Source organism: Elephas maximus, chromosome 23 (genome assembly GCF_024166365.1).
Source record: "Elephas maximus indicus isolate mEleMax1 chromosome 23, mEleMax1 primary haplotype, whole genome shotgun sequence".
In the NCBI taxonomy this organism is placed as follows: Eukaryota; Metazoa; Chordata; class Mammalia; order Proboscidea; family Elephantidae; genus Elephas; species Elephas maximus.
In genome coordinates this window covers 73,993,902-74,059,114 of record NC_064841.1, presented here as the reverse complement: position 1 = coordinate 74,059,114, position 65,213 = coordinate 73,993,902, and the positions used below count along the sequence as shown (strand labels likewise).

General features: G+C 38.0%; 1 protein-coding gene across 1 annotated transcript; it reads right to left on the bottom strand.

The window, feature by feature from the left end:
* Positions 1-25,813: 25,813 nt before the first annotated feature.
* On the bottom strand, positions 25,814-61,371 carry TNFSF13B (TNF superfamily member 13b). Its single transcript, XM_049867605.1, has 6 exons — positions 60,831-61,371; positions 60,645-60,732; positions 40,726-40,782; positions 30,076-30,188; positions 29,837-29,987; positions 25,814-27,043 (listed from the first exon to the last, which is right to left on the bottom strand). Exons 1-6 carry the CDS (start codon positions 61,179-61,181, stop codon positions 26,931-26,933), a joined length of 873 nt encoding a protein of 290 aa, XP_049723562.1. The 5' UTR covers positions 61,182-61,371; the 3' UTR covers positions 25,814-26,930.
* Positions 61,372-65,213: the final 3,842 nt, after the last annotated feature.

The window sequence follows — 65,213 nt, the reverse complement described above, 5'->3', positions numbered from 1 at the left end:
ACTATGTCAGAACAAGAAAATATCCCCCTAACCATCTCCTGGTAAACGGAGGCAAGTTGTGAGCAAGAGCTGTTTGAAGTCAGAGATGGAATGCCATTCCTTCAATACCAGGACGAACTTACCACAGAGTTTGTCCTCCAGCCGTCCCCTCTCCAGTCATTACCTGATTACCATTTCTTTACATTGCTCCCAAGTTTTGGAGAAGGAGCTTTGGTGGCGCAGTAGTTAAAGCACTTGGCTGCTAACAGAAAGGTCAGCAGTTCAAACCCACCAGCTGCCCTGTGGGAGAAAGATGTGGCAGTCTGCTGCCGAAAAGATTTACAGCCTTGGAAACCCTGTGGGGCAGTTCTACTCAGTCCTACAGGGTTGCTACGAGTCAGAACTGCCTCAACAGCAACAGGTTTTTGGAAGCTTTGGGGAATATAAATGTGTCCATGTTCCTAGGTACGCAACTAATTTAGTGAAACTCAACTGAATCAAAATTTCCATTGAATAGGAAAAGAGTAGAAACTCTGATATCGCAAACTTTCACTACGAGTTGAATATTGTTTGAGGAAACACTAAAAGGTTCGATTTGGACTTCTAACATCCTTCCAAGTCATGGTTTTATAATTTTTGTATTTCAATATCCATCGATTGCATTGCTAACACCAGGCCGTTCACTTTAGTTGTTGTAGTGCTTCCCTCTAGTGGTTATGTAGGTATACAGCCGATCAACAAGGGGAAGGAAGAAAACTGCTGCATTGCCCAAACGAGCATTTTGTGTTTGATTCGGAATTAGTGTAGCCTGTATTTCTAAGTAGTTTCATGACTACAGGAAAATACGAATTTAAAAATTATTTCTTGGGAACTTGGCAAACACTACCTTGCCAGTTGCGATGGTTAATGTTGTGTGTCAGCTCAGTGGTTTGGCAGTTATGTAATGATGTAACTTGGCAATTATGTAATAATGTAATTATCCTCCATTTTGTGGTATAATGTAATCACCTGCATGATGTGATCTGATATGATCAGCCAATCAGTTGCAAGGGGAGTTTCCTTGGGGGTGTGGCCTGCATCCAATACATATGGAGGTTTTGGCAAAGTTCTCTGCCTTTTGCTCACTCTGGATCCTGCATCTGGTTCACCAACATATAATCTCCACTTCTTGGAACCTGAACCAGCAACCTGAAGTACTGCCTGCCTTTCTCGGGATTCGTCAGCCTCCACAGCCTGCAGAGCCAGCAGCCTGCTGTCTGACATACCAATCATGGGTTCGTCAGCTCTGCAGCTATAGGAGTCAGGAGAAGCCTCCAGCCTGATGCCTGGCCCATGGACTTGGGACTTACCAGTCTCTACAACCACGTGAGTCATTGTTGTTGTTAGGTGCCGTCGAGTCGGTTCCTACTCATAGCGACCTATGCACAACAGAACGAAACACTGCCTGGTCCTGAGCCATCCTTACAATTGTTCTTATGCTTGAGCTCATTGTTGTGTCAATCCACCTCGTTGAGGGTCTTTCTCTTTTCCGCTGACCCTCTACTCTGCCAAACATGATGTCCTTCTCCAGGGGCAGATCCCTCCTGATGACGTGTCCAAACTATAGGACGCAGTCTCGCCATCCTTGCCTCTAAGGAGCATTCTGGCTGCACTTCTTCCAAGACAGATTTTTTCACTCTTTTGGCCGTCCATGGTATATTCAATATTCTTCACCAGCACCACAATGCGAGTCATTGCCTTGAGATAAATCTCTCTGTCTCTCTGTCTCTGTGTGTGTGTGTGTGTGTGTGTGTGTGTGTGTGTGTATACCCATATATATATATGAGGCCCTGGTGGCACAGTGGTTAAGAACTCAGCTGCTAACCAAAAGGTTGGCAGTTCAAATACACCAGCCACTCCTTGGAAACCATATGGGGCAGTGCTACTCTTCTCTATAGGGTGGCTGTGGGTAAGAATCGACTTGACTGCGTTGGTTTGGTTTTGGTTTATATATATACGCTTCATTGGTCTTGCTTCTCCAGAGAACCCAGCCTAAGACACAAGGTCATCATGTCTGTGATTTGATGTGATAAGAAGTGTACTTCACCTTTATGGTATTCTTCCCCAAAATTCATAACCCCAATCTAACCACAAGAAAAATATCAGACAGACAGAAACTGAGGGAAATTCTACAAAACGTTTGACCAGTCCTCCTTACAGCTGTCAAAACCATGAAGAACAAGGAAAGACTGAGGGAGAATCATAGGCCAGGAGACATAAGGACTAAATGCAATGAGGTATGCTGCACGGGATTCTGGAAGAGGAAAACTAATAAAGGCTTAATCAAGTGTGAAGTTTAACTAATAGCAATGCACCCATGTGAGTTTCTTAGTTGTGACAAAGGTCAGCAGTGATATGTCAACAATAGGGAAACTAGACCAGGGGATGCAGAACAGTCTTTGTAACTTTTTTGTAAATCTAAAATTATTATGAAATAAGACAGCAACAACAAAACGTCATCAAGTAGATTCCAACTCATGGTAGCCCCTGGTTGCAGAGTAGAACTGTAAAAATGGCACGGGGGAGATGACTGACCTCCTCTAACTTCACAAGGGGGAAGGACAACCAAGATCAACTGCCCGGGTCTGATTCCTATGAGGTGGAGGTCAGACATAACTCCCCTCTTCAATATTTTTACCAATTCTGACACCAACCATCCCTCCCATGGCACTCTCTACTTCTCTGCTGGGTTCGATAATTCATCGCAATGGCCACACAGAACTCACAGACTATACTCACAGTTGTGGGGTTTATTAGGGAAGTAACAGTTACAATTCAGGCTTGGGAACACTCAGGATACAGTTCTTCCATCAGGACAGCCTCTTCCCAGTTGTGCCAGCAGGCAGGTCTCTCTCTGGCCCTCGGCCCCTCGGCCCCTCGGCCTGGAGGCTCCCTATTCCATCAGCAAGCCTCCTGCCCTAAGGTACTCAGCTTTCTTGCTCCGTGGGCTGGGAAGCCCACTGCATCATCTCCTGCCGGTCTCCTGCCTCTGCTACTGCTGTTTCTGTGCTGCTGGTTCTTAGCATCTTTGGTGTTATAGCTTTCTCTCTCTCTGTCTGTCTCCTACTTCCAGGAGCTTCTCAGTGCAGAGATCCCAGGTCCAAAGGACATGCTCCACTCTTGGGTGTTCTTTAGAAATTTCTAGTTCCTTAATGCTTCATTGTTGGACAGTTGCCATCTTTTTTGCTATCAGGTCATTATATCTTCGACATGTCCCAGTTTCCGAAACACTCTGTGTAACTCAGAGTGAATGCAATGTGTTGATTGGTTGTAAACCAAAAGTCCTATTTTCAAGTTCTGTAACAGCAGTTATAGAATATAAAAGTTTGTAATATGGAAGAAAAATTTTGATCCTTCTCTGTAATACAGTGCTAGGAATTGAAGGAGAAATATAATAGGGACAGGTGAGCCTAACCTTTAGGCTCAAAATTGTAACGTTCACTTATTACATTATTTTTAAAAATTAAGGATTTGGATGAGATTTTCACTTCAAAATACTGAAAAGAAAAAAAAAACTAATTTATAGGTTTTAAACCCATGGCTTTAATGTCTAGAACTTTTCTTTCTTTCTTCCTCTCTTTCTATTTATCTATCTATCTACGTATACATATACATTCATGTACATATACCAGTTGCTGGAAACTGGCCCGACTCTTGAAGACTTCATGTGTGTCAGGGTAGTGGCAGTGCTCCATAAGGTTTTCAATGGTTGATTTTTTTGGAAGCAGATTTCTAGGCCTATCTTCTGAAGAATCTTTAGGTGGATTTGATCTTCCAACCTTTCAGTTAGCAACCTAGACCGTTAACCATTTCACCACCCAGAGTCTCTCTCTCTCTTTATTAAAAAAAAAAAAAAATTTATGTGCATATATATCTATGTGTGTGTGTATACACACACACACACATATATGTATTATTCAACAGAAAGACAAACACCCTAATCTCAAACATTTAGCTTGTTTTCCCTCAATATGTTAAATGAATCACTCTGCCCATAATTAAGGAAGAATTGTCTTCCTATAATCTAAAATTCACTGTCTACTTCTGTTTGTTGTTGTTGTTAGATGCCATGGAGTTCATTCTGACTCACGGCAACACTATCTACAACAGAATGAAACACTGCCTGGTCCTGCGCCATCCTCACAATTATTGTTATGTTTCAGCCCATCGTCGCAGCCACTGTGTCAATTCATCTTGTTGAAGGTTTTGGTCTTTTTCACTGACCATCTACCTTACCAAGCATGATGTGCCTCTCCAAGGACTGGTCCCTCCTCACAATATGTCCAAATTATGTTTGACGAAGTCTTGCCATCCTTGCTAAGGAGCATTCTGGTTGTCTACTTTTAAATAGAATTTTTAAAATCATTGTCTAAACTTTAGTTCTGATACCTTGACAAAACTAGCATAAATTATTCAACACCTATGTGTTTAGATTGCTTCCATAATTCTGTAATTTGTCTATATAAAGGGAAAAATCCACTTCAGGGGTAGACTCGGGTGTTTGCTGAGGGACTGGAAAAGGGTAGGAGAACAGGAAGGCTGGAAGAAGTGGCTTAAATGAATGGATGATACAGGGAACAGATACTCACTGGGACAGGCAGGATTGGGGATGCAGGAACCTTCTCATATTTATCACTATCATCTGTGTTCAACAGAGCAGAGTCTTCTTGAAATAGAGGAGCTGATCAACAAGTATTTGTTGAATTCACTTTTTCACCAAGTCTAGCACCTTGACATACTAGAAAACTCATAATTTCTATCATGCACACATGCAAAGGTGGACCAACTATCTTACTTCAGAGAGATGTAGACTACCCATTCCCAGAATTAGCACTCAAGCCACAGCTAGAATTTGGAAATCCCCGTGGCGCAGTGGTTAAGAACTAAGGCTGCTAACCCAAAGGTCAGCAGTTCGAATCCACTAGGTGCCTCTTGGAAACCCTATAGGGCAGTTTTATCTGTCCTTTAGGGTTACTATGAGTCGGAATCAACTCCATGGCAATGGGTTTGGAGAAGTTCAAACCAGGGTATGGATTGTTTCAATTCCTCCTGAGGATTCAGAGAGAGGAATTGTTCCTTATCTCTCTCCTAGCTTCTAGTGGCTGCTGGCAATCCTTCGCATTTCTTCACTGCTTGTAACTATAGCTTTTTTTTTTTTTTTAATTGTGCTTTAAGTAAAAGTTTATAGTTCACATTAGTTTCTTATACAAAAATTTATACGCACATTGTTCTGTGACCCCAGTTGCTCTCTCTATAATGTGACCGCACACTCCCTTTTGCAACCCCGGATTTCCTGTGTCCATTCCAGCTCCTGTCCCTCTCTGCCTTCTCATCTCGCCTGCAGACAGGAGCTGCCCATTTAGTCTCAAGTGCGTACTTGAACTAAGATGCACACTCTTCATGAGTATCATTTTATGTCTTATAGGCCAGTCTAATCTTTGTCTGAAGAGTTGGCTTCCGGGAATGGTTTTAGTTTTGGGCTAACAGAGATTCCAGGGGCCATGTCTGCTTGTAGCTATATCTTAACGTGGTTTCTTACCCTTTCTCTCTCTCCCTTTCTCTATGTCTGTTCTTCCCTTTTATAAAACAGCACTGAGAAGGGATTAGGACTAACACCCACTCTTCTCCTCTATGACTTAACTGATAATACCTTCAAAGAGAGACTATTTCCCTAATCAAGGTCACATTCACAGGTACAGGGATTAGAACTTCACCATATCTTTTGGGGGGATATAATTCAATCCATAACACGTAAGAAAATGTTTTAGAAACAGATTATTCATTTATACTATGGCTTTTGGACTCTAATCTGGCAGCTATGTCAACTCTAGATTTACACTTAAGAAAAAATTCCTTCCAAGAGAATCAAATTTCCGTGTATTGTGCAGTAGACTCGTGTGAAATGCAAATAAAAACATGGCTGTATTTTCATTCCCACACGCCTCTCTGTACCATCTCTATCTACACACTGCTGGTCATGCTGAGCGTGGACTCTATTTCTGTGGGTGATCAGAAACCCCAATCATATGCTCCTTCCCCGTGGAAACCCCATAGAAGGATCAATCAATTTCTCATTATTTAGAAAGAGGGGTCACCAAGAAAGAGTTGAATAGACTTAACGACAATGAGGTTTTTTGTTTTCTTTTGTGAGGAGGCTGTGGTGAGGCGTTCACACAAAGCAACTGTGTCTACCTTAATTGTCTCCATCCCACACTTACCGAGCAGTCCCATAAGGACATGCTTTCACCCCAGGAAGACTCTGTCCCCTGGACAATTTCTTTCTCATCAAATTTGCCCTTATTCTAAATGCTTTCTTGCAGCTGCCGTAAGGTCTTCTGAATCCTGGTTTCCCAGAACTATTACTAGATTAAATTCAGAGCAACCTTTCATAGGTTGAAGTTCTTCTCTACCTCCCACTTAAATCTTGGAAATATTTAACCTCTAAGGTCAGTGGTTAAGAGCTTGGCTGCTAACCAAAAGGTCAGCAGTTTGAACCCACCAACAGCTCCTTGGAAACCCTATGGTTTCCAACCCTGTGTCCTATAGGGTTGCTATAGGTCAGAATTGACTCCATGGCAACGGATTTTGTTTGGTTTGGTTAAGGTGGAACGTAATCATAGCTTTATTTATTTATTTAGTTTCCATTTGTGTTGCTGTAAAGAGGGAGGAGTCAGCCTTAGATCTGAATAAGAGACCAGATTGGTGTCCCCAATTCCAGGGGATTCCTTTCTTTTTCTTTTTCTGGTCTAGACAAAATATATTAAAACAAAACAAATTAAAGAATCAGCGAATCCTCAGTTTGCTGACAAACTTTTAGATCTTGTCTTAGTGGCCTAGCTCTGCTATAACACAAATACCACAAGCGAGTGGCTTTAAAGAACAGAAGTTTATTTTCTCACAGTTTTGGAGGCTAAAACTTCAAACAGGTTCTTGGCTGTGTTGATTCCTTCTTTGCTGGTATCCCTGGCATTCCTCGCTTCCTTGGCATACTTTGGCTTATTGACGATTCTCTCTGTCTTCCCTCATCTGTGTCTCTCTGTCTATTCTGGTCTTTTTACAACTTAGAGTGATTAGGTTTAGGATCAGCCTTAAGTAGGTATGACTTTATTAACATAACAAAAACAAAACCCTATTTCCAAACAAAATTACATTCACAGGTAATTAAAATCATTTTTGGGCACACAATTCAATATATAACAAATCTTACGCTAAAATAGAACCAAACAGGGTATGCCTCTTTCCTTCTTTTGAATTCCAACTTAAATCCCATTAATTCTGTGTATGTATGTCTTTTGTTTTTGTTAACCAAAAAACCCAAACCCAGTGCCATCGAGTCGATTCCGACTCATAGCAACCCTGTAGGACAGAGTAGAACTGCCCCATAGAGTTTCCAAGGAGTGCCTGGTGGATTTGAACTGCCGACCCTTTGGTTAGCAGCTGTAGCACTTAACCACTAGGCCACCAGGGTTTCCTTTGTTGTTGTTAGGTGCTATCAAGTCAGTTCCAACTCATAGTGACCCTATATACAACAGAACAAAATACTCCCCAGTCCTGTGCCATTCTCACAATCGTTGCTGTGTTTGAGCCCATTGTTGCAGCCACTGTGTCAATACATCTAGCTGAGGGTCTTCCTCTTTTTTTGCTGACCCTCTACTTTACCAAGCATGATGTCCTTCTCCAGGGTCTGGTCCCTCTTGATAGGTGTCTTTTAAGCCAAAGCATTTAGCACTTACAACGTTCCAGGCATTATTCTAGGTGTTTGCATTAGTTCCCTAAGGCTGCCTTAACAAAGTACCTCCAACTGAGTAGCTTAAAACAACGGAAATTTATTCTCTCAAAGTACTGGAGGCCAGAAGTCCGAAATCAAAGTGTCAGTAAGGTTGGTTGGTTCCTTCTGAAGGGCTTTAAGGGATAGTCTTTTCTAGCTCCATAATAACAGTAGTCATGTTGGATTAAGGCCCACCCTTCTCTAATCTGACCTCATCTGCAAAAAACTCTATTTCCAAACAAGGTCACGTCTACAGGCACTGGGGACTAGAACTTGAACATGATGTTTTGGGGGACACAAATCAACACGTAACAGTGCTTTTATATGTATTAACTTATTTATTCTTCACAACAGCTCCAGGAATTTAGTGGTTAAAAAAAAAAGTTATTATTATTATTTTTTATTATTATTCCCATACCTGAAATTATAAAACTAGTAAAAAACAGCACTAGGCTTTGAATGCAATGGGGACAGTTCTAGAGAAATGTTCTTCAAGTACCATCCTCTACTCCTTATCTTCAGTGTTTCCGTACAGCACTACTACGTAATTTGCAGGGTTCAATGCAAAACAAAAACATGGGTCATCTTGTTAAAAAATGATTAAGAATTTCAAGATGGAGACTGCAGAGTATTAAACTAAGCACAGGGCCCTTCTGGGTGTGGGACCTTGAGCAACTATACAGGTTGCATGCCCAAGAAGCTAACTCCAGCTTCAAATAAAAACAAAAAACACAAATCCAAACCCATTGCCATCGAGTCGATTCCATCTCATGGCGACCCCATATGTTGCAGAGAAGGACCACGCTGTAGGGCTTTCTTGGCTGTAATTTTTAAGGAAGCAGATTCCAGGCCTTTCTTTGGTGGTGTTACTGGGTAGGTTCCAACTGCCAACCCTTAGGTTAGCAGCCGATGGCAAGCAGTTTTTGCCATCTTCAAATACTCCTTTACGACTTCAGGGATTGTATATTGTGTGTGAGTGTGTGTATGTGTGACTATTGAGGCAGTCAGAGGGTTGCGGAGAGAAGGTGGGAGCACCATCCTCACACCTATCCCAGGGTGAGGCATGTTGAGAAGGTTTAGAATGGGCAACTTGGCTCATTCACAGTGCAGGGCATGGGCAGATCAAGTACAGTCTTGTCAACAGAACACAGTCCAAGGATAGCACGAAATGAGGTCAAAGCTCAGACAAGCAGGTGAGATACAAGATAAAATCAGGTTACTTGATAAGAAAAGAAAATTAACAGCAATGGGCAATCTGAAGACTTTATATTGTCTAATTTTTCAAACGTATTAACATAAATTTCTTCATAACAGTTTCCTAGTCATTTTATCTCTTTTGCATCTATAGTTTTGTCCACATTCCTGTTCTAATATTTTTTATGTTGCCCTTCTATATTTTTGGTTGATAAATCTTGCCAATGTTTTATCATATTAACTTGTCTTTGGAGAAACAATTTGTAACTTTGTTGATCATCTGTATTTTACCTTCATTTTCTATTTTTAATTACTTTTTTTAACATTGTTGTTTCTTTCCCTTTCTTTGTTTATTTTGTGTTTGTTTTTTCTTGCTATGGATGTTTTGCTCATAATTTTTGGCCATTTTTCTTTTCTAACACAAACATTGAAATTTATAAATTTTCATGCAAGTACTGATTTTACATACCTCAAAAGCTTTTTGTTTTGTTTGTTTTGGTATTATCACATTTTCTAGTTTCCATATGTATTTTATTTAACCCATAATTTATTTAGACATTAGCTTTCCACTTTAATTTCCAAATATACGTGTGCAGGCTTTTTTTTTGCATTTTTATTACTGGTTTCTCTTATTAAAGAATATAATGAAGAGACTACAATTAGCATAATGTCAATTATTTAAAATTTCTTGAACCTTGTTTTATGACAGCATGTGGCCAGTTTTCATAAATGTTTTGTTTATGTTTGATAAAAGAAGTATATTCTCTAGTTGTTGGGTACAGTTTCATATATGTCTGTTAAATCAAGTTTGTTAATTATATTCCCTTAGTAATTTTCTGTCAGCTTGATCTATCAATATTGAAAGACATGTACTAAAATATTTTTACAATAATCATGGATTTGTCTATTTCTGGCAGTTCTATCAATTTTTTTGCTTTTTCTATTTTGCAGCTGTGTTAGGAAATGAACATGTTTAGACTTACTTGTTCCAGCCTGCTGAACTGAACTTTCTATCATTATGTAATGAGGCTCTGTATATCCAGTCATGCCATTTGCCTTTGTCCATTTCGTATGACATTAATACAGCTACCCAACTTTTCTGTTCTGTATTTGCCTAGTTTTTTTCTTTTTTTTTTTTAACCATCCTTTTCCTTTCAATCTTTGGTGTCCTTATGTTTAATATGAGTCTTTTGAAAACAGTATACAACTGGATTTTATTCTATTAACCTATTTCTACATTTTTTCAGTTAAATTATATTGTGTTTACTGTTTTAATAATGCTAACTGCATGTAAATTAATTATGGATGTTCAATGTCTACATCAAAGAAATAAGGCTTGAGGAATCCTATAATCTCCCTTAACAATCATCTTTTCTACATCCGAATTATCCCAAAGCTCAGGTACCATCACTTAAAAAAAAAAAAAAAAAACAGAATTGTGATAAGTAAGGGAACTGTCTTAAATGTCACATTTTATACCAGAGGTCACCGGACATGTGAAGGTGGGATGACACAGAGGTGGTAGAAATAATCTTGTGCTAAAATCAACAAATAGTGAAACAAACAAAAGCTCTGTATTCCATAGTCATCCCTGTAGAGCCACCATAAGTCAGAAATGGCTATGGCAGTGGATTTTGATTATCATCACTCTCACCATTAACAAAGCCAAGTGACCCCAATTCCAAATACCCAAGATTGTTTTCGTAATTTTCCCCACCATGAAGAAGGAGTATTGTTAAAAGACTTTACCTTTATAGAAGTGTACCTGAGGGAGGTTTGAGAAAGAAGGATGGAATGACTTTGTATGACCTGCTTTGGACCTCCCAAGCATTTGAGAATGGCTTTGGCCTGATCCTCCAACAAGGAGATTCCTGGAATAGCTCTTAGTCTGTCAGGTCATCTGATTGCTTCTTTTCCTTTAAAATGTAATTGTATATTTGTATGCCAATTTTTGTTACATTAATACAAAACTAAGAACTATTTACTGCCTCCTAGGACTTTTAAGGAAACCCTGGTGCCATAGTGGTTAAGTGCTATGGCTGCTACCCAAGAGGTCAGCAGTTTGAATCTGCCAGGCGATCCTTGGAAACTCTATGGGGCAGTTCTACTCTGTACTGTAGGGTTGCTATGAGTTGGAATTGACTCGACAGCAGTGGGTTTGGTTTTTTTTGGTTTAGGACTTTTAAGGAAACCCTGGTGGTGTAGTGGTTAAGTGTTACGGTTGCTAACCAAGAGGTAAGCAGTTCAAATCTGCCAGGCGCTCCTTGGAAACTCTATGGGGCAGTTTTACTCCATCCTATAGGGTCACTACGAGTCAGAATCAACTTGATGGCAGTAGGTTTGGTTCTTGGTTTGGTTAGGACTTTTAAATATGACTGCATTTGGGCCAGAGTCATTAACTTTTCACTACTTTTCTATTTTACTTTTCATTAGCTGATAATTTCGTATTTTTGTGTCCTTCTGGTTCTTATTTTTTTCCTATTGTAAGCATGCTTAGTGACTCTACTGTTGATATGCTCAATGATAATTATACAGAAGGGGAGAAGAAATATTATGTTAGGAAAAGTTTAGGTGTATTGAAAAATATATGTGTATATAAAGTTTTATAGATATATAAAATCAATATGCTTAGGCTATTGTTTGAAAAGGAGCCCTGGTGGTGCAGTGGTTAAGAGCTTGGCTGCTACCAAAATGTCAGCAGTTGACATAACCAATAATTGCAAAAATAATATCCACATAGCTAAAAAAAAAAAAGAGTAGGTATATACCTTGACTGTTGCGTCTATGGCCATTGGTTGTGGATCCAAGTAAGATGAAATTCTTGACAACTTCAATCTTTTCTCCGTTTGCCATGATGTTGCTTATTGCTCCAGTTATGAGGATTTTTGTTTTCTTTATGTTGAGGCGTAATCCATACCGAAGGCTGTACCTTTGATCTTCATCAGTAAGTCCTTCAAGTCCTCTTCCTTCAGCAAGCAAGGTTGTGTCATCTGCATAACGCAGGTTGTTCATGAGTCTTCCTCCAATCCTGATGCCACGTGCTTCTTCACATAGTCCAGCTTCTTGGATTATTTTTTAAACTTTTAGTACTTTTTTCATCTACCAATAACCTAATATTTTCCTTAAAATTTATGAGTACAGAATTTCACGATTAATGTGCTATTCTACTGTTTAGATTTTTGTGTTCAATAAAGCACATTTAAGTTTGGGAGGGCTCTCTGAGAATACATTTTTGTATAATTCTGACAATTAAACCCATGTTAAGGGAGGTATCAGTATAAACTCATGTTATAAATATGTATGTGGATAGATGACACAGAAAAAAATACATGTGTGATATTGACTCATATTTTAATAGCTCTGTTTGCTGAGAGTGTCCAGAAACAATGATGCCCCGGTAGAAAGGGGCACGTCTAGCACCTAAATCTTGGCTTCTGAATCTAATTTTCCCATAAAAGTTGCTGGGGCTTTGGAGAATGGTTGTCTCCAGGGCTTGGGCAAGAAATGTACAATATGAACCTACAACATTGTGAGGTACCATGTTGTAAAGGAGTGTTCAAGGCAAAAAATGATGGAAACATATCAAAAGGATTGTTACTGAACAATATCATTAATATCACACAGAAGTAAAATTTTGCTGAAGATCATTCAAAAGTTGCTGCCGCGGTATATTGACGGGGAACTGCCAGAAATTAAGGCCGGCTTCAGAAGAGGACATGGAACCACAGACACCATTGCTGATGTCAGATGGATCCTGGCTGAAAGCAGAGAACACCAGGAAGGTGTTTACCTGTGTTTTATTGACTATGCAAAGGCATTCAACTATGTGGTTCGTAAGAAATTATGGAAAACATTGCATATGAGACCATTGAAAATACCATGGTCTGGGTCAGGTGCACCTTGGTCCTTAAAATGACATCTTCGCTTCTTAACACTTTAAAGAGGTTTTCCACAGCAGATCTGTCCAATGCAATACATCCTTTGATTTCTCGGTTGTTGCTTCTATGGGCATTGGTTGTGGATCTAAGTAAAATAAAATCCTTGACAACTTCAATCTTTTCTCTGTTTGCCATGATGTTGTTTTTGGTCCAGTTTTGAGGATTTTTGTTTTCTTTATGTTGAGGCGTAATCCATACGAAGGCTGTACCTTTGATCTTCATCAGTAAGTGCTTCAAGTCCTCCTCACCTTCAGCAAGCAAGGTTGTGTCATCTGCATAACGCAGGTTGTTTGTGAGGCTTCCTCCAATCCTGACGCCATGTTTTTCTTCACATAGTCCAGCTTCTTGGCTTATTTGCTCAGCACACAGATTGAATAAGTATGGTGAAAGGATACAACCCTGACTTACGCCTTTTCTGATTTTAACTAGACAAATTTACTAGCCGTTGAATAATATCATAGATATTTTAAAACCATATCAAACAATATTCATCACAGACCTACCCACTCTGTTTTCACCCCTAGTTCCCATTTTTGGGGTTAGTTTTAAATACAGTGTGTGATTGACTCAGGACCCAGAAAACAAGACAAAACAAAACATATGCCAAAAGCCTTTTCAAGCATACAGCATAAAGTATGCAGAAAAAATACTGTACCTTATAAATATATCATCTTAAGTATTTATAAGGGCTACACTCACATAAGATTATAAAATAAATTTAAATAAACAACACATCTGTAATAATTTTGTATTGTTAATATACTACTATATTATTTTTACTTTAAAAATAATCTTAAATCTCATTTTATTTTTTCATTTTTTTTTAAATAATGAAAGGCTTTGTCTACTTGGTTAATAAGAATGGTGAAAGTAAGGAAAGCAAAGATAAACATGATTTAGCTCAAAATGAGCTTAAACAAAACTTATATTTAATTCTCAATTTCCTGGAAATGAATTAGCAGGGATTTCCTCTCTGTGTTTAGAGTTGCTGACTGCTCCATGACAGCTTCATTCCAATGTTTTGCCTACAGAAGAGAAGTCCAAAAGGAGAAACTGCTCTGTTATAAGCAAGGCTAGAGGGCTTGTAATTGTTTTTTTTTTTTTTTTACCCTTGATTAATTTATAAAAAGTTAATATTTCCACAGATATTCAGAAGTAAATTGTATTTTTTAATCTCAGGAGGTGCTAGCACAGGGACCACACAAGTAACACAGATGGACAAAGACAGTCAAGGGGGTCTGCAGCAAAGGTGTGAACTGTTGCCCAACTGGAGTGGACAGCCAGTAGTTAGCCCAGTCAATCTTTGCTTTGAATGATCCACCTCTGTTGTATTTTCTGTAAATTGTTTACAATTTGGAAAACTTTTTGCCAGTATCTACTAAAGCTGAAATACACATTTTCTGTAACCCAACACTTCCCCTCCTAGGTATAGATCTAATAGAAGCAGGTGCATAAAACCCGTTAAACCCTTTGCTGACTAGTCCGTTTTGACTCATGCCAACTCTATAGGACAAAGTAGAACTGCCCCACAGGGTTTCCAAGGAGCGGCTGGTAGATTAGAGCTGCCAACCTTTATGGTTAGCAGCCAGGCTCTTAATCACTGTGCCCCATAGGTTCCCCAATATATATATATATTTTATAATTTTTATTGTGCTTTAAGTGAAAGTTTACAAATCAAGTCAGTCTCTCACACAAAAACTTATATACACCTTACTAAAAAAAAAAAAAAAAATACTCCCAATTACTCTCTCCCTAATGACACAGCCCGCTCTCTCCCTCCACTCTCTCTTTTCATGTCCATTTTGCCAGCTTCTAACTCCCTCTACCCTCTCATCTCCCCTCTAGACAGGAGATGCCAACATAGTCTCAAGTGTCCACCTGATCCAAGAAGCTCACTCCTCACCAGCATCCCTCTCCAACCCATTGTCCAGTCCAATCCCTGTCTGAAGAGTTGGCTTTGGGAATGGTTCCTGTCCTGGGCCAACAGAAGGTCTGGGAGCCATGACCACCAGGGTCCTTCCAGTCGCAGTCAGACCATTAAGTCTGGTCTTTTTATGAGAATTTGGGGTCTGCATCCCACTGATCTCCTGCTCCCTCAGGGGTTCTCAGTTGTGTTCCCTGTCAGGGCAGTCATCAGTTGTAGCTGGGCACCATCTAGTTCTGGTCTCAGGATGATGTAGTCTCTGGTTCATGTGGCCCTTTCTGTCTCTTGGGCTTGTAATTACCTTGTGTCCTTGGTGTTCTTCATTGTCCTTTGATCCAGGTGGGTTGAGACCAATTGATGCGTCTTAGATGGCTGCTTGCTAGCATTTAAGACCCCAGACACCACTCTTCAAAGTGGGATGCAGAATGTTTTCTTAATAGATTTTATTATGCCAGTTGACGTAGATGTCCCCTGAAACCATGGTCCCGAAACCCCTGCCCCTGCTACATTGGACTTCGAAGCATTCAGTTTATTCAGGTAACTTCTTAGGTTTTGGTTTAGTCTGGTTGTGCTGACCACTCCTGTATTGTGTGTTGTCTTTCCCTTCACCTAAAGTAGTCCTTATCTACTATCTAATTAGTGAATACCCCTCTCCCACCCTACCTCCCTCCCCCCCTCGTAACCACAAAAGAATGTTTTCTTCTCAGTTTAAACTATTTCTCAAGTTCTTATAATAGTGGTCTTATACAATATTTGTCCTTTTGCAACTGACTAATTTCACTCAGCATAATGCCTTCCAGGTTCCTCCATGTTATGAAATGTTTCACAGATTCTTCACTGTACTTTATCGATGCGCAGTACTCCATTGTGTGACTATACCATAATTTATTTAACCATTCATCCACTGATGGACACCTTGGTTGCTTCCATCTTTTTGCTATTGTAAACAGAGTGCTACAATAAACATGGGTGTGCACATATCTGTTCGTGTAAAGGCTCTTATTTCTCTAGGATATATTCAGAGGAGTGGGATTGCTGGATCATATGGTAGTTCTATTTCTAACTTTTGAAGGAAGCGCCAAATTGATTTCCAGAGTGGTTGTACCATTTAACATTCCCACCAGCAGTGTATAAGTGTTCCAATCTCTCCACAGCCTCTCCAACATTTGTTATTTTGTGTTTTTTGGATGAATGCCAGCCTTGTTGGAGTGAGATGAAATCTCATTGTAGTTTTGATCTGCATTTCTCTAATGGCTAATGATCGTGAACATTTCCTCATATATCTGTTAGCTACCTGAATGTCTTCTTTAGTGAAGCTCTATTCATATCTTTTGCCCATTTTTTAATTGGGTTATTTGTCTTTTTGCAGGTGAGTTTTTGCAGTATCATGTAGATTTTAGAGATCAGGTGCTGATCGGAAATGTCATAGCTAAAAACTTTTTCCCAGTCTGTAGGTAATCTTTTTACTTTTTGGGTGAAGTCTTTGGATGAGCATAGGTGTTTGATTTTTAGGAGCTCCCAGCTACCTAGTTTTTCTTCTGCATTCTTAATAATGTTTTGTATACTGTTTATGCCATGTATTAGGGCTGCTAACTTTGTCCCTATTTTTTCTTCCATGATCTTTATCGTTTTAGATTTTCTATTTAGGTCTTTGTTCCATTTTGAGCTCGTTTTTGTGCATGGAGTGAGGTATGGGTCTTGTTTCATTTTTTTGCAGATGGATATCCAGTGATGCCAGCACCATTTGTTAAAAAGACTGTCTTTTCCCCATTTAACTGTTTTGGGGCCTTTGTCAAATATCAACTGCTCATATGTGGATGGATTTATGTCTGGATTCTCAATTCTGTTCCATTGGTCTATGTATCTGTTGTTGTACCAGCACCAGGCTGTTTTAACTACTGTGGCGGTATATACAAAAGGTTCTAAAATCAGGTAAAGTAAGGCCTCCCACTTTGTTCTTCTTTTTCAGTAATGCCTTATTTATCCAGGGCGTCTTTCCCTTCCATATGAAGTTGGTGATTTGTTTCTCTGTTTCATTAAAGAATGTAGCTGGGATTTGGATCGTAATTGCATTAAATGTATAGATAACTTTTGGTAGAATAGACATTTTTATAATGTTAAGTCTTCCTATCCATGAGCAAGGTATGTTCTTCCACTTATGTAAGTCTCTTTTGGTTTCGTGCAGAAGTGTACTGTAGTTTTCTTTGTATAAATCTTTTGCATCTCTGGTAAGATTTATTTCTAAGTATTTTGTCTTCCTGGGGGCTACTGTAAAAGGCATCGATTTGGTGATTTCTTCTTTGATGTTCTTTTTGTTGGTGTAGAGGAATCCAACTGAGTTTTGTATGTTTATGTTTCATCCCAATACTTTGCTGAACTCTTCTATTAGTTTCAGTAGTTTTCTGGAGGATTCCTTAGGATTTTCTGTGTATAGATCATGTCATCTGCAAATAGAGATAATATTACTTCTTCCTTGCCGCTCTGGATGCATTTTATTTCTTTATTTAGCCTAATTGCTCTGGATAGGACCTCCAACACAATGTTGAATAAGAGCGGTGATAAAGGGCATCCTTGTCTGGTTCCCGTTCTCAAGGGAAATGCTTTCAGGCTCTCTCCGTTTAGGATGATGTTGGCTGTTGGCTTTGTATAAATGCCCTTTATTATGTTGAGGAATTTACCTTCAATTCCTATTTTGCTGAGAGTTTTTATCATGAATGGGTGTTGAACTTTGTCAAATGCCTTTTCTGCATCAATTGATAAAATCATGTGATTCTTGTCTTTTATTTTATTTATGTGGTGGATTACGTTAATTGTTTTTCTGATGTTGAACCACCCCTGCATACCTGGTATGAATCCCACTTGGTCATGGTGAATTATTTTTTTGATATGTTGTTGAATTCTATTGGTTAGAATTTTGTTGATGATTTTTGCATCTACATTCATGAGGGATATAGGTCCATAATTTTCTTTTCTTGTGGTGTCTTTACCTGGTTTTGCTATCAGGGAGATGATGGCTTCATAGAATGAGTTTGGTAGTATTCTGTCCTTTTCTATGCTCCAAAATACCTTTAGTAATAGTGGTGTTAACTCTGGTAGAACTCTGCCATGAAGCTGTCCGGACCAGGGCTTTTTTTCAGTGGGAGTTTTTTGATTACCTTTTAATCTCTTCTTTTGTTATGGGTCTATTTAGTTGTTCTACCTCTGTTTGTGTTAGTTTAGGTAGGTAGTGCATTTCTAGAAATTCATCCATTTCTTCTAGGTTTTCAAATTTGCTAGAGTACAATTTTTCATAGTAATCTGATATGATTCTTTTAATTTCAGTTGGGTCTGTTGTAATATTGCCCATCTCATTTCTTATTCAGGTTATTTGCTTCCTCTCCTGTTTTTCTTTTGTCAGTTTGGCCAGTGGTTTATCAATTTTGTTGATATTTTCAAAAAACCAGTTTTGGGTCTTGTTAATTCTTTCAATTGTTTTTCTGTTTTCTATTTCATTTAGTTCAGTTCTAATTTTTATTAGTTTTCTTCTGGTGCCTGTGGGTTTCTTTTGTTGCTGTCTTTCTATTTGTTCAAGCTGTAGGGATAATTCTTTGATTTTGGCCCTTTCTCCTTTTTGGATGTGTGCATTTATTGGTATAAATTGGCCTCTGAGCACTGCTTTTGCTGTGTCCCAAAGGTTCTGATAGGAAGTGTTTCATTCTCATTGGATTCTCTGAATTTCTTCATTCCATCCTTAATGTCTTCTATAATCCAGTCTTTTTGAGCAGAGTATTGTTCAGTTTCCAGGTGTTTGATTTCTTTTCCCTGCTTTTCCTGTTATTGATTTCCACTGTTATGGCCTAATGGTCAGAGAAGATGCTCTGTAATATTTCAATGTTTTGGGTTCTGCTAAGGCTTGCTTTATGACCTAATATGTGGTCTATTCTAGAGAATGTTCCATATGCACCAGAAAAGAAAATATAGTTGGTTGCTGTTGGGTGGAGTGTTCTGTATATATCTATGAGGCCAAGTTCGTTGACTGTGGCATTCACATCTTCCGTGTCTTTATTGAGCTTCTTTCTGGATGTCCCGTCCTTCACCGAAAGTGGTGTGTTGAAGTCTCCTACTATGATTGTGGAGCTGTCTATCTCACTTTTCAATGCTGATAGAGTTTGTTTTATGTCTCTTGCAGCCCTGTCATTGGGTGCATAAATATTTAATATGGTTATATCTTCTTAGTGTATTGTCCCTTTAATCATTATATAGTGTCCTTCCTTATCCTTTCTGATGGAGTTAACTTTAAAGCCTGTTTTGTCAGAAATTAATATTGCCACTCCTGCTCTTTTTTGATTGTTCTTTGCTTGATATATTTTTTTCCATCCTTTGAGTTTTAGTTTGTTTGTGTCTCTAAGTCTAAGGTGTGTCTCTTGTAGGCAGCATATAGACGGATCGTGTTTCTTTATCCAGTCTGAGACTCTCTGTCTCTTAATTGGTGCATTTAGTCCATTTACATTCAGCGTAATTATAGATAAATAAGTGTTTAGTGTTGTCATTTTGATGCCTTTTTATGTGTGTTGTTGACAATTTCATTTTTCCACATACTTTTTTGTGCTGAGACGTTTTTCTTAGTAAATTGTGAGATCCTCATTTTCGTAGTGTTTGACTTTATGTTTGTTGAGTCGTTACGTTTTTCTTGGCTTTTATCTTGAGTTATGGAGTTGTTATACCTCTTTGTGGTTACCTTATTATTTACCCCTATTTTTCTAAGTAAAAACCTAACTTGTATTGTTCTATATTGCCTTGTATCACTCTCCATATGGCAGTTCTATGCCTCCTGTATTTACTCCCTCTTTTTGATTATTGTGATTTTTTACATATTGACTTCCGTGATTCCCTGTTATGAGTATTTTTTTTTTTAATTAATCTTAATTTGTTTTTGTGATTTCCCTATTTGAGTTGATATCAGGATGTTCTGTTTTGTGACCTTGTGTTGTGCTGGTATCTGATATTATTGGTTTTCTGACCAAACAATATCCTTTAGTATTTCTTGTAGCTTTGGTTTGGTTTTTGCAAATTCTCTAAACTTGTGTTTATCTGTAAATATCTTAATTTCACCTTCATATTGCAGAGAGAGTTTTGCTGGATATATAATCCTTGGCTGGCAGTTTTTCTCCTTCAGTGTTCTGTATATGTCATCCCATTCCCTTCTTGCCTGCATGGTTTCTGCTGAGTAGTCTGAACTTATTCTTATTGATTCTCCCTTGAAGGAAACCTTTCTTTTCTCCCTGGCTGCTTTTAAAATTTTCTGTTTATCTTTGGTTTTGGCGAGTTTGATGATAATATGTCTTGGTGTTTTTCTTTTTGGATCAATCTTAAATGGGGTTTGATGAGCATCTTGGATAGATATCCTTTTGTCTTTGATGATGTCAGGGAAGTTTTCTGTCAGGAGTTCTTCAACTATTTTCTCTGTGTTTTCTGTCTTCCCTCCCTGTTCTGGGACTCCAATCACACACACGTTATCCTTCTTGATAGAGTCCCACATGATTCTTAGGGTTTCTTCATTTTTTTTTAATTCTTTTATCTGATTTTTTTTCAGCTATGTTGGTGTTAATTCCCTGGTCCTCCAGATGTCCCAGTCTGCATTCTAATTGCTCGAGTCTGCTCCTCTGACTTCCTATTGTGTTGTCTAATTCTGTAATTTTATTGTTAATCTTTTGGATTTCTACATGCTGTCTCTCTATGGATTCTTGCAACTTATTAATTTTTCCACTATGTTCTTGAATAATCTTTTTGAGTTCTTCAACAGTTTTATCACTGTGTTCCTTGGCTTTTTCTGCAGTTTGCCTTATTTCGTTTGTGATGTCTTGAAGCATTCTGTAAATTAGTTTTTTATATTCTGTATCTGATAATTCCAGGATTGTATCTTCATTTGGGAAAGATTTTGATTCTTTTGTTTGGGGGGTTGTAGAAGCTGTCATGGTCTGCTTCTTTATGTGGTTTGATATGGACTGCTGTCTCCAAGCCATCACTGGGAAACTAGTTTTTCCAGAAAATCCGCTGACTGGAACGCTGGCTCCAGGCTCCAAAAACAATCGCTGCTTCCCCGTATTTGTTCGTTTTCCGTCTCTAAATCTGTGTTTGTTGTTCAGGGTTCGTAGATTGTTATGTACTTGATCGATTCACTTGTTCTTCCTAGTCTTTGTTGCAAGAGGGATCCGAGGGAGCATCTCCCTAGTCCGCCATCTTGGCCACGCCTCTCTTCCCGCTTAATTTTATGTGCTGAGTAGATTATCTTTATATATTGTCATTTCCTCATATTTGTTGTTGTTGATTTTGTTTCTGCTGAGTCTGTATTTTTCCTTTGTATTTTATTTTGATAAGTAGGACAGTTTGTCTCCTTTGTAGTTACTTTTTTACCCCTGTTTTTCTAAATTTAAGACTAACTTTTATTTCTTTGTGTCGCCGTATCTTCCTCTCCATATGGAGGGTGTATGATTACATTTCTTAGTATCTCTTTGTTATTTTAATGTTGCCTTCTCTTATATAATAACATCGCTGTTACCCTGTTTTGGGCTTTTTTTTTTAATATATATATACATATATATACACGTATATATACATATATATACATATATATATATATATAATCTTGCTTTGTTTTTTTGGATTTGCCTGTCCGGGTTGATTTCTGGTTGCTCTAACCAGAATTCTAGTCTTGGGTTGATACCTGATATTATTGATTTTCTAACCAAAGAACTCCCTTTAGAATTTCTTGTAGTTTTGGTTTGGTTTTTATGAATTCCCTAAACTTGTGTTTATCTGGATATGTCTTTATTTCACTTTCATATTTAAGAGATAGTTTTGCTGGATATATGATTCTTGCTTGGCAGGCAATTTTTTTCTTTCAATTTTTAAAATATGTTATCCCATTGCCTTCTTGCCTGCATGGTTTCTGCTGAGTAGTCCAAGCTTATTCTCATTGGCTCTCCTTTGTAGGTGAGTTTTCATTTTTCCCTTGCTGCACTTATAATTCTCTGTTTATCTTTGGTTTTGGCAAGTTAGATTATAACATGTCTTGGTGAGTTTCTTTTTAGATCTGCCTTATGTGTTTTTTTTTTTTATGTATAGTTCGATGAGCATCTTGGATGGATGTCATCTCATCTTCCACGATATCAGGGAAGTTTTCTGCCAATAAATCTTCAACAATTTTCTCTGTATTTTCTGTTATCCTTCCCTCTTGTGGTACTCCAATCACTCGTAGGTTATTTCTCTTGATAGAGTCCCATGTGAGTCTTAAGGTTTCTTCATTTTTTTAAATTCTTTTATCTGATTTTTCTTCAAATATATTAGTGGCAAGTGATTTTTCTTCAAGTTCGGAAATTCTGGCTTCTACTTGCTCAATTCTGCACCTCTGACTTTCTATTGAGTTGTCTACTTCTGTAATTTTATTGTTAATCTTCTGAATTTCTGATTGCTGTCTGTGGATTTTTCCAGCTTTTTAGACTTTTCATTTTGTTCCTGAATAATCTTTCTGATTTCCTCAATTGCTTTATCTGTGTGTTCCTTGACTTGTTCTGCATATTCCCTAATTTCCTTTCTGATGTCTTGAAGGGTTCTGTATATTAAACTTTTGTATTCTGGCTCTGGTAATTCCAGGAATACACTTTCATCTAGAAGATCCCTGGATTCTTTGTTATGGGAGCCTGTTGAGGTGATTATGGTCTGTTTCTTTATGTGACTTCATATTGACTGTTGTCTCCGAGCCATCTATAAGTTATCGTATTATTTTATGCTTGCTTACTGTGTCATAGCTGCTTGCTTTTTTTGTTTTGGTATACCCGTATGGGTTGCTCGAGTGAGCTAGCTTGATTATTTTCGCCTTTGGAGCTCTGGTGTCCTGTCCTCAGCTGGCTAGAGCTGTAATCAGGTATATCAGTCTAGGAGTCCATTCAGTTTTCTTGTATGAATTCAGCTCAGGTTTCCAGGTAGCTGATCATCAAATGTGTGCTACAGGCTCTGTCCTATAGTCTTAGAGGGACAGGGGTGATTGGTGTGTATACCGGTATCTGATTGCAGCAGGGGGTCACACTCTGAACAAGGAAGGGGGCGGAGAACTGACCCCCAAGTGCCTCTGAGGAAAGTTCGTCCCTGTTCCTTAGAATGTACAGGTGGGTGGGTTCTGCAGATGGACCACGGGCACCCAAAGTTTTTGGTCGTAAGGACTGGGAGGTACCAGTTATCTTTGGACCCCTATTGCGGGTGGCTGGGTGACCTGAGTGGAGCTGCCAGTCCTTAGGTCCCTGATGTGGGTAGGTGAGGACCTTGTTTAATAGGCAAAACAATGTCAAACTTCAAACAGCCACCTCTCCACCACACAGCTGAAATGGTTGGAGTCTGCCAACAAGGGCCTATTCTCCCAAAATAGGCCCACACAGGTCCATGCAGAAGGGAAGTGTGCTCAAAGTCCACAGATGGTTTATGCCTTGGCAGGAGCAGCTTCTGTCCTGAGTTCCCCCCGTTAATGGAGCTAGCAAATTATCTTTTCCCTCAGTTGCAAATTTTTTCCTTTCCCAAGGCTGGGAGGATGGCTCTAGGTGCTCAACAGTGCCTATCTCGGGCCCAGGGAACTCAGCTGCTGAAGCCAGCTTGGGGGTGGGGGACTCGTTAAAAGATACGCAAGTATTCAGCTTTTGCTGAAAGCATCGTTCTTTTCTGGATCCGGAGGTGTGAGTAGGCTGTGTGGTTGGCTGCTTCTCCCTGAGGAAACTGAGGCTGAACACTAGTACCAGCCCGCTGCCACCACCCCGGGAATAGTGCCTGAGGGCTTCCCGTGATTCAGGTCCGGTAACTCCTCTCTGCTTCTGAACAGTCTCTTCCTCCCTCTTCCCTCAGTTCGTTTTCTAAGCTTGCCTTTGAAGCTCAGGGCTCCCAGTTGGTCACAAATATACTCGTTTCACTTGTTTTTTCAGGTCTTTGTTGTAAAGAGGGCTCACCGGAAGCGTCTGTCTATTCCGCCCTCTTGGCTCTGCCTTCTCCCCAATGTATTTTAAAAGACTAGTCATAGAAGCATTATTCATACTAGCGACACACTGGAAATACTGCCAAGGCCCTTCAAGAGTAGAGTAGGTAGAAACAGTGTGATGTATTGACAGGATGAAATTCCAGCCAGCATGAAGGAGAATCAACCTCCAGTCCACACAACAACATGGAGAATTTCTCAGACGGAATGGAGAGCAAAGGAAGGCAGACAGCATAGGTACAAAAGAATGCATCCTAAATGACACCATTTACATAAAGTTCAAAAAAGGGCAAAGTGACTCCTTGATGATAGATGTCAGATGCAAATTTTGGTGGGGAGACAGGGAGTTGAAATTGGGGAGAACCTTTCTGGATGCTGTCAGTGTTCTGTATTTAGATTTGGGTGGTCATTACATGAGTATGTTCACTTTGTAAAAATGTACTAAGCTGTACCCTTAAGATTTTGCATTTTATTATATGGATATATTATATGCTTTTCTTCAATGTTTTAAAGTAAAATATTTTTTGAAAGAAGTTAAAAAGTTCTATTTTATGTGATGAGTCTAGACTTTTTTGTTAGAAACCAATTCAAAAAAAATTTAAAGCAACATAAAAAAATATATGTATCCGCTGCCTGAGTTGGTCAATTGTTCACAGGTTTGTAACATCTCTCCTGGGCCAGGGAAGTCTTTGGAGTAGTATTTCATGATTCATAATTCAGATTACAAAAGGAACTGATCAATTCTTCTAACAGTAAACTGCTATATTCATTACAAATGACACTTTGAAGATAATCTCTTTTCATGACGACTTTTACACTATAGCTTATTTCTCCAGGAGCCACGCAGGATCACATATCAGTTCACATTTGGTCTGCCAACTCATTGAGTTCCCCCGCAAGTGAACAATTTAATAGCGAAAAGTAGTTATCTGTAATCACGGTGCTCGATCTGAGATTTAGGACCAAATATTATCTGAGCTGAGGCCATACACTTAAACCTTAGAAAATGTTCTGTTGAAGGAAATCCAAATATAACAGTTTTTTTTCCCCAAAAATAAATTGGGTAAAGGAGAAGGAACTCTGGCAACTACTGCTGCAATGGAGATTGCCATATCTGACCACTAATCTTCATTCTAAATTAATAAAAAAAAAAAAAATTTAATCTTAATTCTAATTGCTGATATTTAAATGAACTTTTGCTTAACCAAAGACTAATTTTCCTCACAGTTTCACATACAAGGAAAATAGGATACTCACTGCAATTCTAGTTTAAATTGAAAGTAAACTAAGATTTAAGAATATTTTCTGTTGTTGCATTGTACATCTTCTGACAAAATATGCTGTCATTTAAAAGTGTAAGCTACAGATCACAGTAGCTTAGTGTGTGAGACTATTATAATGCAGTATTTTTTTTTTTACCTTATGTTCTAAGAAGTAGCATTCAATTTATAGCTTTACATAGTGTTGAATTATATTAAATCTTTTTTAAGCATGGAAAATATCCATGTTCTCTGATATTTTATTGTCATACTCTAACACATATTACTTTGTGATGTTTCACAAATATGCACCTGACATTTAGTTACACATAAAAAAAAAAAAAAAAAGATGAGTGAAGTTAGGCAAATGCACCCAGGCAATGATGCAAAGGCACTGGACTTTTTATTGGTCGATTCAAATTAGCAGCCACCCTAGCAAATCGCTAACCACTCCTCCTAGTATCTGAACTCCCCCTCCAGCCCTATCACTTCTTCTTTTTTAATTATAAGACAAAATAAATGGCAAATGTTTCCTTAAAAAAAAAAAAATTAATAGGAATCAAAGTTTTAAGCAAGTTTTATTTTAGATATAAAATCTAAATCATTTTCTTAGTTTGCTTAGAAAAGTGCATCTTAAAAATATTTTAATATAGACTGGGGAACTATTCTCTCATTTATTGTTTAAATTCATGGAGTTAAAAAAAAAAAAAAAGGCCAAGCAAAATAAGAGGAAACTGATGTTATAAAAGATAAGTACTACAGCATTCCCAAGTTTAACTCTTTATAAAGTGAAAACTAAGACGATATCTTCTGATAAACCATAGTCTTTATAATCAGCACGTGGCATATAACAGAGTTCAGGGTTTCAGGAACTTTAATTAAGCTTCAACTTCTGTAAAGCTAATAACATAAGTATTTTTTTAAAGCTGGAATATGTGAACTACAATAGCAGCAGTTTGAAACAAAATAACAGAAAATAACATTACATTATTATAAATGTCTCTCTTAACTTCTATTGGAAATTTTTATTTTATATGAACAATTACAGTTGTTTTTTTCAATTACTGCTTTATATATGTATGAGTTGCCATTGTCCTACGTGAAAAGTTTCTGAAGTAACTGAAATTAACTATAAAAACACACATGTGTATGTGTACACGTAAGGGTGATTCTTTTCTTCCTGTGAAAAGTATTTGGGAAAAGGCCATCAGGAACATATAATATTAGACAGAAAAACTGTGAATTTGAAATAAACCTAAAAGACTTAAATAGCACTTGTATCCTATTTTTGGCTCAATAGTTTTATATTTAAATTTAAATTTTTAGTTACTTCTTACATCTAATGCAAGATTCTAGAATTTTTTTTTTTTTTACTTTCCACAATTTTAACTGAAAAATACAAGGATGTAGCTAACATAAAAATAGAAGAAAACACTGAGATTTTACAAAAACGTCCTCATATCCTATAGACGTGGGCACTTGTACAGTAAATTACGGACTACCACTTTTGAAGAAATCGCCCCATTTCAATTGCTTCTTCCAAGACAAGAGGCTATGACTCAACTGTTCAATATGTCATCAAAGCGAAAAGTTTTTCTAATGCTATCTTTCCTTAAATGTGTCCTATTTCTTGTAATTCACATGACACTCTGGCTGTGGTTGTCTGTTAAATTTCCTGTTTTGGTCTAGCTTCAGAAAACCAAACCAAATAGCTCACAGGAAAGGCTGTGAGGAGTACTCTTTTTTCTTTTCCTTTGGCATTTCCAGTTAAGTATTTTCTCCTTAGAGGCACAGAGAAAGGGAGAAAAATAACCGCAGACATGGTGTAAGTAGGTCATAGCAGCTTCAATGCACCAAAAAATGTGCCATCTCCATCCTGGGATATTTGAGCATTTTCTCGTGGGATTGCCAGTTGAAGTTCATCTCCTTCTTCCAGCTTTGCAATGCCTGGAAAAGAATGATTCGCGAGAACTTTAAACAGTTATAGAATGAAAAGGGAAAAAAAAAAAGTAAACTATTTTGTTTTCGAAAAATGACACTGAGAAGACATAGGCATTCACACTTCAAAATAATTCAGTGAACTTCCAAACGAGTTCTGTTCTCCTAGCCTAAAAATAACAAGAAATAAGCATAACGAGTTATAACATGTGAATGTATTTATCACCTACTGTTTATAAAATGAAGGATCTGGAAAGAACTCAGATGCCCAACTTTAAGAAAAAATAGTTAAGTAAATCATAACACATTCTTTAGTGGAATAGCACAGAGTTAAAGGCAGTTTTGGCTTAATTTTATTGACAAGGAAAGCTTTTAATAATAATATCAAATAAAAATGCAAACACACAAGTACTCGTAATGCATAGTTCCAGTTATAATTTTAAATGTGCATATATTCTAATATAAAAAAGTAAAAACCAAAACACCATTGTTAACACAACACATTTTTTAATATACTTTTTCTCTAGAGTCCAGACAGAAAAAAGGAGCCGTTTGGATTTTTTTTTATAGCCTTCTATATGTATGTTTCCTTAAATGACTAAGTTTGTCTTTGTAATCATAGGTAGAAAGTAATTAAGTCCTCAGAAATAACCAATAAATCTGCCTGTGCCTGAATACGGCGAGGTAGTCAGTGAATCCAGAATATAAAATACAATTTCCGGAACCATACATGGTATATCAGGTAATTCCTGGCCCCATTTTAAAAGAAAAATATGCAGGGGAAGAAAGAGAAGAATGGAGAGAAGAAGAAATTAACAAATAAACTAGTAACAGAATTACCAACACTTCTGACATTTTAAAACATTGTTGTATGGTTTTGTTAACAAACTTCGTAAATTTATTCTCACGAATACATGCATCTATGTTAACAGCTATTCTATCCTCAAAACTAAAGCACCCAGATTTCCTTGATCCACAGCCAGTCAGTGTTTATTTATTGAACCCTTGACTATGTGCCAAACACCCTTCTAAACACTGGTAGATCAGTGCTCAAAAATGGCAAAAGTTTCTGTCCCCAAAAGTTTTGTTTTATTTTTTCATGGGCAAAGCCGGGCAGCAAACGAAAGTATTTTTAGGTATTGTTACCAGTTGTACATATACTTTCAAGAATTGTGAAAGCATTTGATAATTACCTTAAATAGCAAGAAAAGACTGAAATTTGTTGAATAGACTAGTCACTATCATAAAAACCCAAAACCCATTGCCATTGAGTCAATTCCAACTCCTAGCAACCCTGTAGGATAGAGCAGAACTGCCCTACAAAGTTTCCAAGGAGTGGCTGGTGGATTCGAACTGCCGACCTTCTGGTTAGCAGCTGTAGCTCTTAACCACTATGCCACCAGGGCTCCAATCACTATCATAGTGATTGAAAGTGATCTTATATATTGGTAAAGGCTATATAGATCACAGAGCTTTAAATAATATTATCGTTCAGGTATTTGAATTCTTGCAGACTGCAGCAGTCAGCTATATGTTTTCCGACAAAAGTTATATTCGATTTATTAATTAAGTAGTGAAAAAGATTCTGCCTTGGTTCCTTGGTAAAATACTGAGTTTCCTAAGATGGTCATGATTATTTATTTTTTTTCAGATTAATAGGGAAGTATTTTATGCACAAATACACTAATGTGTACAATTAAATGGTGTTAAACAATTTCACCCTAGAAAAAATTAAAATTAAGAACCGGAAACTTTCTAGAGAATGCTTCTTATCAATAATGCTCATTTATTAGCATTGAGAAATATCTTTGAAACCAAGCTAATGATTCTTAAATTGCAAGCACCTAAGAAACCTGGCAGGGTACTCTAATAGAAGGCAAAGATGGGAGGGGGACAGACCATCAGACAATTTTAACACGAGCTGGTTGTAAAGCACTAAGCAGTAATGAATATAAATAATATATTGGACCAGCCTCACCATGTTTAAGTATTATGAAGTGCTGAAATACTGGTCACCACTGGACCCAGGGAAACATTTCTTTATGTAAATTAGGGAGTTTCACTTCAATAAACTTCCTCATCACTCACTCAAAACTATTGTTTTGACTGCAGATCCACAAATGATATCATCTCAATTTTTATGAACTATTTTCTTTCCTTTCTAAGCAATTTATTCTGCATTTGTTTGTAAAAACCCTTGATATAGATGACAAATCACCCATCCTGTGTTTCACACTGCTGTTCATGATAACTGTCCAGATCCGAAGACATTCCCCAGGGTTCCAGACAGATTTGGTAAAAATCACCAGAGGAATATATGTGTTTAAGGTGATTTTTTTGTTGTTGTTTTTCTAAGACCAACCTTGGTTAATTTGAAATTAACTCCCCGCCCCCAAATTAAAATCAAGAATAAAAAAACAAACCAGGTGCTATCAAGTCAACTCGGACTGATGGGAACCTCATGTGTGTCATGGTAGAATTATGTTGGTTTTTAATGCCTGATTTTTCAAGAGTAGATCACTGGGTTTTCTTCCAAGGCACCTCTGGGTGGACTCAAATCTCCAGCCTTTTTGTTAGTAGCCAAGTGCTTAATAACAAAACCATTAGGAATGGTTTTATTGGCCTCAATGAAAAGGGGCTAGCTTATTCTTCAAGATCATAAAAAACCCACTGTGTGGAGGAATGTCTTCTCATCTATTTATCCTTTAGTATAGCATCCTTTCCTCTCGTATTGGGAAGCTTGGATTAAGAGCACAGCGCATCTTCATTTCACAAGAAGCAGGTCTGAAATGTATTATTTACCAGCTGAATAACAGGAATTATTGGGTAGTGTTTCAGGCATGTTTTGAATACACCGGAACAAAGTGACCAGACTCAATTCATCTCCAAACACGTGGACTTTTTTCCTCTGTATTAAGTGTCCCATTGCAAAGGTATTATCCGTGTATAAAACCTGAATAATGAAACAAAAAGCTTTGTCAGAAGTGAGTACAAAAAGGGGAGCATTCTACAGTGAAAGCTGAATTCAGATTTGAACATACCTGACCGTATATAAAGAAGTAACCGGTTTCTTTGACCAATATTTTATTTTCTTTTTCCTCCAGAGCTCTTCCTCTCTTAAAGCTGAGAAGCCAGGGAACAAATGTGAAAGATCCTACAATTAAGAGAATGACTTATAAGAAAAGAAACGGAGAAAAGCAATTCTTCGCCTCCATTTAGTTGCCAAACTAAATCCGAAGCTTAGAGGAGAATTCCATATGACAAAGAAAATAAAAAGAAAGCAAATCACGTCTCAGCCATTGTTTGCATGTTAACCCAGGCAACTACTGGAATCAGGAACTTGAGTCAAATCCTTCATTTGAATGACTGGGTTTCTTCCTTTTTATTTCAGCTCTTTTCTTAATAAGGCCTCATGTAGATGGAAGCAACCCTTCCACCACCCCTCAACTTGGCAGCAGGGCCTAAGGAGAATGAAAGTTACTAAAACATAGTATTTGGTAGGAAATAATCAAGGAACTTTGTAACAGCCTCTGTGATACTCAAGTTTAAGAGATTTTCTCTTCAGTAGTTTAATTCTCCTCCACTAAAAAAAAAAAAAAAAAAATTTTTTTACTTTTTTTTTTAATCCCTCAAGGAGCCCTGGTGGCACAGTGGTTAAGCGTTCAGCTGCTAACCAAAAGGTCAGCAGTCTGAGTCTACCAGCTGGTCTTTGGAAATGCTATGGGACAGTTCTACTATGACTCGTAGGGTTGCTACGAGTTGGAATTAACTCCATGGCAATGGGTTTACCTCTTAAACTTCACTTGGGAAGTCACATGAAAACAACTATGCCCAAGGATAGGATGACATGGAGCAGAAAGAAGGCAGTGGCTGGTAGAAGTGGGCAGGCAAGAAGAAAATCAAATAATTGAGGTAGGATTGGGTCCCTGATCTTTTTGGAAGTAGATTTCCAGCCCTTTCTTCTGAGGCAGCTCTGGGTGAATGTGAATCTCCAACTTTTGGGTTAATAAGCCAAGTGACTTACTGGATTTTTTCACAAATAGTGCGTCCACATACAAACACATGCACACATATAATGTGTGAAAATGACGAAATTATGTAACAAAATTTCTGGCTTTTTTTCACTCATAGACCACACATGTCCCATGACAAAAGTGTATTTCTGCCTTATTCAACCTCATTCAGTAGTCCAAAAATGTTACTTTTGGTCATGTTTGTATATTAAAGGTCTAAGCTGTGGTCAAGAAGTCATTGGTCTAGTTTAGTAGTGTCCCAGCAATTGGAAAATAAACAGTTGAAACTTCATTTGTTTCTATTAATTTGACAATTATATCCCTGTCACTTTTGAGTCATCAGTTGGAACCTTGAACCTACTGAAGGCTGTCCATAAATCATGTGCTATGGATTGGAAGCGTAAACAAAGCGAAGCCTGCACTGGCGTAAATGTATTGAGTAGCTATCATTAGGGATCTCGATTCAACCTGCATTGACATTCCAAATCTGGCTTTTAATTGTAGGTGTAAACAAAGCAAAACTGATATAAGATAATCTTATCTTGTTTCAACAGTTGAAGGTGAAAGCCTTGTCAGATCATCCTAAATGAAACCATTAAGCTACATTAAACCAAAAAAACCAAACCCACTGCCGTCGAGTCGATTCTGACTCATAGCGACCCTATAGGACAGAGTAGAACTGCCCAATTGAGTTTCCAAGGAGCGCCTGGTAGATTCAAACTGCCGATCTCTTGGTTAGCAGCCATAGCACTTAACCATTACGCCACCAGGGTTTCCCTAGGTCTACTTATTTCATAGTCTAATCATGTCTTGGTAGCGCCAATGTCTTTGATCAATGATCATAAATAAGTCACCTGAGTCATATGCTTGTAGCATATATAAAGACCCTTGCTTCTTGCACACCTCACATTTGGATTTTGTCATCACTTTACTAGAACTCCCCAGTTATTGATTTACAATGTACACATTTTTTCAGTTTATAAATCTAAATCTTAGAAGTCTGTAGGATCTTGGGGGGAAGTAAACGCAAGTCCTACACAGCCAACTTCAAACTGAAAGTCTTTGTGAGGGCAGAAGAAACAAGTAACAGAGCGCAGCGAGAGACTTGGAGGTTGCATTCGCGAATCCAGAAAAGACAAAAAGGAGCTGGAAAAATAAATCCGTGAAAACGCACACATTGTTGGCCCAAAGTGAAATGGCCTGAGTTGGAGAATGACTTCAAAGAGTGAATTATTTCTCAAAAAGAACAAAATGAAGCTGTCTGTTCTGTCGAAATTCAGATCAAAGTCAAGTGTCTAGCAAATGAAAGAGGAATCTCAGATTTCAAGGTGGCTTTCACCCAGATTTTTAAATTCATGAAAAGGAATAGCCTTTCCATGAGAATGAGAACCACTGATGATGAATGAATGAACTAAAATGGCCTATTTTAAGAAGAAAACTCAATTTCTTCTGGTGACTTTGATTTGTTGACTTCAAAGACATCGATTATCAAAAATTGTTTCAGTTTAAGACTTATGAAAGCATTAAAATATAAACAACATCTTGTTTTTGTAGTTTTAGGCCTAGGATCATTTCTTACTTAATCATTTCTAGCTCTTTGTGCATCCATACTCTTTGGTTTCAACATGGTGTCCCATTTCCATAATGAGCCCGTTCAGTTCACCACTGGTTGAATTTGGTTTGGGAAAATACCTACCTTAAATGAAGTTTCCATGAGATCAGTTTTATCCCGGTAACATTAAATACGTTGGACAGAAGGCAAGAAAAAAAAATGAAATTGAAGTCAAGAATATGTGAAAATATATTGCTATAGTGCACTTATGAAAATAATGCACAGGGGATTTTGTGGTTTGAAAAACATGTAATGCGTGTGTTATTTGCCTAAAAATACAGTAACTGTTTGCACCACACAGAGACTTCTCAAAAGCCATTGTTGTTAGCTGCTGTTGAGTTATCTCCTGACTCATGGTGACCGCATGTGTTATGGAGTAGAACTGCTCCATAGGGTTTTCTTGGCTCTTCTCTTCACAGAAGCAGCTTATCAGGACTTTCTTCCATAGAGTCACTGGGTGGGTTTGAACTGCCTACCTTACAATTACTAGCTGATCGCAAACCACTCTACCACCCAGGCACCTCAATACCCTTCGGGATAATGTATCATGAATTCACATTGTAAGCACACCGGAGTCTCACCTGTAGGTTATGTGAATATTGAAGTAAAGTGTGACCACATCTACCATGGCCTCCTCCAGACTGAGTCCAGTACATCTAGATGGTGCCTGGCTACCACCACTGTTTGCTCTGACAGGGATCACAACAGAGGGTCCCAGACAGAGCTGGAGAAAAATGTAGAACAAAATTCTAACTCAAAAAGAAAGATCAGATTTGCTCTCCTGACAGAAACTGAAGAAACCCTGAGATTATGGTCCCCAGCCACCCTTTCAGCTCAGTAATGAGGTCACTCCTGAGGTTCACACTTCAGCCGAAGACTGAACAGTTCCATGGAACAAAACAAGACTAAAGGGGCACACCAGCCCTGGGGCAGGGACTGGAAGGCAGGAGGGAACAGGAAAGCTGGTAACAGGGAACCCAGGGTTGAGAAGGGGGTGTGTTGACATGTCATGGGGTTGTTAACCAATGTCATAGAACAATGTGTGCAGTAATTGTTTGATGAGAAACTAGATTATCCTGTAAACCTTCATGTAAAGTTCAATAAAAAAAAAAGGATTAAAAAGATTTACAGGGTCCACAAGAGATAACATAGCATTAGCTGAAGAGAAAAACAACTTTTCCTAGAATCGAGATGAGAAAAAAAATGTCTCCTGTGGGTTGTCATAAAGTGTCACAGTACGAAGTGATGGTAGACAACGTATTCCACATTTTATAAATACAATTGATAAGTATACATATCTACTGCATACAGTGCCCCCAAGGCAAATCAACCATGTTTTATTTATTTTTTCCCAAACAGGATTTGAGAGAAGAATATAAAACCAGAACCTTGTATTTTCTGAACACCTCTAAGAATTTAAGAAACCTAGGTGATAAGACCAAAGAAATCACACTGTGGATGCAAGTTAAAATGAACAATTCCTTAAGGCAGTTTTTGAAGTTAATACTCCCACAGACAGAGGAGGGGATGGTGTGCAGGAGGTTAGAGAGAAAGGAGGGAGGGATGATAGAAAGGAGGGAGGAAAAAAAAATGGGAGCAAGGATGGATGGAGAGTCTTCACAGGTTTTCCTTAGCACCTGCTCTTGTCTGTTGCTCTTAAACGCTCTCAAGAATTACCCCAGTGATTGTCTCTCACTGACAGTTAATGTCCCCCTAAAATGGGGCAAGGCTGGTCACTCCAATTACTTGTACCCAAAGAAGGGCTCTGGGAATTGTTTTTCTTTTTAAATGAAAAACCTCCCAGTGCCATGTAGTTGTTGTCAGGTACCGTTGAGTTGGTTGTGACTCACAGCGACGCTATGTACAACAGAGCGAAACATTGCCCGGTCCTGCGCCATCATGGTTTTTGCTACGTTTGAGCCCATTCTTGCAGCCACTGTGTCAACCCATCTAGTTGAGGGTCTTCTTTTTTTTCACTGACCCTCTACTTTACTGTCTTGGGTAATAATAGTGAACCTCAATCACAAATCACATAAGGAAAATTACCATCACTTTTTTTTATGTGATATAATTTCAGTGAAAAAATGATAACATATTTTAAAGTTCTGTTTAAATTAGGTCATACATGCAGAGCACCTTTTTGACTCAAGAGTGTTGAAAAAATTGAAAGGAAGAATTAATATGATTACCATGGTTGTAAAATATAAACTGATAACATTGAAGGTGATTACTTTCATGATACTAATTATTCTCATGTGATGCCATAATCAAAGAAGGATGAAAGTTTTCTTTTTCCTTTCCTTTTCTTTTTTTCTTCAAATAATACACATCTCAGACTCTAAGTCTCTGAGGTCAAGGACTGGCTATGTTTGGTTCACCACCTTTTCCCCAGGACCTAACACTTTAACTACCCACAATAAATATGCAGAAATACAGGTAGTCCCTGACTTATGATGTATTTGAGTTACGATGAACCACGCTTAAGGCAGTCTGTTACTTATTTATTTATTTTTACATCTTATTGTCAGTAATGTTTACTAAATACATACAATGGTAGAAGGGATAAAATACTGGGGTTAAAGTAAACTCATCAGTTGGCTCATTTGTAGCAGCTGAGGCTCAAGAAGTATTTAAAGTTCACATTATCAAATAGTAGAAATATAAACATTTTAACAGTATGTAGAGAAACATTAATGAATACAATGCCACTGATCAAAAATTAGAAGGTGGTGTGAGTGGCCATCTAGGATAGCTCACTGATCTCACCCCTTTGGGAGCAAGGAAGAATGAAGAAAACTAAACATACAAGGGAAAGATTAGTCCAAAGGACTAATGGACCACATGTACCACGGCCTCTACCAGACGAAGTCCAGACCAACTAGATGGTGCCTGGCTACCACCACTGACTGCTCTGACAGGGATCACAATAGAGGGTCCTGGACAGAGCTGGAGAAAAATGTAGAACAAAATTCTAACTCAAGAAAGACCAGATTTACTGGCCTGACAGAGTCTGGAGAAAACCCTGAGAGTATGGCCCCTGGACACCCTTTCAGCTCAGTAATGGAGTCACTCCTGAGGTTCACCCTTCAGTCAAAGATTGGACAGGCCCATGGAACAAAACAAGACTAAAGGGGCGTACCAGCCCAGGGGCAAGGACTAGAAGGCAGGACGGGACAGGAAAGCTGACAATGGGGAACCCAAGGTCGAGAAGGGACAGTGTTGACAGGTCATGGGGTTGCCAACCAATGTCATACAGTAATGTGTGTGCTGTTTGATGAGAAACTAGTTTGTTCTGTCAACCTTCATCTAAAGTACAACAAAAAAATTTTTTTAAAGATTAGAAGGTAGGAGAGAGGAAGGATAATGAGAAGAGAGAAGAATAACACGAATTTTATCATAGACCAAGAAGGGAGTGAAGAGATACTGTCTGAGGCTTTAACTATAAAGGCAAATATTGGAGCTATGCACACACATAGAAAGCAAAGTACAGTCTGTACAGTAAGCCACTTCTTTAAAAATGTAAAAGGGAACGAATGTCAGTAAAGTGTAAAACAGAGCACATTATATGATAGAATATAGGTCAATCATATCTCTGAAGTAAATAAATGTAAATGCGATTAAATCATGCAATAAACGAAAATGATTTTAAGATAAGATCAAAATCAAAGCCCAACAATACGCCATATAGATGTAAATTCCTTAAAAGGAATCATTTCAGGGAGGTTAAAAATAAAATGTTGGGCAAAACATATTAGGCAAATACAAACCAAGAGAGAGAAAGTTTTTCAACTTTAATACTGAGAAGACACACCATGGAATTGAAGAATTTTACATAGAAGAACAATAACCAGCCAGAAGATCCGATGAAAAAAGTTATCTTTGTTTATTACAGTACCAGAAATGATAAAATACTTCATATTAAAATTAATAAAAAATATGGAAGACCTTTATGAAGAAAATTTCAATACACACTAAAAGACAGAAAAGAAGATTGAACATGTAAAAATATATATCATGTGCTTTTGAATTGAATTGAATTGGAACACAATATCATGAGGATATTTTACGTGAATTTATAAATATAGCAGGAATCCAGTGAGATTCCCAGAAGTTTTTTTTTTTTTAACTAGACAAGTTGATTCTACAGTTCCTAAAGGGAAAAATAAACAAACAGTAAAACTCAGGAAAACCATGGAAATGAAAAAAAGAAGGGGGGAAATAAGGCTTACCAGATAATAAAATGTTGTAAAGTCTTAATAACTAAAATGGCATGCTTTGGGTATATGATTAAAGAGACAAATCAATGTAACAGAAGAAAAGTAAGAAACTGACACAAATAAATACAGAAGTTTAACATATGTTAAAGGTAGCCTCTCCAAGCAGTGGAGGGGAAAACGGTCCATTGGATATACATGTTGGGGTAACGGGTAGGCCTCTGGAAAAAGAAGTAAGTTGATTCTATAGCTCACATTTTATGCCAGAATAGAGTTTCCAAGGAATGGATGGTGGATTTGAACTGCTGACATTTCAGTTAGCAGCCTGTGTTCTTAACCACTGCACCACTAGGGCTCTTCCTTTTTTTTATTAGGTCACTATTTATTGGCTTTGACTGGCCATATCTCCCAATATTTTCCCAACAACTCTGGGAAGGTGGGCCTGAGGTTACCCCCATTCCATCAGCAGAGACACTGAGCAACCTGCCCTTGGCCACAGTGATATGAGAGGGCCAGATAAAATACTTAAATAACCATAAAATTTCAGAAGAAACTTGGGAGCATTCCTTTATAACTTCACAGTACTGAAGACCTTTCTAACCACAACTTAAAATCCAGAAACCATAAAAAGATACTGATAAATCTGAGTTTTAAAAAAAAATCTTAAACAAAATTGAAAAGACAACTGACGATATGGGAGAAAATATTTGCAATTTATAAAACAAAGAACTAATGTCCTTAACATATAAAGATCTCACAGAAATCAATGTGAAAAAGACCAATAACCTAATTAGAAAATGAGAAAAGATGTGAACAGACCTAAAGACAGCTCAGAGAAAATGAAATATAGAAAAGAAAAATTGGGAGAATGTAAAAACAGTTCACAGAAATACAAATGATTCTTAAAACACATGAAAAGATAGTCAATAAATTTCATATTAAAAGAAAAGTAAATTAAGTTATAATGAGATACTATTTTTAACCTACCAGATTGGATAAAACCCCAAATTTTGACAACACTGATTGCTGACAAAGCCGTACACGGTCCTTCTTTTACACTGTCAGTGACTGTACAAAGTTTTAGAACCCCTATGGGCTCAATGGGAAACCCTGGTGGCGCAGTGGTTAAGTGCTATGGCTGCTAACCAAAAGGTCAGCAGTTTAAATCCACCAGGCGCTCCTTGGAAACTCTATGGGGCAGTTCTACTCTGACCTATAGGGTTGCTATGAGTTGGAATCGACTTGACCACAACGGGCTTGGTTTTTTGTTTTTTGTTTTTTTTTTAATGGACTCAATGGCAACAGGTTTAGTGTATTTGGGTTTATACAGGCCACGTGGCAATATCTGTCAAAATTCATCTTCTGGCTGTTGATACCACAGATAGGCTGACATATGTGAAATAAAGAATGCACAGAATTATTCTCAGCGGCCCTGCCGTAGCAAAAGATTGTCACCTGCAAGTCTACTGATGGGGGTTAGTTAAATAAATTATGGTAAATCCATACAGTGGAATATTCTGCAGCTATTTAAAATCATGAGGATGCCATGTACAGACATCGAAATACCTGCAATATGCGTTGTTAAGAAAGTAAGCTATAATCTATAATCTTACTTTCAAATTGTGTGTACCACATGTGTGGTATTTTTATCTAGTATAAGAAGGAAGGAAATCAGAACTATAACGTATTTATGTTTGCATAAAGGAACTCTTACAGTCTATATAAAAATGAAACCTGTTGCTGTAAAGTTAATTCTGACTCATAGTGACCCTATAGTACAGAGTAGAACTGCCCTATAGAGTTTCCAAGGAGCACCTGGTGGGTTCGAACTGCCGACCTTTTGGTTAGAAGCCTTAGCTCTTAATCACTATGCCGCCAGGGTTTCCTAAAATGCCCATGCTCAGCATTTATACACTGTTTCCTGGGGGGTGCTGATATCACAAAGACAATCCATGGGTCCAAAGGATCAAAGTGCCTCAGGTAAGACCTCCGGAATCAGCACAATGCAGGCACTACTCAAAGAAGGTAATAACGCTGTGTACAGGTCTCACTCACGAAGAAGCAGCAGCTCTATCTGTTTCTGTGATTTACTCCATTTTTTTCTTTCCTTTTTGCCAAATGTGTAATGCAAACCTTTTCCAAATAAATTTTGTTTTGTGTTATTTCATCTTTTGTCCTTAGGGTATTCTTGCGGCTTTGTTTGAACTCTCGGGAAACAATTTGCTGTCTATTAAAAGTGGCAAACATGTGTTTTTAGAAAATGCAGTGATAAATAAGATAGATTTTCAAATAATTTAGTACATGTGTTGCATTTAGGATAATTAAAGTCAGACAGAGAAACCCAACTTAAGACTTGGGAAACACAGGCGCAAAAGAGCACCCGAGGGTTACCATTACAAAGGCTGATTCAAATTCATTCCTTCTACTGGTTCTTGTCTCCCCATTCTTGGCTCCCTAGCTTAACCTCCTGATACTCCTGAACCCACTATGTGGTTCACGACACAGAAATTCCTTCCTCTCCTCCCTGCTTAATTTTTCTCTAGCATCTATCACTATCTTCCATTCTGTATTTTACATGTCCATTTGCGGGATTTTTTTCCTCCTGTTTTCCCTTCATCAGAAGGTGTGCTTATTGAAAGTAGGGAAATATGCTTCTCTTATTCACTGCTATCCCCCAGTGCCTACACAGTAACAGGAAAACTGTACGTTCCAAACCAACATACGTAACATACATGAACAAATCAATGTGTGAGTGAATCAACGAATTGGTCTTTTCCTAGGAGGTTTTTGTTAGCTGTCTTGTATAAGCAGTAGCTGCCAGCAAGCAGCCATTTCAAAGAGTATCTTGCTTCCAAGATGATGTTGATAGCTGTTACAGAGGCACGGTCCAATGAATTTGCAAAAAGCTGGATAAAATAAAGTTAAACAAGTTGTTTTTTTTTTTTTTTTTTTTACAGTAGGACTTCTCTGATTCAACAATATGTAATATGCCTTATGACACTTAAAAATGCATAGGATATTGTGTTTCCAACTTGTTTGACAATAAAAGGCTACTTCAGGGGCCATTTCTCTGGATTAACATTCTGCGTGAAACGTTTTGGGAGATGATGCTAATGTTATTCTCCGTGGGCCTGGTTTTGGGCCATTTAGAAAACTGCTGTCTAGAATCCAAGCTAACAAAAACTTCAGATAGTCGAAGCAATTTCAAACATTCTCTCTGTGAGAAAAATGGTAAATTATACAGAAGTAGTTTGACATTATAAAGAAATAAATTGACATTTCCATACAATTCTACATTTCTAAAACTTAATATAATACCCACTGCCATCGAGTCAATCCCGACTCACAGCGACCCTATAGGACAGAGTAGAACAGCCCCATAGAGTTTCCAAGAAGCGCCTGGCGGATCAGAACTGCCAACCTCTTGGTTAGCTGCCGTAGCACTTAGCCACTATGCCATCTCTGCGCCACCAGGGTTTCCTTAATGTAATGAAAGAATTAATATTTGTGAAGATGATCCTGAGTCACCATAGAAGCCAGAATGATTTTTAAATAATTAAAAATGAAATTGGGTTTCGTATTGTGGTTTATCATGTTCTAGTTATTTGAAAATTTCTAAATGTAATATGGTATCACTACAGGAATTCTGATCATGGGGATATTATTTTAGCCTAAATATTTATTCCCTAAGCATTCTGAATACATTTAAGTTTACTAATTTCTATTTGATTATAAGAAATTTTGAGGCAGAGAGTTGATTTTAAATGTAGTACAAATGTAGTCTTTAGACTTGATACTTACAAGTATTTGGACTGAGTCCTCTGTGGGTAAGGACTGGGGCCATTTTCTTACCTTTCCGTATAGTAGGAGTGTCATTATCAGCAATCAGTTGCAAGCAGTCTTGAGTGACTAAAAAGCAAAAATATTTTAGTTACTTGAGTATAAATAATAAGGGAACTAAGATGTCCATATACCAATTCTTCCTGAAACACTGCATTAATTATACTTTTGAAAATACTTGCATGATATGGTTCTTAAAGTTTCTTTATGACATGTATCCACAAACGTTAATATACGATGAACTTGAAATTCATCATACTTTAAGAATAACTCCATATGCTATTGTAAAACAGTAAGTATGTCATCTTACAGTTTAACCTACACTCGTTGCCATCGAGGCGATTCTGACTCATAGTGACCCTATAGGACAGAGTAGAACTGCCCACAGGGTTTCCAACGTTGTAATTTTTACAGAGCAGACTGCCACATCTTTTCCCCGGTGGAGCAGCTGGTGGTTTCGAACCACCGACCTTTCAGTTAGCAGCCGAGCACTTTAACCACTGTGCCACCAGGGCACCTTACGGTTTAACCTAATTTGATTTAAAATGTTACACATGTATAGAAAGCAAGTTTAGTCATTTATTTTTAAGTCTATCAAGTACATGGGACAATTATTAAACTATCAGATAATTTTAAAATAATCTTCTGTTTAAAAAATTTCTAGCATTAAATAATGATTCACCACTACTGAAAATACTACTGCAAACAGTACTGAGAATAAAAATAATTGCTAACATTTAGCGAGCAGATGTAAATCCAGACAATGGACTAAGGCTTAGTATGCATTATCTCATTTTATCCTCACACAATTTATAAATATTTGGTATTGGAAACCCGAGCCAAGCCCGTTGCCATAGAGTTGATTCTGACTCATAGGGATTCTATAGGACAGAGTAGAACTGCCCTACAGGGTTTCCAAGGAGCAGCTGGTAGATTCAAACTGCCAACCCTCTGGCTAACAGCCAAGCTCTTAACCACTACGCCACCAGGGCTCCACTGGGAACTAAGACTTATAAAAGGTAAATAACTTGTTCAGGGTCGCAGAGCTACAGAGTGACAGATGCAAAATTTAAACCAACCCTCTTTTACTCTGGAACCAAAGTCAGACCTTTCAGTAAAGTATTTTGTACCAAAGAGAGAAAGAGAGACAGAACATCTTTTAAAAAGAACATGGAAAATTTCCGTGAGCCTGCATAATCAGTACAGCTTCTGGGAATCATCGCTAACTCACATCACATTTTACGTGTAGAATATTTCAAAGACTATTCCAGAGAGGAAATAACAATTGCATTCAATAAAGACAAATGCCTTCAGGTAAAACAAAGTAAGTACACCTTCTTCTGGATCTGAAGGAAGAAAAAAGGTGTAAATATCTGTGAAAAATAATGAAATATAAAGCTAAGCTGGCATGCTTTAAATTAAACAAAAATTTAGATTGTTTATTGTCTAGAAGTATTTTGTTCACATTTAATGTAATACTTCAAAAAGTGTTTCTCAATGAACATGTTTTAAGATACTGACACAGTAGTAAACTCCCAACTGAACAAAGGAATTCACTGAAGTATGACTAATGTTTACTGAAATATGACTAATATTTAAAGCTTGCAATGATAGAAGTCGTAACTAAATGATATTCTGAGGCTGTGCAAATGCATAGGCTTAAAGAGACTACTTTTAAAGGAGTGATCACGTAAGAAAATCTGTTAAATTTCCCTTGGTATTTAAAGATGGAAATATAACATTAAAAACCGGCAATTTCTTTATGGCCATGAAACTTTTCTAACATGTCGTTCGCATTGTGGATTCCCTTACTGACCTTATGAGACGGCAGTAGCCACAGGGAACGGCCACAGACAGCATCTGTGCTATAGGGAAGGTAGGATTCAGAAGTGCTCTTGCCAGAGCACCAAATGAGGAAAAGAATCCTAACAGACAGAAGAGTTGTGAATAAGGACAGCTTGTAAGAAAACAATATCAAAATATACAAAGAAGCTAAGGTGCCAAGTGCATAGTATCTAGATTAGACATATTAAACTATTGTTTCTAAAATGTGTTCCTATTTGTTCAATGAACACTTACTAAGCAACTACTATTCGCAAGGCACCATAACAAATTCTGCGAGGGATAAAAAAGTTAATCAGAGCACATGAAGCTGATGAAATTCAGAGTCCATTTTACAGACTTTCCATTTTTCCTTTGTTACCATTTACCTATATATAAAGAGTAAATGCGATAATACATATGAAATATTTAACACTATACCAAATAAATAAAAAGACAAAACAATGCACATTGCTGTTGAGTCGATTCTAACTCAGATCTGATACGTAATAATTGCAAGATAAATTTTGGTCATTATTGCTAATAGTTGAAGTGTTACCATTACTGTTTTTAATATTATCAAGCCAAATAAACTGGGAAAACATAATGGAAGCAGGCCGAGAAGGCATGAGTATCACCAAAGCTGATAAAGACACCAAATAAACACTAAACCAAAAACGAAACCCATTGCTGGTGAGTGGAGTCTGACTCATAGTGACCCTTATAAGACAGAGCAGAACCGCCCCATAAGGCTTCTAAGGCTGTAAATCCAGAAAAGGAGCCCTGGTGGCACAGTGGTTAAAGCAATCAACTGCTCACTGAAAAGTCAGCTGTTTGAAACCACCAGCCTCTCTGCAGGAGAAAGATGTGGCAGAGGTTTACAGCCTTGGAAACCCTACGGGGTCGATATGAGTCAAAATCGACAGGACAGCAGTGGGTTTGGTTTGGTTTGGGAATCTTTTCGGAAGCAGACTGCAATATCTTTCTCCCACAGAGCTGGCCGGCAGGTTTGAACTGCTGTTCTTTTGGTTAGCAGCCCAGTACTAATCCATTACACCACCACTAGAGCACATTGTTTACTATTTCAATTAACTCTTTCCCTGTTCCCCCAAAACTCCTGTAGGTGTTCCTTGGTAGTTGTCTTTTTAAACTGAAAAAGGTTTACCTAATGAGTGATGATTCGTCACTACCAAGCTGATTTGAAAATATCTGAATTTTAATCTCTGCAGTTCGATTGAAGGATGGCTGGAAACTACACATGGAAGAACATTGGTCTACTCTATCATAAAAACAAAAACCAAATCTGTTACTGTCGAGTTGATTCCGATTCATAGCGACCCTACAGGACAGACTAGAACTACCCTGTAGGGTTTCGAAGAAGAGGCTGGTAGATTCAAACTGCGGACCTTTTGGTTAGCAGCCAAGCTCTTAACCACTACACCATATCATATAGTAGCAGAAATAACTAATGTTTGAAAGAAAATGTGCTAGGGAGAGAAAACAACACCCCCAAATTGCTCTTCAGAAAAGAAAATGGTATATCAAAATGAAAATTCAGCAATAGGGTTTGGATCATACTCAGTCAAGCTTGCGCTATTCATTACCCTTACCCCAGGCATTCAAGAGAAAGCCACTGGACTTTCCAGAGTTTCTGTCAGAAATAAGAACAGGACTTTCCAATCACTCCTTAAATGCTGCTTAGGTCTCGTCAGCGTTATCTACTTCTTCACATTTCAACTCCTCCTTTTAAGAAATTTGATATTTATTATCAATTTTCCTCTGATTCATTCTTTGAAGAATCTCATTCTCATTCAACATAGAGCTGACCTTAGATTACAGATATTTGCTCAGCCAAAGAGCTACTCCAAAAAGTGTAGATCAAATCAAGGTAACATTATATTTTAAGATCTTCCAACAGCATAGCTATCCAACCATAAGCATTTTAAAAATGTATAGTCTAATGTAAGAAGCACAATATTTACGACATTTGCAAAAATATTCATTCATTGTGTTTGGCTTTCTTTGTCATTCACACATCTTTCCTTCCACTACAGTTGAAGGGAATTATACAAGAGGTTGAGAATAGCTTATTTTTTTAACTAAGCAAAGTGATAGCATACATTAAGATCTTCCTGAGTTTGAATTTCTGAATATATTTCTGAAGACTATAGGATTTCCAAGGAGTGGCTGGTGGATTCAAATGGCCAACATTTTGATTAGCTGCCTGAGCTCTTAAGCACTGCATAACCAGGGCTCCATTTAGTCTTAGTAACATATATTTTTACAGTTTAAGAATTTTACTCATGATACTGATTTTTGTTAAAAATAGTTCTTAAAAACAAAACATTAAATAGATGATAAAAATAATTTGCAAAAGAGAACTCCCCAAATAAGAATTTTGATGGCAACATTAATTTGCTATTCTTCAATATTTGGCATAAGAAAATTCAACACATTTTGCAATTAGAGTAAACCAAAAGCAAACCTGTTGCCATCAAGTCTATTCCAACTCATACTGACTCCATAGGACAGAGCAGAATTGCCCCATAGGGTTTCCAAGGAGCGGCTGGTGGGTTTGAACTGCCAGCCTTTTGGTTAGCAGCCAAGTTCTTAACCACTGCTCCACAAGGGCTCCTATTTTCCATACAGAAAACTTATTTTTAGTTTGAAAAGTCATCACCTGTTGAAGTGTAAAAGCCAAATACTTCTTAATCAGAAGTGGAGATGTGGAAATTTGAGATGGTGCGTACCTTTTGTATTTTTTGTCTATTTGCAACAATACAAATTGGAATCTGGTTCATTACACACTTTCAAGAAAGGTAAATCTAATTATCATAGATCATGCAATTATTGTGGGTTATGCATGGCTCCAGTGAAAAACATAAAACACAGAGATTATCCATTACGTTTACCCTAACCACATCACCTGCACATACAGGTTCTCATAGTAGAGCCTGGGGGTGAAGTGGTTAAGCACTTGGCTACTAACCTAAAGGTGGGAGGTTTGAACCCACCAGCCACTCTGAGGCAGAAAGATGTAGCAATCTGCATCTGTCAAGACTTATAGCCTCAGAAGACACACTTTGAGCAGTTCTACTCTGTCCTATAGGGTCGCTATGAGTTAAAATCAACTTGATGGCAATGAGTTACTGATTCTTAGTGTTCTCACTCATCTCATCCGTGAAGGTTCTTTCAAGTGCTTCAGTCTGGATGAGATGTCCTTCCTGTATTTTCCTTATATCTTTGTTCTTACTTCTGTCACCTAACTTATTACACCACATATTTCCGAAGACTGGGTTTTCTTTGAAGACAATGACTTTTATTTCTGTATGCTTTATCATTTGGTATGTGGAAGTCATGACACATCGTAGGAGTTTGATTTTTGTTGAACTGGTTTTGAATAAATGAAAGCTTCTTGATAGGTTTAATTAGGAGAAACCACTTAAAGATCTAAATATTGACTGTCTTAGTTATACTGCTACCATAACAGAAATAGCTCAAGTGGATGGCTTTAATAAAGAAAAATTTATTCTGTCATCATCTAGCAGGCTAGAAATGCAAATTCAGGTTGCCAGCTTCAGGGGAAGGCTTTCCCTTTCTGTCAGGTCTAGGGGAAGGTCCTTGTCATCAATCTTCCCCTGGTCTAGGAGCTTCTCAGCACAAGGACCCCGGGTCCAAAAGACATACTATACTCCCCTCCTAGTTCTTCATTCCTGGTGGTAGGAGGTTCCTTATCTCTCTGCTCACTTCTCTGTTTTATATCTCAAAAGAGTTTGACTCAAAATGCAACCTATTCTTGTAGATTGAGTCCTGTCTCATTAACATAACTGCCTTTAATTCTGCCTTATTAATATCATAGAGGTAGGATTTATAACACATAGGAAAATCACATCAGATGACAAAATGGTGCACAATAACACTATACTCAGAAACGTGGTCTAGCCAAGTTGACACACATTTCTGGGGGACACTACTCAATCCATAACATTGACTAAATGTTAGATGTAGATTTATGAAAAGAATGGGGAAAGCCTAGAGTTAGGATAAGCATTTCCAAGTCATAGTGATCCTACAGAACAGAGTAGGACTGCGCCATAGAGTTTCCAAGGAGCGCCAGGTGGATTCGAACTACCAACGTTTTGGTTAGCAGCCCTAGCGCTTAACCACTATGCCACCAGGCTTAAAAAGTTTTATTTGATCTTTGATAAGCAGGTTGCCTTGAGTGGTTTCAAATGGAAGCAATAAAAGTTGAGGGCTGGAGTTTTAAATGAATTTCTAGACAGCTAGATTGAGACGCATGTATATGGCCTACAGGTTCCCTCCCAACCCCTCAACCCCCACCCCCTGCTATCCAAAAGTAGAGTTCCTATGAAACTTTCATAAGCTGAAATGGTATAAAGCGAAGATGCAATTACCTTTAATTTACATGGGAAATTTTTCTGAGCATTCCTAGATCCAAAAAATAATCTACCAAATCATACCAAATAACCCATAAAACCTAAAATAACAGTAACATAGAGCAAAAGCAGAAATGTTCAGCGTAGTTTCCAAGGAAGGAGCTTGGTGAGGCCACTCTCAATGCTCCGAGTGAGCACTGCCTCTTTAAAGGCTCGCTGCAAACAAACTCGGAACGCTATTTCTGCCTTGCAGCTTGTTTCATAAAAGTAAAAATCCTCTTCAGATTTCTTTCGGTTAGCGAACACAGGTACTAACGTAGGCCTTTTGTAAAAGTGAAGTGGGGTACAGCCAATTCTGAAAACCAGAGAATACCTGTACTAGGAAATAGAAAAACAAATAAAATAGGGATTCTTGATCTCAAGAGGGGCCTGGCGATGTATGTTGTGAGGAAGATTGTATACCTGTCTGTGTGTAGAACGAGTTGCAGCGGGGCAAGAATGGAAGCAAAGATCTCAGCTCTTGGCTGGTACTCAATATAAGAATGGTTTGATCCCAAATAGAGTTGAATTACCCAAGGATAAATTGTGAAGAAACATCCAAAAGTTTGTGACTGATGAATATATATGTCTAAAAGAGAGCTCAAAAGTAATAATAAAAATGAGTTTTCAATTCTGGGGAATTCAGAAAGATGGTAGCACTACAACAGCAATGAGGAAGTAGGAAAAGCACGCTAGGTTTTTTCTGGGTGGAGTCAGAGATTAGATGATGATAACATAAATAGCAATAACTATAGCCCATATGAATAAACAACTTTGAAATGCAAATGTCCTATAGACTTTGTGTGTGTGTGTGTGTGTGTGTAGGTGTAGGCATAGAGAAAAATTCTTAAGCATTAATTGGACATTCTCATGTATCCTGCCATAATATATTAGTCATGCTCTGTACCTAAGAAAATGTACAAGATATAAAATGATATCCTTTTGCGTAGCTTCATAGATACAAACAGTAACAAGAGTGTCATCTTCACTTAATTTTGCTTCACTTCACTATTAATAGGATCAGTCCCTGGAGAAGGACATCATGCTTGGGAAAGTAGAGTGTCAGCTAAAATGAGGAAGACCCACAATGGGACAGACTGACACAGTGGCTGCAATGGGCCCAGGCATAGCCACGATCATGAGGATAGAGCAGGACCGGGCAGTGTTTCGTCCTGTTGTACACAGGGTTGCTATGAGTTGAAACCAACTCGACGGCACCTAACAACGGCAACATTAACCAAATACTTTAATTTAAAACTGTTAATTTTATATTGAGACATCATTTTCAAGGGATAGGGTTTTTTTTTTTTTTTTTTGCCATGACTTTGTTGCACTATTTTAGAAGCTTTCTATTTATTAATAGTATATACTCAGAAAGCACTTGTGAATATCAATAACTTTATTGAAGAACATTAGCTTCATGACACCCCATGCAAAGCTGCCTGGAGACAAGGAAAGGTAAAGGCAAAATAAAAGTACACCTAAATGTTTATAGAAAGCTACAAATAAATCATACAATTGGCTGTTACATATGGAACTTCCTCTTGGACATATCTATCTTATTGCCATGATGATATCTCAAACTCAACAAGTCCCAAATCTAATTCTGTGTGTCCCTACATACACCACTCTTCCCCTCCTTCTGTATTTTGTCTTAGCTGAAGTATAACTATAAGTTGCCCAAATTAGAGCCTTAAACGTAAAAACCCAAACCCGTTGCCGTTGAGTCGATTCTGACTCATCTCCACCCTATAGGACAGAGTAGAACTGTCCCACAGGGTTTCCAAGCAGAGGCTGGTGGATTCGAACTGCCACCATTTGGTTAACAGCCAAGCTCTTAACTACTGCGCCACCAGGGCTCCAGAGCCTTAAAACCATGCCAAATTTCTTCCTCCTCGATACTGAAATTCAACTAATAACTGAGCTCTAATGATTTGAATTTTTTAAAAAATTTGTTCTATTTAGATCCATCCGTCATTCATCTCGTTCAACAAATGTGCTTTATATGAAATGTTGCGCTAGGGATACCAACCAAGGCAGACACAATCCCTCTCCCACAGTGCTTGTAAATGAGAAGGAGAAACAGATGTTAGTCAACTATCTCAAAACAAAGAATTAAAATGGCAACAGTGGAAAAGATAGAGTGCCAGTCTAGACAAGACATTTGATCTAATCAGGAAGGCTTCCCTGCAAGTTGACACCTGAACTAGAATTAGAAGGCAGAAGGGAGAGAAGAACATTCCAGACAAAATTAACAGCATATCAGTATATATGTCCCTGGATGGCACAAACCGTTGAGCACTCAACTACTAACTGGGAAGTTGGTGGTTCAAACCCACCCAGAAGTGCCTCAAAACAAGGGCCTGGGTATCTGCTTCTGAAAGGTCCGAAAGGAGTGGTTCCACTCTGACACAAATGGGGTCTTCACTAGTTAGAACTGACTGAGCGGCAACTGGAAATCTAAGAGGGATAACAACATGCATGGGGAAAAAGAAATATTTTGGAAGGGGAGAGAGGGGAGAGGCAGACAGATGGACAGAGTATGTTGAGATGAGGACCTAAGCTCTGATCTTTACCTCCACTGTTCTTGACAATTACATTAGGCTGCTAGGTGTCCATCTCCTTTTTACAGTTCCTAGCCCATTATTTGTATTTTCCCCACGATTATCTTCCTAAAACCCAAATGGGATTGCCTCATTCTAGTGTCTATAATCCTTTCAATGGGTTTCCCTTGTGCAAAAAAAATAAATAAATAAAAATCCTTCAAGCACTGGTTCCTGCCTACCTTCAAAGACTCACACACTCTACCCACACACACACCCTCCCCCAATTATATTCAAACTCACTTCAGAACAAGAGATGTCCTTTAAGCTTTGAGAACTTTGTATTTTGCATTCCTTCTGGCTAAATACGCTTCACCTTTCCACCTGGTGGAGCTCAATTCATCCTTCAGGGCTCAGATTATCACTTCTTTCCAGTGCCCCCTAGCTAAATATTCAAACCATTACGCTTTGTACATACATCTATCCCAATACATTTCACAACACACAGTAAATGTTTATATAACTGCCTCCCTCCCTCGTCTATGAGTCACTTAACACTAAGGATCATCATTTAGGAATTTTCATAGATTCTGGCTTAAAAATATTTATTCGTGGAACAATTTAGGAAAGAAAATAGACATCATAACAGCGTTCAACTTATTCAAACAATTCTTAAAATCTCATTCCCTCAATCCTTACATTGAACTTTGTGGTACACGTTAAATCAAATTAAATTAACTCTTTAGGGTGAAGTGGTTCCACAAAATAAAACTATTGCCATGATTTGTGGACCTTCAAACAATAAAGCTTTGAGCCTATGGATATATAGAACATATTTTCCATAACAGATAATCCTTAGTAAGTTTTTGAAGTGTCATTCATGTAACTGTAATACTCCATAACATTTTTTAAAGTAAATGGTTGTGTAATATTTCCCTAAAATCCTTACTCTGTAATCCCAGAAGACACTTTAGTGCAGCAGATGGGAAAAGAGAAAAAGGCTGGGCGCTAACACAAGAGGCTTCATTGCTACTGCCAGATGCAACCCCTGTCTATCTCAGCCCAGTTGTAAGAGGGAAGAAGAGGAAAAGGAGGAGGGGAAAGTCTGCCCTGAGAAAAACTCTCCAACCGAACAGCACTTGCCAAAATCCGTGAATCTAGAAATTTAAAGGGATAACGTAAAGGTGTTTGCATGTTCTACCGCCTGCTAACACAAGGCCACTTCATGCATTTTTCCACTTCCTGTTACACTGCTGTTCCTGTAATCTCTTACCCAAATTGGTCTCATTCTTCAAAATCTAGCTCAGCTCTTCTCAGCCATGGTCTAGGTAATCTTTCAGTCTGTGATCTCCACTAACATTCTGTGATGCCATAACTTGATGTCCCACTCACTGGAAATAATAATTATATATAATATTACCGTGAACCTGTCCATGACCCACTACTTTTTCTCAAATCAGGTCTAACTTGAAAATTAAGCATGTACAAGTTGCATAATTGAAAAAAAAAAAATCACCGTTTATAGTCAATGGATAATGAATTCAAACCTTAGTTTTTCCATCAATTAGCTGTGTAACCATGAGATTGCCACTTTATTTCAAAATAATTTTCTTATTTGTATAATGGAAATAACAATAGCTACTTCATAGGGTTCTTGTGAGCGTCAATCGAAGTCATAATTTACAGCCCTGGTGAAGCAGTGGTTAAGAGCTATGGCTACTAGCCAAAAGGTCAGCAGTTCAAATACGCCAGTCGCTCCTTGGAAACCCTATGGGGCAGTTCTCCTCTGTCCTATAGGGTCGCTATGAGTTGGAATCAACTCCAAGGCAACGGGTTTAGTTTTTGTAAAATGTTGGGAGTTATGGAAATGTTATTTGATTGTTAATAAAATTTGTATAAAGCAAAAAAAAAAACACCCAGTTTCAGCAGAGTCAATTCCAACTCCTAGCAACTCTGTAGAACAGAGTACGAATACCCCACACGGTTTCCAAGGAACCACTGGTGGATTCAAACTGCCAACCTTTTGGTTAGCAGCCGAGCTCGTAATCACTGTGCCACCAGGGTCTAAAAATCTATGAATTTGTACAATATTGTTTAATTTCTCCAATTAAATTTTTAACATGTTGAGAACAGGCACCAACTATGTCTGGTCCTCAAAATTCTCAGCTAAAATGGAAATAATAATACCAAGCTAAAAGGATTGTTGAGAGGGTAGGTAAAATTATAAATCCACAGGGTCTAACACAGGGCTGGTACTGAGCCTGACAACTGTTCGTTTCTCTCTCCTCTTCCCTGTGTGTGATACAGGTCTTTATGCAGAGGGGTTAAATTTATTTTGATGGAAACCCTGTTTCTTCTTTAACTCTTCAGAAATGAGAATGCCCTTTGAAAGAAAATTTCATGACAACAAAAATCCAACTCTCAGTGCAGTTCTTTTAAGTACAAGTTGAGTTGTGAGAAGACTAATTAAACATTAATACTGTATTACCCTCTCACAGGGAATTATTAATAAGAACAATACATTCTCCAACATTATGAATTTGTTTTTTATCTACCTACCCATGTATGCAAATTAAAGAAAGCAGCTGAAAGTATAATTATCATCCATTCAAGGAATAGATAGGCTTAACTGCCACCCTATTTAAAATTGAAATCCATGTCCTTCTCCGTTTCTCACTCTTCATGCTCCTGGTAGTCTTAACTCTGTCCTAACATTACACTTTTTCAAATTATTTACCAGTTTACTTTTAAATTATGTTTATTGTTTATTTTCTGCGTCTCTCTCACACCACTGGGTTCTCACACCACACACACTCGTTGCCCTCAAGTCGATTCTGACTCATAGCGTCTCCCTACCTCACTAAAATACACTGTAGTCTCTGAATGGGCAGGACATTTTTATTTTTTTTTTGTCCTTTGATGAATACCGAACAATAAGAAAAATGTCTAGAATCCAGTAGGTGCTCATTAAAAATTTGTTGAAGCCATGAAAGAGACCCAATATCACTTTGGGCCATACTGACTGATTAATTTCCTAGCAGTTCAGTTTCCCAAAACTTCAAGCTTAACAAAAACAGTGTTCAAATATTTCATTGCCAGGTCATTATCTTCAACTTTAAATACTTTATTGAAAATTGAACAGAAGCCAGCTCTTGCAACACTGACAAGAGTTCCCCACTAGTGATGTAGGGAAAAGGAAAAATAGCATTCAGGAAAGATTCTGGTCAAAGGTTACCATGACAGAAGCCAGCTATTTCTGTTCCAGGAAGGAACACACCCTTACTGGATAAGAAGCTCAAATAAGCCTAATTTTGATACAAATTGGGTGGTTGAGTTCACATTGCACACTGTCAACACTCGTTTTACAGCCTTGTACGTCCCAGATGAACCAAAAATTCCAGTGAAGCAAAGTTTGGATGCCACACTCTTTTCAGACATCCCATCTTGCCTTGCAAAGGAGTTAGACTCTGGATTTCAAGAAATGGGACTCAAAAATGGTATTGATGTTTTTACTTTTAAGAATTTAAAAAAAGTTTACCTCAGAGAAATACTGTGTTATCCTATGAGGTGATAATTTCTGTCTACTATATTAAAAAAAAAAAAATGGGCCCCTGGTAGCACAGTGGTTAAGAGCTTGGCTGCTAACCAAAAGGTTGGCAGTTCAAATCCACCAGCTGCTCCTTGGAAACCCTATGGGGAACTTCTACTCTCTCTTATAGGGTCCCTATGAGTCAGAATCCACTTGACAGCAATGGGTTTGGGTGGCTTTTTTTTTAATTCAAAATCATGACTAAATAAAGAAATGCTAAATGCAACGTGTTATCCTAGATGGATGGAACAGACAAAGCACATTAGCAGAAAAACTGATGAAATCTAAATAAAATCTGGAGTTTAGTTAACAGCCACGCCCCAGGGTTGGTTTCTTGGTCGTGACAATATAATCATGGCAATTGAAGATGCTAATAGTAAGTGCAACTGGGGAAGGGGTGTATGGGAACTCTGTATTGTTTTTGTAATTTTCCTGTAATTCTGAAATTATTCCAAAATAAACCATTCATTTAAAATAATGGAGAAAAATGAAGAAGATTGGTCAACATCTTTACAATAATTATTAGGAAGATAAAATAAGGGCAACTTTTCACTCCTTTTTTATATTTCTTTGAATTGTTTATATTTTTGTCATTGTTTTACTGTTACAATCGAGACATACATAAAAACCATTATCAAAAAAATAAATTTTGTCTTCCTAAATACTAGAAAATACAGACTTTAGGTAGCTTTTACATTCCCCATTAAGTAGCATTACACAAAATATAAAAAGTTGCATGATTTTAAAGACCATACTTACTGGTCTGACAGAGACTGGAGAAACCCCAAGAGTACGGCCCCCAGGCACCCTTTTAACTCAGTACTGAAGTCACTCTTGAGGTTCACCCATCAGCCAAGGATTAGACAGGCCCATAAAACAAAACGAGACTAAAGGGGGACAGCAGCCCAGGGGCAAGGATGAAAAAGCAGGAGGGGACAGGAAAGCTGGTAATGGAGAGCCCAAGGTCGGGAAGGGAGAGTGTTGACATGCCATGGGAGTGGAAACCAATGTCACAAAACAATATGTGTATAAATTGTTTAATGAGAAAGTAATTTGCTCTATAAACCTTCATCTAAAGCACAATTTAAAAAAAAGGTCACATGATTTTATTAATAAACAGTTTTTGCTCAGTAGAGCCCATTTGAAAGAGTTAACTATCGATAGACTCTAAATTGTTTATCTTTAGACTCTTAAAATGAATAAAATTATGTTTAGGTGAGTGTTTAAAAGATAAATGATCATGATTTCATTTGTAAAGAAATTTTAATATGTAATTTTTAAGAAGTCATATTGCCTTAGTTGCTCTTAAAAATTGGGTAATACCGCCAAGCAAACTTACGAGCTTAAAAGTAGTTTTAGCTAATATGGCCTCTTTGGCAATTCTTTGATCCTGGATTTCCCCGAATTTCTGTTTGTTATATTATAATCAAAAATGACCTTATGAATTACATTAAGTTTAATAAGATTTAATTTGAAACACAAATTAAGAAAAACAAAACTGGAGCCAAAGCACTAAATCTTAAAATTCAAATAAAAGCGATGTTTACCCTTGGGATGATTGGGACTGGGATGGAGTAAGAAGGGGGCATGCGGACTGAGAGTAATACCCGCTACTTCATCATCTCTTCATCATCAGCTGTTCAGTTTGTGGCTCCTGATCAAACTGTACACTGAAGACACGTGCTCTTTATACCAAAAAAAAAAAACCCCAAACCCATTGCTCTTGAGTCAACGGTGACTCATAGGGACCCTATAGGACCAAGTAGACCTGCCCCACAGCATTTCCAAGGCTGTAATCTTTACAAAAGCAGACTACCACATCTTTCTCCCGCAGAGCGGCTGGTGAGTTCAAACTGCCAAATTTTTGGTTGGCAGCTGAGGGCTTTAACCATTGTACGACCAGAGTTCCTATGTGCACTTTACCATATACAAATAATGCTTTGATTAAAATTTAAAATATTAAATAAAATGAGAAAACCATGAAAGAAAGTTAAAGAGGTTTCTGCATATGGAAGCATCTGCGTGACTTTTCAGGGAGCCCAAGTCGTGCCTCAACCTGGTGAAACAAGGGGGCCTGAGGGAAGGTGTCCTACAACTGCTCACTGCCCCCTCAACTCTCCTGCCTTCCTGAAACTCTGGGTAAGGTCGAGCTCATTCTTTGACTTACTGGTTGTTCTAAATACCAAGTGAAAATATTTCATAAGATGGCCTGTGATCAAAACCAGGCAAATGAAGAAATATGGGAAAATTCAGAATAAAAATGGTGCCAAATCATCCCCAAACCATTCTAATTTACTTCATACTGAATCCAGATATGATCAACAGACATTTGTAGGCTACCAACAGTGTACAGATGCCATGAAGAATATAATAGAAGAAACAGGACCCAGAGCAAAGGAAATGTCTAACATTTAGTTGTACAGATAGGACTTAAACAAATGAAAAGATAACAACCTTCCTAAGTATACTGTATTTAATAAGTACCAAATGCTTATTTTTGACATAGTAATAACTTGCCATATGCAGATGACACAACCTTGCTTGCTGAAAGTGAAGAGGACTTGAAGCACTTACTGATGAAGATCAAAGACCACAGCTTTCAGTATGGATTACACCTCAACATAAAGAAAAAAATCCTCACAACTGGATCAATAAGCCACATCATGATAAATGGAGAAAAGATTGAAGTTGTCAAGGATTTCATTTTACTTGGATCCACAATCAACAGCCATGGAAGCAGCAGTCAAGAAATCAAACAACATGTTATTGCATTGAGCAAATCTGTTCCAAAAGACTTCTTTGAAGTGTTAAAAAAACAAAGACGTCAATTTGAGGATCGAGGTGCACCTGACTCAAGCCATGGTGTTTTCAATTGCCTCATTTGCATTTGAAAACTGGACAATAAATGAAGACTGAAGAAGAACTGATGTTTTTGAATTATGGTGTTGGCAAAGAATATTGAATATACCATGGGTTGCCAGCAGGCCGAGCAAATCTGTCTTGGACCAAGTACAACCAGAATAGCATACTCCTTAGAAAAGCGAGGATGGCGAGACTTTACCTCACATACTTTGGACATATTATCAGGAGAGACCAGTGCCTGGAGAAGGACATAATGCTTTATAGAGTTTCAGCTAAAAAGAGAAAGACCCTCAATGAGATGGGCTGATGCAGTGCCTGCAACGATTGCGAGGATGGCACAGGACCCGACGGTTCCTACAAACAACAGCGCTAAGCTGATGGCATATTGACACTGGGGATTAAATGTAGAAAGGATGGTATTTCAGAAAAAAATAGTCTATGATAATATCATTATTCTGTTAAGTATAAATCCACTAAATGAGTTGACATGGCTTTAAAATAAGCCTGATACCAAATGTTATATCATTTATTTAAAACTTTGCAAATTATTTCAGCAACTTCAGCAGCTATTTGAAAATGGTAAGATTCCATAACAGCAACCCAAACTAAAATATTTTTAAATGAATTATGAGAGAATAGTGAGAACTATATGAAGAAAACGACAATATCTTATCGGGGATTTTAAACTCAGATTTAATAGAGACATTATTAAACACATTCCCGGTTATGTAAACTAAACACTGTTTAGTTTGGAGTCAATTTATGGAGCTCTGGTGGTGCAGCGGTTACAGTGCTTGACTGTTAACTGAAGGGTTCGAGGTTTGACTCCACCAGCCTCTCTTGGAAACCCTATGGGGCAGTTCTACTCAGTCCTATAAGGTGGCTGTGAGGCAGAATCAACTCAAGTGCAAAGGGTTTGGTTTTTCGGTTTTTATCCAATTCCAGGGAAAATCCCAATGGCTCTAAAACATATTTGGAAAATTAATAAATTAGCTGAACATTTTGAAAGGAAAAGGTTTTTGAGTCTTACAAAGCATAAATTAGAACAATTGGAATGAAAGCAAAAATCAAAGAAAACGGAAAAAAAAAAAAAATTCCCATCATCAAAGGAAAAAAAAAAAAACCCACTAAGCAGAAAAAAAAAATTTCAAGTTTCAGACAAAATTCAGACAGGTCAGACAAACCACATAATACATAAACATTAATTTTGGAGAAGTAACAAAACACATTTTTTGCTCTACAAAAAGAAAGTGTCTAGCCTAGCACTCAAGCCATTTTGATTGACAGGGCATGACAGGTATTACCTGTCACTAAGATTCTCATCCTCAAAGCTTCCATCTTGGACTTAAGAATGCAAAAATCAAATATATACATAAAGTACATAAAAATTTACACATGTGTATATATGTGTGGGTGTGTATATACAGTATATAAAAAGCTTTGGTGTATGGTACAATGCACCAAAAAAGAAAAAAAAAAGCCAAAAGGGGCAATGAGTTAAATAGTAAAGTAACACACTAAACAATTAAAAAGCCAAAGCAGAAAATAGAGTAGACTATTAAAAACACCATGAAGGAGTATATTGTTAGCTTTAATTTATATGTAGAGAATACATAAAAGCTTCATAAAAAAATCTAAGGTAAACCTTAAAAATCACAATTGTGGTTACATCTGTGTTATGCAAATCTGAGTACAATTTCCTTTTTCCTGGTAGAATTTTTTGTCATTCTCCAAGCTTTCTATACACTGAAAATTATTTTGGGAAAATTTTTCATCAGCATGCAATTTTTACATGCCACAAAACGTAAGTAAATAAAATATGCACAGCAAAAATATTGGAAAAAACTTAAAAAATATTAACAGGATATTTTTGGTAGGTGACACTCTGGAAGTTTTTGATTTCTTACTCTATTATTCTTTCTTCTTCAATATGCTATAGCAGATTTCTTCTAGACTTCTTATAAGGACCTTAGATCCCCTTTAGAAAGGTCAAGGCAAGATTTATTTTTAAAACCAATATTTAGAGACGGGAAGTTTGAAGAAGATTGAGGAGCCCTGACTCTACAAAATATTGAATCTCATTATAATATGAAATTACTTAGAAGAATTAATGCAGATAAACAGAATAACAAATCAATAAAACACAGAGTCTGGAAATAGATTTGATTTATAAGAGAAACTTAATAAAATACAGTAAGCTTTCCAACACAAATTGGTTAAAAAGAATTAGTTATTAAGTTCATTGAGATATTTATCAGCAGTTTAGGAGGAGTAAGTTCATTGAGATATTTATCAGCAGTTTAGGGGGAGTAAAAAGAAGAAATGCAGAAGTTAACAGCCAGAATGGCATGACACTCCAAAATAAATGCCAGAAGGGCTAATGAGTTAAAAATCAAATAATAAAAAAGCCAGAGGAGAAAATATTAGTAGGACAGACTATTTAAGAGATCACAAAAGAATATTTTTAGCTTTAATGTCTCAGAGGAAATATTTACACCAAATTTTTGATAAACAATACGTCTAATATATAAATAGTTCATTCAAAACTGTAAAACATTAAGCCAGACAAATGGGGGAAGTTATAAAATCTGCAGAAGACAAAATTTGAAGTAATTAAAATATGTGGAAGGAAGTTCATTTTTGTTAGTAAGCAAACAAGTTAAAACAAATTTCAGATACTGTCGTACAACCACTAAACCAGAGAAAATAACTTTTAAAAGATAAAAATCTAGAAAGCATGTACAGAAAGCAGTGGATTAATTTGCTGTTACTTGCATTTACGACTCTTTTTGAAAGCAATGTGGCAATAGCTTGCAAGGGTGGTAAAGATCTTCATTCCCTGCAGCTCAGAAATTCCACGGTACCGAATTTATATTGAACATATAATTCTCAGAAGCATAATATATCTGCATAAAAATTTTAACATGTTCTGTCATAATAAAAAAATAAAAACAACCAGCATAACAACAACCAAAAAAAAAAAAAAAAAACCACTGCTGTTAAGTCGATTCTGACTCTAAAAAAATAAAAATAAAAACAACCATAGTAATAGTAGAATAAAAAATAAATTAATGTACATGTATGAGAATCACTTAGACATAGGGAAAAGTCCTATTGTATGATGATAAGTGAAAACAAAAAACATAAAACAGTATATATACATTATTATTTTTAACTTTGTAGAAAATATAGACGATAAAATATGAAAATAATTGACCTGTTAAAGTCACAACAGTGTCTGTGTTTCCTAGTTTAAAAGTGCTTAAATCCAAGTGTTAACTGATAATTGGCACAAAGGTATGATAATTAGGTACATAATGTTTTGATTTTATAAAATAAGGGAGAAATTTTTTCATGAGCAAGTCATAGAGTAAAAGAAGAAATAGATTTATAGTCAAAGCACTGTGTGTATGTGTGGGTGGGTGGGTGTGTGGGTGGGTGGGTGGGTGGGTGAGTGGGTGGATGGCTATGTAATAAAGAGTCCTTCCCTAGTCTACCACTGACTAGGTCTCTCACACACATTTCCTCACAAGAAAAAAAAGTAAATAAATAATTACATGTGTTTTGTTTACCCCACACAGTCACTGCGAGGGTTAAATGAAATAGTATGGGTGAAAACACCTCTTCTAATGCCTGCACATTCTAGGTGCACACACACACAAACACACACACACAAAAAACGTTCTTTCAACATCAAAGAGAGGTAATATCAGGGATTTGTTAACTTCCTAAATTGTAATATTAATACAATCCAGTACTCTTCCTTAACCTAGGAAGTAAAGGAACTAGGACTGATCACTTTAGTACTCCCTCCTGACTCTGAGATTTTATAAATCTATAAATCCTGTGGAACATAAAGAAAGACAAAAATCACAAAAGAACTATCACAAGAAAAGTATAAATGCATGCTCTCGGAAGGGCATACCTTAACAAAATGTTTTAAAATCAGTGTATATATACATATATGGAAGCCCTGGTGGCATAGTGGTTAAGTGCTATGGCTACTAACCAAGAGGTCAGCAGTTCGAATCCACCAAGCACTCCTTGGAAACTCTATGGAGCAGGTCTACTCTGTCCTATAGGGTCTCTATGAGTTGGAATCGACTCGACAGCAGTGGGTTTATATATATACCCACACACACAATATATAGGTACATATAATGTATATGTATACATGTATATATATAAATGTTTTAAAAATGAGAAACAAAATTAAAGCACAGACATACACGGCCTCCCACTGTATAACCTTCACCTGCTTTCAAATAGTACCCCTCAGGAAATGTTTGCCTTTAACAGAATGACTCAGGTAAACAAAACATAATTCTAAAGTGACATGAAGTGGAGAGATTTTATTTTTGGAGGGATGGGCGATGCTTCTGGCATAGGGGTGTAGTGTCTGTTTGAGGAAACTCTGCGTTCCTTGTTTTCTCCTCTGTGCTTCAAGTACAGCTCGGATAAATACTTCTGTAGACAAAACTCTGCTCATTGGAAGACAGAACACGCCGTGCACCCTATTAAATCTGCCCTTGCTAGGGCTTTGCTATCAAGCCGAGTCTGGTTTTAACAGAAATTGCATAGTCTCTATTTAAGAGGCTTGGAGAGATTAAGCACACCCCTGTACCCCCAAATCTGATGTTAACACCTAAACCAGTAAACGCATCTGTCCCCAAAACCTACCTGTTTCTTCTGGAGTCTGAACAGCACGCTTGCTCCTGCTGCTTTGACTGGAGTTGCTGTCTCCTGGGGCTGGTGGTGCAAAGATCTCCTATTGACAGAAAAACCCCAAGTTATTGAAAAGACGTCTGAGGTCAGGGAGAGGCAGCTGTGTAGGAAGATTTGGGGCTGCAGCTGCTGGTAACTCACTTGCAGTCCGGGGGTGTCAGCTGGAGTTTCCCTCAAAGCTGCCGTGGGGGCTCCTGCTTCTGCTTTGGGGGGTGCTGGCAGTTGCTCAGCTTGGTAGAACTGCAGTTTCGCCCGGAGGCTCAGCAGCTCTGCTTGCAGGGTGGCCACTCGGTAGAAAGACACCACTGTCAGGCAGGAGGAGAGCAGGGCCAGCAGCAAGGTCACTGACAGGAGCTTTCCGTCTTTAGAGAACCAAGCAGAGGGGCTTTCCTTGTGAGGGAGGATGGGAACACACTCCTTAAGTTTCATTTCTTCTCTTTTCGCAAGGCAAGAAGAAAGGAGTAACTGCTCCCTGTCTGTGCAGTCATCCATTTCGCTACTTGAGCTTTGAAGGTTAGGGCCTTCAGAGTAAGTGACCACAGGGAATGGATCATTTCCTGTTATCTGTGTTTGTTGATGTCCTACATTTAACACATCACAGAGCTTGACTCCCCCAAGCAGGAGAGTTCTCCTGAGTTTTCTTCTTTCTTCCCTTCTGCATCTCTGCCCCTACGGTACAATAGGTTTTACTGGCATTCACCCTTCTAATGGATTGCTCAATCAGTCTTCCTCATTTCAGTTTCAGTTTTTGTAAGAATTTTATTGGCATCTCAGAACACTCATACACAAACGGGCCCCTAAATCTACCAGCTAAACTTTGAGTTTGGATTGGGATATGCAAGAGATAACTTGTCAGATTATACACATGCTTAAGAAGCTCACCCCGGGCATTATGAGAGAACTGTGTTGGTTGGGGCCATGTGGCTTTGGAAGGAAGAGGAAAAATATCATAAAATGTTCCTGCTGGCGTAATAAAAGCAATTAATGTGAAGGTCAGATAAGCTAAGTGCTTGAGCAGTGGCTTGTCCTTACATGGGGTTATGGATTTATTAACAGTTGTCCACTACGAAGTAAAATGAAGGACCCTTGAAAGAGGAAAGAAAACCAGCTGGGTATTGTTCTGTTCTTCTTATTATAACAATGTAATCCAAAGAATGTGACTAACAAATTTTAGAAACCGATTTAGATTAGATGTGAGGGGGAATGCATTTTTAAAGGAAACCTACATATATATATATATTTTTTCCTTCTAAGGCTCCCTGGCTAGGTGATCAATGATCCATGCAATCTGACCTCCTGATAGGTCTCCTTCCACCTCTGCTTCGCAAGTTTCAAGTCCCAGCTCAGTCTGATACTGTTTTAAGATGAAGCTGGCCTTATCTCCAATTCCCAGTAGCTCAATGCCACCCTTACAATTCTTTCCTTAAAGTACACTAAAAAAATTAGCTACTAAAAAAAAACACTCAAACCAAACACATTGCTGTCGAGCACATTCCGACTCATTATCTACTAGGTACACGTCGTATTGACTCTGGCCCAATCTAACGCACATGAAAACGGTCCCGACTCAAACAAGAGACACTTTCCTTTCAAACTCACCTTATTGTCAGACATGGTGACGCTGCCCAAGACTATTGCGCCCATTCCAGTCCTGCCTTGTCTTGATCTCTGTTCCCTGTCCATTTCCCAGTTTCTGGCTGTTCTGTCCTCAGCACCTAATATTGATTCATCACTCAACAAATATCATTGAGCCCTTACCAAGCCCTGGGGTAGGCACTACCCCCCTGTATGCTAAGACCGCTAAGCCTTAACTCTATCTCATTCGCATTTCTATGCTGTTGTGAAGAAAAGAAAATTAATGTAGGGAAGGATTCGGATCCCTGAATCCAGGGTTCTAATCTTGGCTCTACCACTTATTCACCTTAGGCAAATTAAACGTTTTTGTGATTAAGCTTCCTCATCTGTAAAATCAGATAATAATGGTCACTCTCTCTTGGGATTGTAACTTAGGCACGGACAGCATTGAGGATGCAAAAACCTTTTCATTCATTTTTACTTCTTACTTTCAAAATATAAATGTAATATTTTTATTACAAATACTGCTGTAATAGGCATTTTTATATATGTCTCCTTGTAACATTTGAAAGAATTTCCAAAATAAATCCCTGATGTAGGGGAAACAAGGGCACCGGTGGTGCAGTGGTAAAGCACTCAGCTGCTGATTGAAATGTTGGTGGTTTGAGCCCACCAGTTGCTTTGTGGGAGACAGTTGTGTCAGTCTGCTCCCATAAAGATTACAGCCTTGGCCGTGGGGACCACAGTCTCAGGGAACATCTAGCTCAATTGGCATGGCATCGTTTATAAAGAAAATGTTCTACATTCTGCCTTGGTGAGTAGCGTCTGGGGTCTCAAAAGCCTGTGTGTGGCTACCTAGGATACTCCAATGGTCTCACCTCTTCGAGAGCAAGGAATAATGAAGAAAACTAAAGATACAAGGGAAAGATTAGTCCAAAGGACTAATGGGCCACATACATCTACCACAGCCTCCACCAGATTGAGTCCAGTGCAACGAGATGGGTGCCTGGCTACCACCACTGACTGCTCTAATGGGGATCACAATAGAGGGTCACAGACAGAGGTGGAGAAAAATCCAGAACAAAATTCTAACTCGGTAAGAAAAGACCAGACTTGCTGGCCTGACAGAGACTGGAGAAGCCCTGAGAGTATGGTCCCCAGGCACTCTTTCAGCTCAGTAATGAAGTCACTCCTGAGCTTCACCCTTCAGCCAAAGATTGGGCAGGCCCATAAAATAAAAGGAGACTAAAGGGGCACACCAGTCCAGAGGCAAGAGCTAGAAGGCAGGAAAGAACAGAAAAGCTGGTAATAGGGAACCCAACGTTGAGAAGGGAGAGTGTTGACAGGTCATGGGGTTGTTAACCAATGTCATAAAACAATGTGTGTACTACCTGTTTAATGAGAAACTAGTTTGTTCTGTAAACCTTCATCTAAAGTACGATAAAAAAAAAAAAATTACAGCCTTGGAAATCCTACGGGGCAATCCTACTCTGTCCTATAGGGTCCCTATGAGTCAGAAACTACTGGACGACAATGGGTTTGGTCAGGTTCAGGTGGGGTAAGCACACTTTCAGTCTTACCAATTTTCTCCAAGTTACCCTCCAATGTTTTCCCATTTCCTAGCTACCCTACTCTTGCACGATGTCATCAGACTTATTAGTTTTTACCTGTCTATTGGCATTGTTACTTATTCCCTTGGCTTCCACAAGTTCCAGAGATCTTGTTACTAACTTGGTGCCCCAAATAAGCTGTTCTCTAATTGTTCAGGTAGAAGTCTTCTTTTATCAGTATGTAAACTTTTTGGAGTCAGACATCACATAAAACAATTCTTTTGTCACAGTTCTTGTTTCTAGGTTAATCAGGGTGAGGCATATTGGATAACATTGTAATTAAAAAATAGAATTCATTTGAGCATTTTATTACACACTTCTGACTTGACACTCATTCAGGTTGTATTTATAAAACTCATTGCCGTCGAGTGGATTCTGACTTATGGCGACCCTATAGGACGGAGTTGAATTGCCGCATAGAGTTTCCAAGGAGCGCCTGGTAGATTTGAACTGCTGACCTTTTGGTTAGCAGTTGTAGCTCTTAACCGCTACGCTATCAGGTTTTCCATATATGTATAAATGCATATATATATATGTATATATACATACGTGTGTGTATATATATATATACACATACACATATATACATACGGAAGCCCTGGTGGCGCAGCGGTTAAGAACTTAGCTGTTAACCAAAAGGTCAGCAGCTCAGATCCACCAGCTGCTCCTTGGAAACTCTATGGGGTGGTTCTACACTGTCCTATAGGCTTGCTATGAGTTGAAATTGACTCGACAGCAACGGATTTGGGTTTATATATATATATATATGTATGTCTATATATCCACACGCATATAGATGGATACATATAGAACCAAAACTAGAAATGAATTCAGGATTCAAGGCAGTAACAGAAACCAGTTACTCTCTACTTTCCACTCATAAGCCATTGAGCCATTGTTTTTCTCTGTGAGTGGGTGCTCTCCCACTTCTGCCTGGCCAATCCTCTCCAGTAAAATTCTGAAGGAAAGTGAATTAATTTAATTGTATTAGAAAACTATGTTGCCCTCTTTTGCTCAATTTGGCAAATATCTTCCTGTGAAACCAACTCAAGAGAGGGCCATTGGCTGGCGTATGTTCAGGCCATTTTAAAACAAGTGCTTGGTTCAAGCAGTGGGCAGTTCTGCTCAAAGAATAGGCCAGTGCTCCTCTGATGGGAAGACGGCTGTGAAGCTCCCCCCTGAAGCAGACACTGGCAAGCTTGCCCTACAGTTTGCATGTCCTCTACAAAGATCACGCCATTAAATTTTCTCTAAAAGCAGTCAGAAAACTAAGGGGGCATTCATGCTCTCTTAAATTTCTCATTAGACAAACGAAAGGAAGCTATTACTCCCTGAATCA

What these genes read in the sequence shown, in the direction of transcription:
- TNFSF13B (XM_049867605.1), bottom strand. Translation starts at nt 61,181, where the DNA reads ATGGATGACTGCACAGACAGGGAGCAGTTACTCCTTTCTTCTTGCCTT. An exon ending in ACTTCTTTATATACGGTCAG is followed by an intron (nt 29,988 to 30,075) that starts GTATGTTCAAAT and finishes TTCATTATTCAG; the next exon opens with GTTTTATACACGGATAATAC. An exon ending in TAATTCCTGTTATTCAGCTG is followed by an intron (nt 27,044 to 29,836) that starts GTAAATAATACA and finishes ATTCTTTTCCAG; the next exon opens with GCATTGCAAAGCTGGAAGAA.